The following is a 50,620-nucleotide window of genomic DNA, read 5'->3' as shown; positions in this document are numbered from 1 at the left end:
TCTAGTGACTTCAACTCAAACCCAGGGACTTGGAGAGAACCCTAAGAATGGTGCTGTTACTTTGTAATGTTTACCATCTCTCCAGCTTCCGAGATGTTACTAATCACACATGAAACAAGACTACAATACCATCAAATTTCACATTAAATTCCTTTTAACTCAAAAAACCAGGGAACAGGCTGGGCATGGTGGCTCACACCTGTAATCCCAGCACTCTGGGAGGCTGAGGCAGGCGGATTGCTTGAGGTCAGAAGTTCGAGACCAGCTTGGCCAACATAGTGAAAACCCATCTCTACTAAAAAAAAAAAATTCAAAAATAAGCCGGTTGTGGTGGTGCATGCCTGTAGCACCAGCTACTTGGGAGGCTGAGGCACAAGAATTGCTTGGACCCAGGATGCAGCAAGCCAAGGTTGCACCACTGCACTCCAGCCTAGGTGACAGAGCAAGACTGTCTCAAAAAATGAATAAATAAGTTCCTTTCAGCTCAAGAAACCGGGGAATAGGCGGGGCACAGTGGCTCATACCTGTAATCCCAGCACTCTGGGAGGCCAAGGCAGGTGGATCACTTAAGGTCAGGAGTTTAAGACCAGCCTGGCCAACAGGACAAAACCCCATCTCTACTAAAAATATAAAAATTAGCCAGGCATGGTGGTGTATGCCTATAGTCTCAGCTACTCAGGAGCCTGAGGCAGGAGGATCACTTGAGCCTGGGAAGCAGAGGTACAGGGAGTCGAGATCCCACCACTACACTACAGCCTGGGTGACAGAGTCAGACTCTGTCTCAAAAAAACGAAAACAACACACACACACATACACACAAACCAGGGAACAAAATTCTCCATTTTACGCACCCCCTATCCCCCAGCAAGTACTTATCTCTCTTCTATCCTTACCTAACCTCCAATGATCTTTCCCCATGACATCCATATGACATGCTTCATGCAAAGTTTTGTGACTAAAGGAATCTGTTACCCATTATCCCAAACCTCTTCAATACAATCAAGCCAAAAAACTATTCAGTTTCTTTTTATAACATTATCAGCTTATTTGTAGTAGCATATTGCCATCACTGAAGTCACAGTGACCTTAGTACACATCTTAGGCCAGGTGCCATGGCTCATGCTGTAATTCTAGCACTTTGGGTGGGAGGCCGAGGCAGGAGGACTGCTTGAGGCTAGGAGTTTGAAACCAGCCTGGGCAACATAGCGAGACCCTGTCTCAACAACAACAATAACATATATATATATATATATGTATGTGTGTGTGTGTATATATATGTGTGTGTGTGTACATATGTGTATATATGTGTGTGTATATATATATATGTGTGTGTGTGTATATATATATTAACCAGATGTAGTGGTGTGTGCCTGTAGTCCCAGCTACTTAGGAGGTTGAGGTGGGCTGATCCCTTTACCCCAGGAGGTTGAGGCTACAGTTAGCTATGATTGCAGCTGCACTCCAGCCTGGGTGACAGAGACTCTGTCTTGGAAAAAAAAAAAAATCTTAAATTGTTCTCCATAATGCCCCCAGAATAAAAATCCACATTCCAAGATAAGACTTGTTTACTAAGTAGTAGCAAGAAAAGTATTGAGCCTTGGTGTCTAATTTTAAATAAATTAAGAGGCTTTATAAACATAGGCCTTGACTTTTGTCAATTAACTAAACCCCCAGTTGAACCCTGAATAAGGGACTCTGCAGGAATAGAGCCTATTTTAGGATCTCTGTTTTGTTTTAGAATCTTTGTTTTTAATCAACAGGCTACTCAACTTTTGTCCCCACCTTTCCGTTAAGAGGATGGCAGTCACCACCCAGAGGGCTTCATTTCCATTGTTTCCTAGGAATTTTCCCTATTCCCAACAAAGTGCCTTTCAACTCTGCTAGGAGCTGTGACACCTACATTACTTGTATACTATTAGTTACAAATGTTGGATAGTCTATACAAACATCAGACAGTCTGGTTGAAATTATTTATGTATCTAAATTCAATAAAATGAGCTAAATAAACTGGACCTTCTTTTCGTTTTCTCTGTGCTTTCTTTTTTCTTTTTCTTTCTTTATTTTTTTTTTGAGAAAGGGTCTCACTCGATCTCCCAGGCTGGAGTGCAATGGCACAATCACCGTTCATTGTGACCTTGACTTCCCTGGGCCCAAGTGATCCTCCCAACTCAGCCTCCAGAGTAGCTAAGACTACAAGTACCTGTTACCATGCCCAGCTAATTTTTGTGTTCTTTGTAGAGATGAGACCTTGCTATGTTGCCCAGGCTGGTCTCAAAGTCTTGGTCTCAAGCAAGGATCCGCCTGCCTTGGTCTCCCAAAAGTGCTAGGATCACAGGTGTGAGCCACGATGCCCAGAGACCTTTTTTTTTTTCTTTGAGATAGAGTTTCTCTCTGTCACCCAGGCTGGATTACAGTGGCCCGATCTTGGCTCACTGCAACCTCCACCCCGGGGGTTCAAGTGATTCTCCTGCCTCAGCCTCCCAAGTAGCTGGGATTACAGGTGCGTGCCACCACACCTGGCTAATTTTTGTATTTTTAGTAGAGATGGGGTTTCACCATGTTGGCCAGGCTGGTCTCAAACTCCTGACTTCAGATGATCCACCTGCCTCAGCCTCCCAAAGTGCTAGGATTACAGATGTGAGCCACTGCGCCTGGCCCCAGAGATTTTTTTTAAGCATTGGTCCCTTCAGTGCATTCACTCTTTCTATCTACTTGTTAGTTTTTTTCCTTTTTTTTGAGACAGGGTCTCACTGTGTTGCCCAGGCTAGAGTGCAGTGGCACAATCACAGCTCACTGCAGCCTCGAACTCCGGGGCTCAAGTAGTCCTCCCACCTCAGCTTCTGAGTAGGACTACAGGTATGTGCCACATGCCCAGCTAATTTTTTAATAGAAGCAGGGTCTTGCTATGTTGCCAAGGCTGATCTCGAACTCCTGGCCTTAAGCAGTCCTCCTGCCTCAGCCTCCCAAAGTACTGGGACTGCAGGTATGAGACATTGTTCCCAGTTTCTACTTGTTAGTTTCAACTCAACAAATAACATAAGGGTCCATAGGTAAATATTATTTTTACCCAGGCTGGAGTGCAATGGCACAATCTCAGCTCACTGCAACCTCCACCTCCTGGGTTCAATCAATTCTCCTGCCTCAGCCTCCCGAGTAGCTGGGATTACAGGCATGCACCACCATGCCCGGCTAATTTTGAATTTGTAGTAGAGATTGGGTTTCTCCGTGTTGGTCAGGCTGGTCTCGAACCCCTGACCTCAGCTGATCCGCCCGCCTCAGCTTCCCAAAGTGCTGGGATTACAGGCGTGAGCCACCGTTCCTGGTTCCATAGGTAAATATTCTGATAGGCCCAACTGTAATAGAGTTGTGATGGATTATATTGAAGAGCTAGCACAAAGCTTGTTGTCATTGTTGTACATTGTTAGCGGGAAGGTTAAAGGGATGGTTATAGGAAGGTTTTATATTTGGATTTAAATCTCGAACTTGATAATCCTTACCAAAATCATTACACCCTTTTTTGTGTCACTGATTAAGGATCATTTATTATTAGCAATATTGTTATATTAATATTTTTCCTAAATGAAAAATTTAGACTTCAGCTTCAGAAAAAGCTGAGGCCAGGTGCGGTAGCTGATGCCTGTAATCCCAGCACTTTGGGAGGCTATAGTAGGAGGATACCTTCAGCCAGGAGTTCAGTTGTTGAGTTGAAACTAACAAGTAGAAACTGGGAGCAATGTCTCATACCTGCAGTCCCAGCACTTTGGGAGGCTGAGGCAGGAGGACTGCTTGAGGCCAGGAGCTCGAGATCAGCCTTGGCAACATAGCAAGACCCTGCTTCTATTAAAAAATTAGCTGGGCATAGTGGCACATACCTGTAGTCGTATTCAGAAGCTGAGGTGGGAGGACTGCTTGAGCCCTGGAGTTCGAGGCTGCAGTGAGCCGTGATTGTACCACTGCACTCTAGCCTGGGCAACACAGTGAGACCCTGTCTCAAAAAAAAAGGAAAGGGCAACATAATGAGATCCTGTCCCCACAAAAAAAAAAAAAAAAAAAAGGAAAGAAAAGAAAAGAAAGGGAAGAAAGGGAAAGGGAAAGAAAGGAAAAAGAAAAGAAAAGAAGTCCAGGTGCGGTGGCTCATGCCTGTAATCCCAGCAGTTTGGGAAGCCGAGGTGGGTGGATCACCTGAAGTCAGGAGTTCAAGACCAGCCTGGCCAACATGGTGAAACCCCATGTCTACCAAAAATACAAAAAATTAGCTGAGCATGGTGGCACGCACTTATAATCCCAGCTACTCAGGAGGCTGAGACAGGAGAATCACTTGAAGCTGGGAGGCAGGGGTTGCAGTGAGCGGAGATTGCGCCACTGCACTCCAGTCTGGGCAACAAGAGCAAAACTCCATCTCAAAACAACAACAACAACAAAAAAGGCCGGATGTGATTGCTCATGCCTGTAATCCTAGCACTTTGGGAGGCCAAGGTGGGTGGATCACGAGGTCGAGAGATCGAGACCATCCTGACCAACATGGTGAAACCTCATGTCTGCTAAAAATACAAAAATTAGCTGGGGGTGGTGGCACGTGCCTGTAGTCTCAGCTACTTGGGAGGCTGAGGCAGGAGAATCACTTGAACCTGGGAAGCGGATGTTGTAATAAGCCAAGATTGTGTCACTGTACTCCAGCCTGGGCAACAAGAGCAAAACTTCATCTCAAAAAAAGAGAAAAGACAGAGAAAGAAGGAGGGAGAGAGAGAGAGAGAAAGAAGGAAGAAGAAAGAGAGAGTGTATGTAAAAAAGAAAAGAAAAAAACTGAGACGCTTGTTAAGGAGTCAGATTCCTGCCTCCCACTTCCACCCCCAGATCTACTGAATCACAAGCTCTGGTAGGAGGTTTTTTAAGCGTGTGTGTGTGTGTGTGTGTGTGTGTGTGTGTGTGTGTGTGGTTTAAAGCTCTCCAGGAGATTCTGTGCATACTAGAGAACCTTAATGTAGATAAAATAGTTGTCTTATTTTTCCCATTTCAACTGAGTCGACATTGTGTACTACTTGAGTTTGTCCATAAATTGTTTTCAGTTTTACTGCGCAAATTAGGCCTTGGTACTTGAGCAAAGGTACCTTAGAATCCTTGCACTAAGAAAAAGTTCTACAATCTTTGTAATTTTCAAAGTCCAAGAAATTTCTTTTTTTTTTTTTTTTTTTTTTTTTTTTTTGAGGTGGAGTCTCGCTCTGTTGCCCGGGCTGGAGTGCAGTGGCCGGATCTCAGCTCACTGCAAGCTCCGCTTTCCGGGTTCACGCCATTCTCCTGCCTCAGCCTCCTGAGTAGCTGGGACTACAGGCGCCCGCCATCTCGCCCGGCTAGTTTTTTGTATTTTTTTAGTAGAGACGAGGTTTCACCGTGTTAGCCAGGATGGTCTCGATCTGCTGACCTCGTGATCCGCTCGTCTCGGCCTCCCAAAGTGCTGGGATTACAGGCTTGAGCCACCGCGCCCGGCCTAAGTCCAAGAAATTTCTAACGAACAAAATGAAAATTACGGTTGGATAATAAAAGTGGAACTTGACACTACAGTTCTTCAAGACCAGATTGGTATTTTATTTTTCCCTTCCTGACATTCAAATTCATGGGAGGTGAAAAGATAATAGAACATAATCAAAATAACATATACACACAATTCAAAAACGTTTAACCATCTATTATAGCTCTTTGTTGTAAAACACACAAAGTTAAACAGAAACATCTTCATATAAATTATCCTGTATACACTGTGAAACAGTTGAAAATTCACAACAAGATCCTAGTGCAAGCAGCGGTGTACAAAAGTGCAAACAAGGTTAGTGATTAACAACTTACCATCCATTTACCACTTCAACATACTTTACATTCAGCCAAATACTGAAGGCTTCACCGTGGAAAAACACTTTTGTCACTTTTAAAGTAACTTGACTACATTTACCCTGAGTGCTCTTGCCTCAGTATGGCAACTGATTATGAGTTCAGGTTAGGAGCAACACCAGGGAATATAGAAACCCATGTTAAGTTAGCCATTCTGACATGAATCTATATTTGAAAAGGAAAACAATCCCAAAGAAAACCTGTATGTCAAACACAGAACTGTTCCTGCCTTTCACTCCAAAATATTTAAAGCTAAATCTAAGCCACTATTTAAAATGCATGCTGACCAGGTGCAGTGGTTCACACCTGTAATCCTAGCACTTTGGGAGGCTGAGGCAGGCAGATCACGTGATGTCAGAAGTTCGACAAGCCTGGACAACATGGTGAAACCCCGTCTCTACTAAAAATACAAAAATTAGCCAGCTGTGGTGGTGGATGCTTGTAATCCCAGCTACTTGGGAGGCTGAGGCAGGAGAATCACTTGAAGCTGGGAGGTGGAGGTTGCAGTGAGTGGAGATCACACCACTGCACTCCAGCCTGGGCGACAAAGTGAGACTCTATCTCAGAAAAAGAAAAAAAAAAAAAAAAGTATGCTGAAGAATCCATCTACTCCAGTGCAGCTTTTCCAAAAACAGTTCTGTGTAAACTCAGTTTCCTGTTTCTGCCCTAAAATCTATTTGGGGCAGGGGACACACCTGAAACAAAGTTGGCTTTGGATAACTTCACTTACTTTCCTTTGATTACATTGGATTCTGTTTAAACGTATGATGAAAGCCGTGAACAACAATTAGTGCCATTGAATATATTAGCTATTTAATGCTCTAAATTATAAGGACAAAAATTAATTGGTTCAAAACTGCATTTTTTTTTTTTGAGACGGAGTCTCGCTCCGTCACCCAGGCTGGACAGTGGCCGGATCTCAGCTCACTGCAAGCTCCGCCTCCTGAGTTTACGCCATTCTCCTGCCTCAGCCTCCCGAGTAGCTGGGACTACAGGCGCCCGCCACCTCGCCCGGCTAGTTTTTTTGTATTTTTTAGTAGAGACGGGGTTTCACCGTGTTAGCCAGGATGGCCTCGATCTCCTGACCTCGTGATCCACCCGTCTCGGCCTCCCAAAGTGCTGGGATTACAGGCTTGAGCCACCGCGCCCGGCCCAAAACTGCATCTTTAATAGACTCTGTAGCTTCCCTTGACACTGGAGGATCTTTAAAATCCAGGTGTTGGGTGGGGATTTGTGAGGGGAATGGTTATAGGGTTCAGAAGTGGAAACATGGTTTTAACAAAATTCCAGTCACCTTACACAGAGGCAGAGTCACATATCCCGAGAGCTGGTTCTTTTATTTGGTTAAAAAGCACTAACTTGAATTTCAAAAGAAGGATAATAATAGAAATGACCAGAAGCATCAACATGTAGTTTTAGCCTGGGCACAGTGGATCATGCGTATAATCCCAGCACTTTGGGAGGCCAAGGCGGGTGGATCACTTGAGGTCAGGAGCTCAAGACCAGCCTGGCCGAATGATGAAACCCTGTCTCTACTAAAAATACAAAAATTAACTGGGCATGGTGGGGTGCACCTGTAATCCCAGCTACTCAGGATGGTGAGGCACGAGAATCGCTTGAACCCGGGAGGCAGAGGTTTTAGTAAGCCAAAATCGCGCCACTGTACTCCAACATGGGCAACAGAGTGAGACTTCGTCTCCAAAAACAAACAAACAAACATGCAGTTTTGATAATTTAGTCCTTAATTGAAGCACACTGTTTTCCTAAACTCTTGCATTTATAGCAAAGCCTCTGGCTTTTAATACAGGCTACCTTTTATTCCCTATTAATTTTGCATTAAGAAACTTATGTTTGCTAATTTCTATTTTTTCATTGTTTCTTGAAGATTTTTTGATGCTTCACCAACTTTTTACATATGTTTAAAATGATTTAAACAATATGCTCCAAATTAAATGAACAGAAGGAATTCTGAGAGATTTCCCTTTATGTAGCTATTCTCAGTGTACTTTGGTCAAATTTTACTTGGCAATAAATCCTTGCAAACTTCAGTCATGTAAGTGACTAACAAGACTGAAATACCACATTGAGTCACATACCAAATACAGTTTCAGAAAATGTAAACCTTTCCCCTGAAACTCTCTAATTGTGTTAACTAGAACTATACTGTTTCTAATGATGGAACGTGTGAAATGCTGGGTTTTGAATGTAGTTAATAAAGTAATTTTCTAGAAGGCAAGAAACACTCTTATCACAGTTATCACCCTATTTTAATGATTTATATGTAGTTTATGTGCTGGAAAGCACTATAAAGAAGTATGAGCCAGTTGAAAATTGGCTGGGCGTGGTGGCTCACGCCTGTAATCCCAGCACTTTGGGAGGCTGAGGTGGGCAGATCACGAGGTTAGGAGTTCGAGACCAGCCTGGCCAACATAGTGAAACCCCATCTCTACTAAAAATGCAAAAATTAGCCAGGCATACTGGTGTGCGCCTGTAGTCCCAGCTACTTGGGAGGCTGAGGCAGGAGAGTCACTTGAACCCGGGAGGTGGAGGTTGCAGTAAGCTGAGATCGTGCCACTGCACTCTAGCTTGGGCAACAAAGCAAGACTCAGTCTCAAAAAAAAAAAAAAAAAAAAGAGCTGGTTGAAAACTAAGAAAAGAAACAATGTTCTGCTTTTATGCTATAAACCACAAAAAATTTGTATATGGATCCAGGTACACAAAACTAAAATTTAGGTCTACACAGGCAGTATCTGTGTTCATATATCTTTGGCACTCATACAAAGATACTGGTTTAAACCAACAGTGAATAATTTTCTTGCATATACTTTAGGAAATGTCTGTTCTCCAATTAAAAAATGCTATAATCTCCATTCTAAAAATTCACTGAGATAAACTGAAATCTATCAATTTAACCAGCTTGATCCAAAAGTGTAATTAACAGCAGTCAGTAAAACAGGTGTGGGAAGCCTGTAATCCCAGCACTTTGGGAGGCCGAGACGGGCGGATCACGAGGTCAGGAGATCGAGACCATCCTGGCTAACACGGTGAAACCCCATCTCTACTAAAAATACAAAAACTAGCCGGGCGAGGTGGCGGGCGCCTGTGGTCCCAGCTACTCGGGAGGCTGAGGCAGGAGAATGGCGGAAACCCGGGAGGCGGAGCTTGCAGTGAGCTGAGATCCGGCCACTGCACTCCAGTCCGGGCGACAGAGCGAGACTCCGCCTCAAAAAAAAAAAAAAAAAAAACAGGTGTGGGATAAGAATCTCTTTAAAAGTGTAAAAGTGGGTTGAGACCTTATATTTTTACTTCAGATTTATTATTTCAGACTTCAGATTTTAAAAAATCTTTTGGACAGTGCCTGATTTGGATGTATACCACAGTGTTAACTACACCCTAACATCTTACAGTATGGGACAGACAATTAGCCTATGTCCCCAGTACCAATATTTACCTGGAAAATACTCCATGGATACACATGTTCACACAGGCACATGCAGAGCTGTCTTTCCTCTGTGCTTCTACTGTTTCTTGCCATCCTCTTACTTTGGTTCTCTTGAAAAAGAGCAGTACCCAGTGCATATACTCTGGAGAGGTTCTCAGAGCTGGACAGGAAGTCCTCTGGCTCAGGAACTCTGCCCCCTAAAGCTGGGAGGAAAGCTGGTTGCTGCTAAACATGGCTTCCTTTCTAGAGGCTCGGGCCATAAAAATCTTATATCTTTGGGAAAATATCCACAGTTTAGCTGTGGTCCACAAAGTGACTTTGTTTCTTTGATCCTAGTGTTACAATTAGAATGAGGGTTCTGGAGCGAGATATATTATACCAGAAAGTATTTTTCCTGGCTAGAGAAACCAGTACATTTTTTTCCTTTATACCAATTTACAACACAAATAATTAACTTCTTCAGTATCACAACAGATACTCTAGGAAATACTTGAAGAAAGGCAGGTCCCCGAAGGTACTAAAGACAGATAACACAAACAGGAGACAGTTATTTTTAATAAGACTTAGTTGTAGTTAGTCAGAACTTAAGGAGTACTTTAAACCTATCTGGAAGAAGAAATCAATAGGCTGCAATGTCATGTTCTACTTTTCCCGTAGTGCTACTGATGTTTCTAGGAAGAGAGGGAGCACTTTTATTTTCATTTAGAAAGAAGATGAAAGTGAAACAGAATAGTTAGATTACTGAAACCAAATGTCATCTTAAGAAGTGACCTTGTCCCCTTAGCTAAATAGTAGTTCCTTCCAGTCATATTCCTCAATCCTTATCTGCTTCATAGGTTATATTATCGATGACAAAAAGGACTGTAACTCTGACATGGACAATGGCTACAGAAAACACTAATTTTTGATATTAAAATTATTCTTGATGGAATTGGTTAAATATACTATAAAACTTGGCTTATAATCAAGATAAATCTTAAACTTGAGGGTCTTTAAAAATACATTTTTGGCACTTACCTTTCATCTTATATTACTAATGATGGGAATCTCAAACATATAAAAAAAATTCAATTTCTTAGGAAATTATAAAGCTTTTGAAAAACTAAAATTTTCTTAGTAAGCCTAGCAATGAGGCTTGCAGGCCCTATCACAGGGCAAGCATAATATCTAAAAATAAAAGTTAGGTCAGGCATGGTAGCTCACGCCTGTAATCCCAGCACTTTGGGAGGCCAAGGCAGGCAGATTACTTGAGGTCGGGAGTTTGAGACCAGCCTGGCCAACATGGTGAAACCCCGTCTCTAAAACAAAATGAAACAGAACAACAACAAAAAAAAGCCAAACAAACAAAAAGTCTTTGTTGTATGAAGTGAGAACTACCTGAGAGCAAATAAGAAAAAAGAAAATTGGAAACAAGCACTTGTTTTCTTCTACCAGGATATAAAATATGCCAAAGAGTACAAAAGAGCTATAGGATAGGAACAAAATCTTCACATATCTCAGACTGACACAAAACAAGCTGTTTTATTCCTCAGATATACATGTCTCTACAATGAAACTGCACACAAGGTCCTACTTATTGCTTGCTCCAGGGAGTACCGTTAAATGTAAAGAGACTGGGAATATATCTAAATGTGGAGAGAGTGGCGCCTGTCATTGCTTTTGGGGAAGAGGCACAGATTACCCCATTGGGCACCAATAAGATTGCAGCACTTCAGAATTAGACAGCTGGGATGGAAGTACAGAGCCTTCCAAACTGAGAATCAACCTTGTATACCATAAATGTGCTTTTCTTCAGAAAGCCAATCCCACAGGGACTAGGACACAGACCCCATCAGCAATGGTAGTGGCAGCATTACTAATAAAAAAACACATGATTCAGGGATACATGGTATCAGGTGCAACTGACCACAACCATCTCATGGTAAATACATAAGCCTTGAAGGCTTAAATGCTATTCTAAATATTCTGAAGGAAACTCCTTTCCCAACAACCACCTCATATGCCTAATATTAAATGCTCAAATTTTCAGAGTATACTAGCTAGATAAGACACCTTTAAATGAAACATTTGCCCAACAAGGATGCCAAACATTAGAGTTTGTTTTATTGCATGACGTTTGCATAAGAAAAAATGTTATTGAAAACTGTAAGGCATCATGCAATCATTGAATAAGCTAATTATTAACTGTACACTTAAGATAGGTGGACATATAATCTAAAATTTAAAAACTAGTTCCAAAAAAGTACATAAAAAATTTAACATGATGAGCTTTTAAATATGGTTTATATTTATAGTTTCATGTTGTTAAAAAGTGCTTCAAATGTACTGCTGGAAAGTTGCTCTTTACAAATGGCGCTGGGGTGATGTCAGATTATAAACTGTAAAAACCAATTACTTTTATGGAATTAGAAAGCTAACATCGTGATATTCAAACTTACTTGAATCAGTTTTCAATTCTCACTCAAATTAAGTTGATATAATATTAATAATCTTAAAAACATCTGTTTTATAACCAGCAAAAGTCTATTGAATTCAAGTTATGCATGTTGAGCAATCAAATCTCTGAGTAAGCCTGAACGTTGACATGTGGAACCAATGTGGGTATGTGTTAATCAATGTACTGTGCCATCCAGCGGAAGCCTTCTCCATAACCTTGTCTTTTGAGCACACTACACATGAAAACTTCTAAGGGTCGGGCATTCAGTTCTTTCAGAGATACACTCCCCTAGAATAGAAGAGAGACATTTTGTTGGAATTTTATGAAATTAATAAAGCCCCACATCCCAGCAGAATTATCGGTTCTATTTTAGAACAAAGAATGGCTGTGATAAATCCATGACTGTGATAAAGTCATGGCTGCTTGGCATCCAAGCCCCATGAACACACAAGAAGCCTCCTTCTCTCACTCTACCTTAGGACAGGATGGCCACTCAGTGGGAAAGAGGTTAGCTTGCAAGATACCCAAGAATAAAAATAATCTGACTTAGAAAAAAATCCAAACTGGCTGCACTAATATTAAAGACAAACATTCCCTGAGAAGGTTTACGACCAAACAAGGCATTTCCTAAAATTAATGTCGAGCTAATTTATGAAAAAGACAGAAAACAGACCAAAGTCTACTTTGTCTAACTTAAGAGCCTCCTGCTATATGCTGCAGTATTTCTCCACCCTGAAATAGTATATGTAAACTAAGAAAATTCTGTAAGCCTCAGAGGTTCTTCCATTGTTTATCTGGATTTTTTCAATGCTGATGTTTTCCCCAAAATAAATCCTAGGAAAAGTGAATACCAAAACAATCCGTCTTAAAGCTTATTATAAAGTATATGTTCAGAAAACCCTAAAATATTCCCATAACCAAGTTTATGTCTTATTTATCTCTGGTAAACTCAGGGCCTAAACATACTACTGGTATACTTAAACACTCAAATATATCGTTTGGTGGCTAATTCTGAAAATGTATGATGAATAACTTTGAAAGCTTTAATTTAGTTTCCCATAAGCACAAGCCTTAGGCATAACTGATCCTTGACATTTTTGTTGTCACCAAGAAAAGGTTTCATTCCATGGTAGAAAGAAATGAAGACATCAGAAAGACCCACATGTATAAATAACAGTTTAAGAAAAAAAAGATAATGGGCTTGTATAGTTTGACAATAGTAATTTAAGAAGACATTTGTACTGTAGAATTAAACACACCCATCATAATTTTTTTTTTTTTTTTTACCTTTCCTGTTGTCTGACCATATAAACCAAACATCTCTCGCAACCTCTCTTCACTGATGGCTTCAGGTCTGTCGATCTTATTCCCAAGAATCAGTATAGGCACATTAGCAATGGTTTCATCTGTCATTAGTGACTGAAAACAACAAAACAATACAAAACAAGAGTTGATATGAAACCATCCGAAGAGCTTATTTTGATATGATAAAACAGTAAAGGACTCATTCTCTACCACATCATGTCATACCAACTTTCTTTGTCAAACTCCCCCCACATTTTAAATTGACCTCAATGAAACCATAAGCTCAATTCTTCTGTCTTCCTATGACTCTTCCTGTAAATGTTTACTCTGCTCACCCTGTAAAGCAGTGACACAGAGTGTATAGAGCCAGCACCTTAAAGGTGGACAGATCTGGTTTCACTTCTGGTTCTACTGCTTCTGAGATGTGACTTTGGGCAAGTTAGCCTGACTGAAGCTCTAGAGAGAATTAGGAACAGTAGCATCCACCCTATGAAGTTTAGAATTAAATGAAGTAATATGCACAGTCTCTGGAACAAAGTAGGAACTCAGGCATTCTCTTTCCTTGTTTTGCAACCATAGAACCTACCTGGCCTTTTCCACATGTACAAGTATTTGTTTGCCTGCTCTAGGCAGAGCCATGGTAGATCAACCTTCAACCAAATCATGGACCTGCTTACTCTGTGGCCCCAGATCTGGTGCTGACCTTGCCTGCTGCTGTTGGGCCCCTTTACAAAGTATCTGACCTGGGATACTGGAGGGGAGGTAGCTACATATGCCCCTGCTCACTCCTAGGAGTAGTGTCAAAGATGGCAAGTCCTATCATTTCCAGGTTGTGGCTTAGAAAATAGCATCCTAGCATGACCAGGGACTCAAGATCAACCCACTCCAGGAATATAGCAGACATGAAATATACTAAAAGGGTACATTCTGTACAGAGTGAGCTTCTTAAGTCTTCATAAAGGATGTCTGTGTTAGTACTTCTGCAATAGCTACAATTACTCAGTTACTCCCTCTGCATTCTGTCACTACTTAAAGCAATCACTGAGGTCAACAAATTGCCAAGAGTTTCATCACAGACTGCAGAAAAGCTGCACTCTGATATCTATATCTCCAACCTACTTCTGCAGGCTTACCAGAGTGATTTGACTATATTTAGTTTCAATTATTTAACTTACATCAAGTTCTTCTTTTGACTCTAACAGCCTTTCATGGTCTGCACAATCCACCAGAAATACAATGCCATTGATAGCAGGAAGGTAGTTTTTCCACACTCTTCGAGCTAACAAAAACAACCAGGAGTTAGAGTTTATTTGTTGGTCAAACCCAGCAGATGGTTTAAGCAAAGAGTCCAACAAGATAACAAGTGCAGTAATCCCTTAGCTGCTGGTACTTCACAATATATTCAAGTTAATCTTTTAACTTGAATATAATGGTGCCAAATTCTTCTGAGAATAACAAAGAGGAAATTTCAGGTTTTCCTTGATTGTGGCCAAGTCAAATACTTTAGTCTCTTTCAATTACCATATGTAAGAAGTAGAATATTTAAAATAAAAATAAAAACAGGCCGGGCGCGGTGGCTCAAGCCTGTAATCCCAGCACTTTGGGAGGCTGAGACGGGCGGATCACGAGGTCAGGAGATCGAGACCATCCTGGCTAACACGGTGAAACCCCGTCTCTACTAAAAAATACAAAAATCTAGCCGGGCGAGGTGGCGGGCGCCTGTAGTCCCAGCTACTCCAGAGGCTGAGGCAGGAGAATGGCGTGAACCCGGGAGGCGGAGCTTGCAGCGAGCTGAGATCGGCCACTGCACTCCAGCCCCAGCGACAGAGCGAGACTCCGTCTCAAAATAAATAAATAAATAAATACAAATAAAAACAAAATGATACACGTTAAGTTCATTGGAGGACTGTTACTATATAAATCTAAAATATAAGCAGTAAAAAAACTACATATATATGTAATTATATATACATAAAAATGTATTTATGTTACATATACATGCAGTGTTCATTTTTTGACATTTCTAGTTATCAGATTTTTTTTTTTTTTGCCAGTGATAAATTTGGAATGAGTGACAGAAGGAAAGTAATATCAGGTACAAGCTTGTTAAAATAATAAGGCTGGGTGTGGTGGCTCACACCTGTAATCCCAGCACTTTGGAAGGCCAAGGCAGGTGGATTGCTTGAGCTCAGTTCGAGACCAGCCTGGACAACATAGGGAAACCTCATCTCTACAAAAAAACACAAAAATTTAGCCAAGCTGGACGCAGTGGCTCATGCCTGTAATCCCAGCACTTTGGGAGGCCGAGGCAGGTGGATCACCTGAGGTCAGGAGTTGGAGATCAGCCTGGCCAACATGGCGAAACCCCATCTCTACTAAAAATACAAAAATTTAGCTGGGCTTGGTGGCGGGCACCTGTAGTCCCAGGCTGAGGTAGGAGAATCACTTGCAACCGGGAGGTGGAGGTTGCAGTGAGCTGAGATCCCACCATTGCACTCCAGTCTGGGTGACAGAGACAGACTCCGTCTCAAAAAAAAAAAAAAAAAAATTAGAAAATGTGGTGGTATGTGCCTGCCCAGCTACTTGGGAGGCTAAGGTAGGAGGATGGAGCCCAGGAGGCAGAGGTTGAAGTAAGCCAAGATCATACCACTGCACTCCAGCCTGGGAGTCAGAGCCAAACTCTGTCTCAAAAAAAATAAGTAAATTAAAAAAAAAACATAAAAACTGTTTTACTCATAACAGAAAAGAAGCTCAAATGTTAATAATTAACTAAAGTCTATGAAATCATAAGAGTAATTTTTTCCACAACGTAACTTTCTTCACTGACTTGAGTTGTATGACATATCTTTTTTTTTTTTTTTAAGGTACAGGGTCTTGCTCTGTCATCCAGGCTAGTTCACTGTAGCCTCAGACTCTTGAGCTCAAGCCATATTTCCATCTCAGCCTCCTGAGTAGGTAGGACTATCAGTGTCTATCACTATGCCTCATTAATTTTTTAAATTTTGTGTAGAGACAGGGTCTTGCTATGTCGCACAGCTGGTCTCAAACTCCTGGCTTCAAGTGATCCTCCCAACCTCAGCCTCTCAAAGCGCTGGGATTATAGGCCTGAGACCCCACACCCAGCCATTATGACATGTCTTGAAAACAATATAGAAATGAAGTCTCAGACAAATTCCATTAGATTCCAATTCTAATAATCATATTCCAGAAATTATTTTGTGTATATGCCAGACAATTACATGTCTCAAATGTGCTTTCACTAGTCAGAACCATTTACAATCTTTTCAACTATATGTTGTATCAGGTCTTTAGAATGCCCACCAACTTGGTAATATTCATTAATTATGACTTACTATGAGGTAGATGTCGCCACATATTTTTGGGGATATAAAAAATGAACAGGCCAGGTATGGTGGCTCACACCTGTAATCCCAGCACTTTGGGAAATTGAGGCAGGACTGCTTGAGGCCAGGACTTCAAAATCAGCCTGGGCAAGATTGTGAGACCCCATCTCTACAAAAAAAATTTTTTAATTAAAAAAAAAAAACAAAACAGGATTTTAGTCCCCACAAGTTTAATATAGGAGATAAGGCAGTCTTTCCAAACTTGTTGCAGACATGTACACAAATATACTAAGTGCTATGAAGTACAGCTGAGAGAACTCCAACTGAGAATGGCTTCCCAAGGGAGGTAGCAGGGCATATGCTGGGGCCTGAAGGGGTTACCCATGTGTGGATGGGGATGGTATGAACAAAAGCATGGAGGTAGGAAAACACCAAGAAGGTCTGATTTGGTTGAAGTAAAAAGAATGGGAAGGGGAATAGTGGGAAATAAAGACCAGAAAAGTAGGCCAGGTGTGGTGGCTCACACCTATAATCCCAACTTTTGGGAGGCTGAGGTGGGAGGATTGCTTGAGCCCAGGAGTTGGAGACAAGACTGGGCAACACAGTGAGTGAGACCTTGTCTCTATAAAATAATTTTTAAAAGCCCAGAAAAGTAAACTGGGACCAGATCATAGAGATCCTGAATGCCAGGTTAATGAGTTTGGCCTTTATTTTATAGGTAATGAGTTAGCCACTGAAGGTTTTTTTGTTTTGTTTGTTTGTTTGTTTGTTTTACAGAGCAGTAACATGTTCATAACATGATTATGACAGTGAGAGGTAGATTGAAGTAGAGAGAATGGAAGTTAATTTTACCCATACACTTTACCACCAAAAGCAATTCCGATTTGAATTGGCCAGAAGTATCATGAAAATCACCCTTTGCTTTTAAAGCATTTATTGGGGAGTAATAATCCCTAAATTTTAAATCTACTCTGGCCTTGCGTGACTAGAATGAGATTTCATGCACTAGAACTAATGGCCACATTTTTGTTAAGTTAAAATAAAACAAAGTGACTGTAAGAGTAAGAGAATCTTACCTTGAACATGGCGAAACCCCATCTCTACTAAAAATACAAAAATTAGCCAGGCGCAGTGGCACATGCCTGTAATCCCAGCTGTTGGGGAGGCTGAGGCATGAAGATTACTTGAACCAAGGAGGCAGAGGTTGCAGTGAGCTGAGATTGCACCACTGCACTCCAGCCCAGGAGACAGAGTGAGACCCTGTCTCAAAAAAAAAAAAAAAGGAATCTTACCTTGAACATGTCCACCCAGATCAAAAGTTGTAAATGTCATGCCAGCAATGGTCAGTTCTTCTGAAGCTAAATAAGATTTTAAAATATTTTTACAACATGAAAATCAGAAACCCATTAATAATGCTAAAAGTAGAGGTTACTCTTCACAGACTTTCCTCCCCATCTAATTAGGAATAAATAGTAACTTCTCTTAGAAGCAAAATTTATTCAAAGACCCATGCTAACATTCTTAAATATCTGCCAGCCGTAATAAAGAAATTAATGTACTTTATGTTCTTAGCTCCCAAAATTTAGCCTAAATATTTGTCCAGGCATACTTATACTGGTCCAAGCAAGCATTAGGTCATAGCCTGTTCCTCTTCCTTATTTGAAGGTGTTTTTACCTTTCTCAGCATTCCACAAGTTACTTCCTCCTTCCTTTGTTCTCCTCTGCCTCTGCCTCTTTTAAAAAGTTCTAAGTTGCTAGCCAATCAGGACAAACACAGAATGTGAGGTCCCATTCCGGCCAATGGAAACCGGACACAGCAGCAGGGTGGACGCATCACATTATAAATGACCCTGTCTCCTTTGTTCGGTGTACTGTTGTGGCAAAATTGCTGGCAAGTGTACCCTTTCTGCAGAAAGTAAAAATGGCCTTGCTGAGGAAATTAAATTTACGTTTAAGTGCTGTCTTTACAGCACCAGGGAACAAGCATTTCTAACAATAGCTTATATTACTACTTAATGTTTGATTTACTTTTATTGCAAATAAGGTCAAATCAAACATTTAGGAACTGGTACAATAATACCTTTTTTGTAATTAGATATACACCGATTCATACTGACAATATAACAAATAATTGTAATATTCAGTTCTGGTATTCTACTCATCACAAATCCAACATTTATTTTTCCTTCTCTGTTCTTCCTGCTGAAAATGTTAATCTATTCAGACAGTTATTTGCTATGAATTCAAGTAACTGTTCCAATCTAATAATTGTTCATGTAATTCATCTTAAATGATACAGGTGAAATAATTTTCTCATGACTGACATAAGACAGTCTTTAATAACAAAAACAATTATCATAAAAAATTGTGGCCATTATTTCCATAACTATCTTTCTTCCTCCTCCATTCCACTTCTGGGACTTTAGTTGCAGGTTTGTTAGACTGCCTGATGTCGTCCCACCGGTCATTGAGGCTCTGTTTATTTTGCTGTTACTTTTCTCTCTGTGCTTCATTTTGGATAGTTTCTATTGCATTGAGTTAAGTTTAGTGGTCTTTCCTTTTGCAGTACTGGCACTATCTAATTTACTATTAATCTTATCCAGTGAAATTTTCATTTCAGGCTGGACATGGTAGCTCATGACTATAATCCCAGACTTTGGGAGGGCAAGGTGGAAGAATCACTTGAGCCTAGAAGCTCGAGACCAGCCTGGGCAACACAGGGAGACCCTGTCTCGAAAGAAAAGAAAAGAAAGAAATTTTCATTTCAAATACTGTATTTTTCATTTCTAGAAGTTTCATTTGATTCCGTTTTATATCTTCCATTTCTTTCCTCATGTTTGTATTTTCCTTTAAGTCCTTGAGGACATTCATAACGATTGTCTTAATGTCTTCATCTGCTAATTCCATCATCTTTGTCACACTTGTGTCTGTTTCTACTGACTGAATCACACTTTCCTGTTACTTTGCATGTCTAGTAATTTCATATTGAGTGCTGGATTTTGTTGTAGTCCTTTGAAGAAGGTTGAACTTTGTTCTGACAGTTCACTTGCTTGCAGATCAGTTTTTAAGATTTGTTAGAAGGCTAAATGGGATTAAACAACAATGATTCCTGGCCCCATGAGAGCTCTAGTAATTATCTGGCTAATATATAATTGTTCTTTGACTAGGCTTTTGGAGTTTTACCCACTGCATACACAGATTGATAGTTGGCTATGTAAATTTCTAGAGTCCTTTCTCTCTAGAGGTCGCTCCTCTCTGGTACTCCCTCCTCTCTGTCCTAGCAAAAAAATTCTAGTCCTGTTGGCCTCTCCAAATTCTGGTCTACATCTCCTCAACTCAGCAAGACTATTGGACTATGTTTGGGCATCCTCTCTTTGCACCATGGTCTGAAAATTACCTCTTGGCATAAAACTAAAATAGAGTTGTTTCCTTTCTCTCAGGAATCACAGTCCTGGGCTAGCTGTTGCCCAATGTCTGAAAACAGTTGTAGCATCTTTTTTTGTCCAGTTTTCTAATTGTGTACAGTGGGAGGGTAATTCCAGACCCAGTACTCTCTTATGGCCAAAAGCTCAAGTGCCCCATAATGACAACATAAGTGTTACTGTAGCTACTTTAGCCCAGAGTATTTTATCTTGCTAAGAAATTCTGGGGGCCGGGCGCATTGGCTCATGTTTGTAATCCCAGCACTTTGGGAGGCTGAGGTGGGTGGATCACGAGGTCAGGAGATTGAGGCCATCCTGGCTAACACAGTGAAACCCCATCTCTACTAAAAAAAATATACAAAAAAATAGCTGGGTGTGGTGGCGGACGCCTGTAGTCCCAGCTACTCGGGAGCCTGACGCAGGAGAATGGCGTGAACCTGGGAGGTGGAGCTTGCAGTGAGCTGAGATTGCGCCACTGCACTCCAGCCTGGACAACAGAGTGAGACTCTGTCTCAAAAAAAAAAGATAAAGAAATTCTGGGCTGGGTGCGGTGGCTCACGCCTGTAATCCCAGCACTTTGGGAGCCTGAGGCGAGTGAATCACTTGAGGTCAGGAGTTCAAGACCACCGTTGACAACATGGTGAAACCCTGACTCTACTAAAAATACAAAAATTAGCCAGGCATGGTGGCAGGTGCCTGTAATCCCAGCTACTTAGGAGGCTGAGGCAGGAGAATCACTTGAACCCAGGAGGTGGAGGCTGCAGTAAGCCGAGATTGCACCATTGCACTCCGGCCTGGACAATAGAGAGAGAGACTCTGTCTTAAAATAAAAAGAAATTCTAGGCCGGGCGCAGTGGCTCACGCCTGTAATCCTGGTACTTTGGGAGGTCGAGGTGGGTGGATCACCTGAGGTGAGGAGTTCGAGACCATCCTGGCCAACACGGTGAAATCCCATCTCTACTAAAAATACAAAAATCAGCCGGGAGTGGTGGTAGGCACCTGTAATCCCAGCTACTCAGGAGGCTGAGGCAGGAGAATCGCTTGAACCCGGGAGACGGAGGGTACAGTAAGCCCAGATGGCACCATTGCACTCCAGCCTGGGGGACAAGAGCGAGACTTTGTCTCAAAAAAAAAAAAAAGAAAATAGGCCGGGAGCAGTGGCTCAAGCCTGCAATCCCAGCACTTTGGGAGGCTGAGACGGGCGGATCACGAGGTCAGGAGATCGAGACCATCCTGGCTAACACGGTGAAACCCCGTCTCTACTAAAAAAAAAAAATACAAAAAACTAGCCGGGCAAGGTGGCGGGTGCCTGTAGTCCCAGCTACCTGGGAGGCTGAGGCAGGAGAATGGCGTGAACCCAGGAGGCGGAGCTTGCAGTGAGCTGAGATCTGGTCACTGCACTCCAGCCTGGGTGACAGAGTGAGACTCCATCTCAAAAAAAAAAAAAAAGGAAAATTAGTGTAGATTACCAAATGAATAAAATATTTAATACAATCTGTACTCAAAGTCACTGTTCATAAGGAAAAGATAATGCTTAGATGTGGTTGGCAAACCACCTCTATGGTAATAATCCCCAAGATACTTTCTGTTTTATAAAAGAAGTCTGAATTTGACTATTTAAGATACAGAACACTGTTAACATCCCAGAAAGTCTCCTCTTGCCCCTTCACAGTCAATCCCCATTTTCATCTCCAGAAGCAACTACTGATCTGAATTCCATCACCACAGGTTAGTTTTATCTGTTCTAGAATTTCATATAAATGGTATCATACAGTAGATAACTTTTTATGACCAGCTTTGGCCATGTAGCATAATATGACTGAATCTATCAGTGGTTTATTCATCTTTTTGCTAAGTAGCATTCCATTATTTATCTATTCCTTTTTTGATGGACATTTGAGGTATTTCCAGTTTTGGGCTATTACAAATAAAATTTGTATAGACGGGCATGGTGGCTCACACTTGTAATCCCAGGACTTTGGGAGGCTGGGTGGGTGGATCGCTTGAGCCCAGGAGTTCAAGATCAGCCTAAGCAACATGGTGAAAGCCTATCTCTACAAAAAAATTAAAAAATTAGCCAGATGTGGTAGCATGTGCCTGTAGTTCCAGCTACTTGGGAGGTTGAGGTGGGAAGATCACTTGAACCTGGGAGGTCGAGGCTGCAGTGAGCTGTGATTGTGCCATTGTGCTCCAGTCTGGGCTACCGAGTGAGACTCTGACTCAAAAAAAAAAAAAAAAGCCAACTCACCACCAACAAATAAAGCTAGTATAAACATTTTTGTATAAGGTTTTTGGTAAATATATTTTCTCATTTCTCTTGGGTAAATAGGAGTAGAACTGCCAGATCAAAGGATATATGTAGGTTTTCACATATGCTTTTTTTTCCCTTTTCAAAAATTTTTTCTTTTCCACACCACAACAGATCACATATGCTTTTGATTAATTAAAAAATATGAGTTGAGGCCGGGCACGGTGGCTCAAGCCTGTAATCCCAGCACTTTGGGAGGCCGAGACGGGCGGATCACGAGGTCAGGAGATCGAGACCATCCTGGCTAACACGGTGAAACCCCGTCTCTACTAAAAAATATAAAAAACTAGCCGGGCGAGGTGGCGGGCGCCTGTAGTCAGTCCCAGCTACTCGGGAGGCTGAGGCAGGAGAATGGCGTGAACCCGGGAGGCGGAGCTTGCAGTGAGCTGAGATCTGGCCACTGCACTCCAGCCTGGGCGACAGAGCGAGACTCCATCTCAAAAAAAAAAAAAAAAAAAAAATATGAGTTGAAATGAATGTGAGCTGCAGGAAAGGCTGAGATAGCATCTGTTTTCCCCAGTATCTGGAACAATGTGTGACATAAAGTAGGTGCTCAATAAATATTTGAATAAATGAAAAAGAGCAACATCAAAAAATGTAAAAATGACTCACACCTAATACTTAAGACCACTCTGTAGTCTCTTCCAGTTATGCTGGTTTTGTTTTGTTTTTTTTTTCCTGTGTTTTTTGGTTTTTTTTGAGACAGTCTCACTCTGTCACCCAGGCTGGAGTGCAGTGGCGTGATCTCGGCTCACTGCAACCTCCACCTCCTGGGTTCAAGCAATTATCCTGTCTCCACCTCCCAAGTAGGTGGAATTACAGGCATGTGCCACTGTGTCCGGCTAATTTTTGTATTTTTAGTACAGATGGGGTTTCACAATGTTGGCCAGGCTGGAAATTATGCTGTTTTTGCAGACGATTTGTCAATTTCAGGAAATCTTCCTTTTCCAACCTCACTAATTGTTTTATAGATAAAATACTTTGTTTTGTTTTGTTCTATCCTCGTTCTTTGTTCTTTGAACATTTACTGAACTAAATAATTACAGTATTACCTACTTTTTGATCCAGTTCTCAATTTTATATTTATTATTAAGGCTATACTTATTATTTCATAATTAATCTATAGATTAACTTGTCTATCTGATTCATAAAATTTTCACCTGTAAAAGTAAGGTCACAAGTTAAATTAGGTTTCTGTTTCTAATAATTTTCTCACTTTAACGTTAACTTTATTCTCAAATTCATTACATAACCTTAAATACAAAATGAAATTTATTAAATAATTTACAGAGTCAGTCAAGTGTGGTAGCTCATGCCTGTAATCCCAAAACTTTGGGAGGCCAAGGCAGGTGGATCACTTGAGGCCAGGAGTTCAAGACCAGCCTGGCCAACATGGCGAAACCTGGTCTCTACTAAAAATACAAAAATTAGCTGCACTTGGTAGCACATGCCTGTAATCCCAGCTACTCCAGTGGCTCCAGTGGCTGAGGCAGGAGAATTGCTTGAGCCCGGGAGAGCCCGGGAGAGCCTGGGAGGCAGAGGTTGCAGGGAGCCGAGATGGTGCCACTGCACTTCAGCCTAGGCAATAGAGTAAGACTCTGTCTCAAAAAAGGAAAAAAAAAAAATTTACAGTCATTATTAAAAAACATTATTTTTGGCCAGGCGTAGTGGCTTACGCCTGTAATCTCAGCACTTTGGGAGGCTGAGGCGGGTGGATCACAAGGTCAGGAGATCGAGACCATCCTGGCTAACACGGTGAAACCCAGTCTCTACTAAAAATACAAAAAATTAGCCAGGCGTGGTGGTGGGCGCCTGTAGTCCCAGCTACCCAGGAGGCTGAGGCAGGAGAATGGTGTGAACCTGGGATGCCAAGCTTGCAGTGAGTTGAGATCATGCCACTGCACTCCAGCCTGGGCAACAGAGTGAGACTCTGTCTCAAAAACAAACAAACAAAAATTATTATTATTTTTCTTTTTTGGAGACGGGGTCTCGCTATGTTGCCCAGGCTGGTCGTGAACTCCTGGGCTCAAGCTATCCTCCTGCCTGTGCCTCCCTAAGTGCTGGGATTATAGGCATGAGCAACCACACCTGGCCCAGGGGGTCTTTCTAAAAAAAACCAGAACACACAACTTATTTTTAAAATTGTTTTAAAACTTTCAATTTTTGGCCGGGTGTGGTGGCTCATGCCTGTAATCCCAGCACTTTGGGAGGCTGAGGCGGGCAGATCACCTGAGGTCAGGAGTTCGAGACCAGCCTGACCAACACGGAGAAACCCCATCTCTACTAAAAATACCAAAAAATTAGCTGGGCATGGTGGCACATGCCTGTAATCCCAGCTACTCAGAAGGCTGAGGCAGGAGAATCGTTTGAACCCAGGAGGCGGAGGTTGCGCCATTGCACTCCAGCCTGGACAACAAAGGCAAAACTCTGTCTCAAAAAAAAAAAAAAAAAAAAAAAAAAAAAAGACCTTTCAAGTTTTAGTTGGGCATAGTGGCTCATGTCTGTAATCCCAGCACTTTGGGAGGCTGAGGCAGGCGGATCACCTGAGGTCGGGAGTTCGAGAACAGCCTGGCCAACGTGTTGAAATCCCATTTCTACTAAAAATACAAAAATTAGCTGGGTGTGGTAGCGCATGCCTGTAATCCCAGCTACTTGGGAGGCTGAGGCAGGAGAATTGCTTGAACTCAGAAGGCGGAGGTTGCAGTGAGCCAAGATCATGCCATTGCACTCCAGCGTGGGCAACAGAGCGAGACGCCATCTCAAAAAAAAAACTTTCAATTTTTTTGGTATTTTTTGTTTCTTTAGAGACAGGGTCTCACTCTGTTGCCCATGTTAGGAGTGCAGTGGCACAATCATAGCTCAATGAAGCCTTGAACACCTAGGCTTAAGTGATCCTCCTGCCTCAGCCTCCCAAGTACCTAGGACTACAGGTGTATGCCACCATGCCAGACTAATTTTTTGTTTTTGTTTTTGTAGAGATGGAGTCTCCGTATGTTGCCCAGGCTGGTCTTAAACTCCTGGGCTCAAGTGATTCTCCTGCCTCAGCCTCCCAAAGTGCTGGGATTACAGACATGAGCCACCACACCCACCCCTGTTTTAAAACTTCCTGTGTGTTGATGTATACCTTGTTTTCTTTAGATTAATTCTGTGGTGTACATTAGATATTGTTGAGGTTACTAAGACTAGAAAAATAACTGGTTAATAAATTGAGTTACCAGTCATGTATAAAACTATAATGTATCTACTGAATTAGTGCTTAAAATAGTACAGGGTGCAGTGGCTCCCATCTTTAATCCCAACACTTTGGGAGGCAGAGGCAGGAGGATCACTTGCACCTGGGAGTTCGAAGGGTGAGCTATGATCATACAACTGCACTCCAACCTACATGACAGAGCATGACCCTGTCTCTACACAAATAAAATAAAATAATATGGCTTTAAAATCTGAAAGAAGGCTGGGCACGGTGGCTCACGCCTGTAGTCCCAGCACTTTGGGAGGCCGAGGAGGGTGGATCACAAGGTCAGGAGATCGAGACCATCCTGGCTAATACAGGAAATACAAAAAATTAGCCGGTGTGGTGGTGGGTGCCTGTAGTCCCAGCTACTCGGGAGGCTGAGACAGGAGAATGGTGTGAACCCGGGAGGCGGAGCTTGTAGTGAGCCAAAGTCGTGCCACCGCACTCCAGCCTGGGCGACAGAGCAAGACTCCGCCTCAAAAAAAAAAAACCAAAAAACAAAACAAAGAAAAAAATTCAGGTTATGTAAACAAAGCAATGGTGGACTATTTACTAATCATGTAACAATCCCTCAGCAACAACTTTTTAATTACTCAAGCTAGAGAAGGGAGTACTAGCTGATAAAAAGGTATGAGTACTAATTCAAGATCTAAATATACTCCCTGGGAGCCAGGTCACCCATAATTTATTATTTTAGGAACAGATCAAATCACCTGATCATAATTTATCTACCAGAAAATGCCCCCAAAACAAAAAACTTGGCCAGGTGCGGTGGCTCATGCTTGTAATCCCAATACTTTGGGAGGCTGAGAGAGGCTGATCACTTGAGCTCAGGAGTTCGAGACCACCTGGGGCAATATACTGAAACCTGGTCTCTGAAAAAATAGAAAAATTAACTGGGCATGGTGGCATATGCCTGTGGTCCCAGCTACTTGGGAGGCTGAGGCAGGATGATGGCTTAAGCCCAGGAGGTAGAGTGAACTGTGATCATACCACTGCACTGCAACCTGGGCAACAGAGAAAGACCCTGTCTGAAACAAAACAAAACAGAACACTTTTGGTTAGTGCTTATGACTCAGCATCATTTGATCAAGTATCACATTGTATATAGGAATATACTTACTGGGATGTAATGTTGGGACATGTTGTCCAAGTCTGTCATCTTTTAGCATGTGTAGCAATGTTGTTTTTCCTGCATTATCCAATCCAAGAAATACCAATTTACCAGTTTTCTTATATAATCCTGCAAAGCAAGAGCTATGATTGGTCAAAGTGATATCTGACACTAATTATCCAAATGAAGTTAAATTTGGCCCAATTAAGCTGGGAGTTCTAAACCTATTTTCAGTTTTTTTTTTTTTTTTTCCGAGACAGAGTCTTGCTCTGTCACCTGGGCTGGAGTGCAGTGGCCCAATCTCAGCTCACCACAAGCTCCGCCTCCCGGGTTCACGCCATTCTCCTGCCTCAGCCTCCCGAGTAGCTGGGACTACAGGCGCCCGCCACCTCGCCCGGCTAGTTTTTTGTATTTTTTAGTGGAGACGGGGTTTCACTGTGTTAGCCAGGATGGTCTCGATCTCCTGACCTCGTGATCTGCCCGTCTCAGCCTCCCAAAGTGCTGGGATTACAGGCTTGAGCCACCGCGCCCAGCCCTATTTTCAGTTTTAAAAAAGCTATTTTAAATCTATTCATGGCTGGGCACTGTGGCAAGGCCGAGGCAGGAAGATCACCTGAGGTAAGGAGTTTCACACTAGCCTAGCCAACATGGTGAAACCCCGTCTATACTAAAAATACAAAAATTAGCCAGGTGTGTTGGCACACGCCTATAATCCCAGCTATTCAGGAAGCTGAGGCAGGAGAATCACTGGAACCCAGGAAGCAGAGGTTGCGGTGAGCTGAGATCATGCCATTGCTCTCCAGCCTGGGTGACAAAGTGAGATTCTGTCTAAAAAAATAAAAAAATAAAAATAAAATAAATAAATCTATTCATGATTTGGGACTTCAGATAATTATAAAACCAAACTTCATCCCAGTCAATAGAATATGTGTGTTGCCTTAACATATCTACAATGCCAAAATGCTGATTACTTTAATTTTAGAAGTATCAATCAGGTGTTGATTGATAGATAAATTGATAAATAGAAAAAAGGCAGCATTGACCAATTTATAATAGACTGGAATTGAACTGATAAATTTCATATTGAACTTAATTAATTGATTTATTTAGAGACAGTGTTTTACTTTGTTGCTCAGGCTGGAGTGTAGTGGCATGATTACAGCTTGCTGCAGCCTCAACTTCCTGGGCTCAAGTGATCCTCCCACCTCATCCTCCTGAGTAGCTGAGATTACAGGTGTGCACTACCATGCCCGACTAATTTTTGTATTTTTTGGTAGAGATGGGATTTCACCATGTTAGCCAGGCTGGTCTTGAACTCTTGGCCTCAAGCGATCGGCCCACCTTGCTTTCCCAAAGTGCTGGGATTATAGGCGTGAGCCACATGCCCAGCCAAACTTTATTTTTTCCATGTTTAATTGTCTAACCTCCACAGAATTGCATGTGAGCCAGCCACCGCACCTGACTGAAATAAACAAACTTTTAAAGACATTCGGCAATTATAGTTTCAGGCCATCCGTTTTCTAATAAGTTCATACTAAAATAACACCTAGTCCTTTGTCCATGCTTAAGTCTAAGAAGTAAATTGTTTGATGTCCTAATCTTTTATTTTTGGGGGGAGAACTATATATATATTTTTTATCATTAAGGAATCTACTTCTATGACTATCACTACTATGAGTGTCATGAAAAAGTAATTTGCCCAAGATTACATAATTTAAAAGGGATGCAATGAGTAACTCAACATATTTGTATGATTACAAAGCCCATGTTCTTTTTTTTTTTTGAGATGGAGTCTCACCTGTGGCCCAGGCTGGAGTGCAATGGCCTGATCTCAGCTCATTGCAACCTCCGCCTCCCGGGTTCAAGCAATTCTCCTGCCTCAGTCTCCCGAGTAGCTGGGACTACAGGTGCGTGCCACCACGCCCAGCTAATTTTTTGTATTTTTAGTAGACACGGGGTTTCGCCGTATTAGCCAGGATAGTCTTGATGTCCTGACCTCGTGATCCACCTGCCTCAGCCTCCCAAAGTGCTGGGATTACAGACGTGAGCCACTGCGCCTGGCCTTAACTATTCTTAACTATTGCTTCATATATAAAGAGGCTCAACACAATAAGCACTATTATATAAATAAAACTAAAGGAGATAACTATAGAGAACAAAGGACCAATATTACCTAAAAACTGTAGCAAGCAGGCCAGGCACGGTGGCTCACGCCTGTAATCCTAGCACTTTGAGAGTCCAAGGCGGGTGGATCATTTGAGGTCAGGAGTTCAAGACCAGCCTGGCCAACATGGTGAAACCCCATCTCTATTTAAAAACATAAACAATTAGCCAGGAATGGTGGTACATGTCTGTAATCCCAGATGCTCGTGAGACTGAGGCAGGAGAATTGCTTGAACCAGGAGGCGAATGTTGCAGTGAGCTGAGATTGCACCACTGTGCTCCAACCTGAGCGACCGAGTGAGACTCTGTCTCAAAAAAAAAAAACAAAACAAAAAAACCCACAAAAAAAACTGTAGCAAGGCTGGTCACAGTGGCTCACGCCTGTAATCCTAGCACTTTGGGAGGCTGAGGTGGGCGGATCATGTGAGCTCAGGAGTTCAAGACCAGCCAGGCCAACATGGCGAAGCCCCATCTCTACAAAAAATACAAAAATTAGCCAGCCTGGTGGCACACACCTGTAGTACCAGCTACTCGGGAGGTTGAGGCAGGAGAATCGCTTGAACCTGGGAGGTGGAGGTTGCAGTGAGCTGAGATCGCGTCACTGCACTCCAGCCTGGGCTACAGAGTGAGACTCCATCTCAAAAACAAACAAACAAACAAACAAACAAAAGACCAGCTTGGGCAACATAGCAAGACTCCGTCTCTATAAAATTAAAAAAAAAAAACAAAAACTGCTGGGTAAAGTAGTCTCATTTAGCATATTATCAACTGCTATTTATGGTGTATAAGCTATTTTATGGAACATGCATTTTTTTTTTTTTTTTTTTTTTTTTTGAGACGGAGCCTCGCTCTGTCGCCCAGGCTGGAGTGCAGTGGCCGGATCTCAGCTCACTGCAAGCTCCGCCTCCCGGGTTTACGCCATTCTCTCGCCTCAGCCTCCCGAGTAGCTGGGACTACAGGCGCCCGCCATCTCGCCCGGCTAATTTTTTGTATTTTTTTTTAGTAGAGACGGGGTTTCACCGTGTTAGCCAGGATGGTCTCGATCTCCTGACCTCGTGATCCGCCCGTCTCGGCCTCCCAAAGTGCTGGGATTACAGGCTTGAGCCACCGCGCCCGGCCGGAACATGCATTTTAATAATAATCCTATAAGGATTAAATGACATAAAGCATTAAAGCACTTAGGTAAACTAGCTAATGAATGGTAGATATTTCTGTTAGTAATATTCCTAACACTTTAAGAGGTAGGAATTATTACTGCCATTTTACAGATAAGAAAACTCAGGCTAAGGTGAAAAAAGTAATTTGCCAAAGATTACTTAATTTAAAAGCGATACAATGAGTAATTGAACATCTATGTAAGATTTGAAAGCCCATATTCTTAACTATTCTTAAGAGACTTGACACAGATAAGCACTATTAAATAAATAAGACCAAAGGGGATAACTATAGAGAACAAAGGACCACCATTACCTAAAAACTGTAGCACACTGCTGAAACCACTGTAAATCCAATCAAATATGAAGGACATATCCAAATCTGATAGGGTCTGAAAAAAAAGTTTTTAATTTAGTAGTCAACATTAAACACCAATATACATTAAATGCCAATACTGTTAAACACCAACTCTGAGTAGATAATCCTACAGCAACCTTACTACAAAGAGTTACACACTCTTATCCAAGCTGGTTTAATATGATCTATACTGTGCATAAAAAACAAAATGCGGGCCGAGTGTGGTGGCTCATGCTTGAAATTCCAGCACTTTGGGAGGCCTAGGCAGGAGGATTGCTTGAGATTGGGAGTTCAAGACCAGACTGGGCAGCATGGCAAAACCCTGTTTCTACAAAAAAATAAAAAATTAGCTAGGCGTGGTGGTATGCACTTGTAGTCCTAGCTATTTAGGAGGCTGAGGTGGGAGGATCACTTGAGCCCAGGAGGTTGAGGGTGCAGTAAGCCCTGATCAAATCACTGCACCCTAGCCTGGGTGCCAGAGTGAGACCCTGTCTTCAAAACAAAACAAAACAAACACACAATATGACATTAAAGTATCAAGTAGAAACCATTCTTTGTCCATTAAAGTAGCAAAATGAAAAAGAATTATAACAGCCAGGATGAGAAAGGATGTGGTAAAAGAGGCACATTTGGTGGCAGCATAAATTGGTACAAAATCAATTAGGCAATAGTATATCTGTTAATATTATTTGACCCAAGAATTCTACCTTTAGAAATTATCTTAAATATAGGCCAGGTGCAGTGGCTCATGCCTATAATCCCAGCACTTTGGGAGACTGAAGTGGGTGGATCACTTAAGGTCAGGAGTTTGAGACTATCCTGGCCAACATGGTGAAACCCCGTTTCTACTAAAAATACAAAAATTAGCTGGGTGTGGTGGTGCGCTACTGTAGTCCCAGCTACTCCAGAGGTTGAGGCACGAGAATTGCTTCAGCCTGGGAGGCGGAGGTTGCAGTGACCCGAGATTGTGCCACTGCATTCCAGCCTGGGTAACAGAGCGAGACTCATCTCAAAAAACAAAAACAAAAAAGGAAATTATCCTAAATATAGAAGCTGGGCGCGGTGGCTCACACCTGTAATCCCAGCACTTTTGGAGGCCGAGGCAGGCAGATCACTTGAGGTCAGGAGTTCAAGACCAGCCAGGCTGACAATATGGTGAAATCTGGTCTCTACTAAAAACATAAAAATTTGCTGGGCGTGGTGGTGCGTGCCTGTAATCCCAGCTACTCAGTAGGCTGAGGCAGAATTGCTTGAACCCAGGAGGCGGAGGCTGCAGTGAGCCGAGATCACGCCACTGCACTCCAGCCTGGGCGACAGAGCGAGATTTCATCTCAACAACACCACCACAAATTAGCTGTTCATGGTGGCTAGCGCCTGTAATCTCAGCTACTTGGGAGGCTGAGGCACAAGAATCACTTGTACCGGGGAGGATAAGGGTGAGCCGAGATTTCACCACTGTACTTCAGCCTGGGTGACACAGTGAAAGTGTCTCAAAAAAAAAAAAAAAAAAGGAAATTATCCTAAATATAGAAAAGTTTCAAGATATGTATCACAAATGTTACTTAAGAAAATTTTTAGGCTGGGTATGGTGGCTAGCATTTGTAATCCCAGCACTTTGGGAGGTACAGGCAGGAGGATGGCTTGAGCCCAGGAGTTCAAGACCATCCTAGGCCACATAGTGAGACCCTGTCTCTACAAAAAATGAAAAAAAAATTAGCTGGGCATGGTGGCTCATGCTTGTAGTCCCAGCTACTTGGGATGCTGAGTTAGGAGGATCCCTTGAGCCCGAGAAGTCAAGACTGCAGTGAGTCAGGATTGTACCACTGTACGTCAGCCTGGGCAACAGAGAAAGATCCTGTCTCAAAAAATAAAAAAAACACTTTATAGTATATATGGCCTATGAGGTATTTATCGAACCTCGTTGTGGGTGGTTGGGGACAGTAAGGAAGAAAAATAGGGAGAAGAGAAAGAGGAGAAGAAGAAAGGTAATATTAATAAAGTAAGTTTCCAAGTCTAATTATACCTGTGTGGAATAAAAAGACTTTTTCTCTTTATGTTCGTCTTATTAGCAATTGGTTCCAGGTGGTAAATTTCTGGGTGTTATCTTTCTGTATTTTTCAAATGTAATCACATTATCAAGTTTTTTTTAAAGAGACAGGGGTCTCACTATGTTGCCCAGGTTGGTCTCAAAGTCCTGGGCTTAAGCCATCCTCCCACCTGTGCCTCCCAAAGTGCTGGGGATTACAGGCGTGAGCCACCATGCCTGGCCATTACTGAATGGTATAAAAAATCTTTTAAGGGCCGGGCGCGGTGGCTCAAGCCTGTAATCCCAACACTTTGGGAGGCTGAGACGGGCGGATCACGAGGTCAGGAGATCAAGACCATCCTGGCTAACACGGTGAAACCCCCTCTCTATTAACAATACAAAAAACTAGCCGGGCGAGGTGGCGGGCGCCTGTAGTCCCAGCTAGTCAGGAGGCTGAGGCAGGAGAATGGCGGGAACCCGGGAGGCAGAGCTTGCAGTGAGCTGAGATCCGGCCACTGCACTCCAGCCTGGGCGACAGAGCGAGACTCCATCTCAAAAAAAAAAAGAAAAAAAAAAAATCTTTTAAATCATAGTAGAAAATTCAGTATTTACTTGACATATCCCTTGATAAACCAATAGGGTAATACGGAAAATAAGAGGGAAGAAAGTCTCTTAAGAAAGATCACATCCCAGCCTGGCCAACGTGGCAAAAACCCATCTCTACTAAAAGTAAAAAATTAGCCAGGCGTGGTAGCACACGTGTGTAATTCCAGCTACTAGGGAGGCTGAGGCAGGAGAATTGTTTGAACCCAGGGGGCAGAGGTTGCAGTGAGCCGAGATCGTGCCACTGCACTCCGCCTGGGTGACAGAGCGAAACTCCGTATCAAAAAAAAAAAAAAAACAAAACAAATCACATATATAAAAATATACTTTTGACCAAGCGTGGTGGCTCACACCAGTAATCCCAGGACTTCGAGTGGCCAAGGCAGGCAGATCACTTGAGGCCAAGAGTTCAAGACCAGCCATGGCCAACATGGCAAAACCCCAACTCTACTAAAAATACAAAAACTAGCTGGGTGTGGTGGTGCATGCCTATAATCCTAGCTTGTCTGGTGGCTGATGCACAAGAATTGCTTAAGCCCAGGAGGCAGAGGCTGCAGTGAGCCGAAATCTAGCCACTATACTTCAGAGTGAGACGCCGTCTCAAAAAAAAAAAAAATACACACACATTCTCTCTCTCTCTCTCTCTCTTTCAGGGTTGGGTGTAGGAGCTTATGCCAGTAATCCGAGTTACTCAGGAGGCCAAGGTGGGAGGATCACTTGAGGCCAGGAGTTCAAGACTAGCCTGGGTAATAAAGCAAGACCCCTGTCTCTACAAAAAATAAAAAAATTGCTAGGCATACTGGCATGCACCTGTCCCAGCTACTCAGGAGGCAAGAGGATCGCCTGGGAGGCGGAGGTTGTAGTAAGCCGAGATTGTACCACTGCACTCCAGTCTGGGTGACAGAGTGAGACCCAGTCTCAAAAATAAAAAATAAAAACAAAATAAAATCACTCCAGCTCATGACTCTGACAAGTAATTCCTTCGCCTCCCTCATATCCCATATCCACTCATCCCTAGTCCTATCAATTTTTTTCAGTGAAGACTCATGCTTTCTTTGGTTCTCACAGGAACCACCTGGTCAAGAAACTTATGTCACACTCCTAAACAACCATCTTAACCTCAAAATTTGTCTCTATCCTTCTTGTTTTGTTTTTTTTGAGACAGAGTCTCCCTCTGTTGCCAGGCTTGAGTGCAGTGGTATAATCTCGGCTCACTGCAACATCCGCCTCCCGTCTTCAAGTGATTCTCCTGCCTCAGCCTCCCGAGTAGCTGAGATTACAGGTGCCTGCCACTATACCCGGCTAATTTTTGTATTTTTAGTAGAAACAGAGTATCACCATCTTGGCCAGGCTGGTCTTGAACTCCTGACCTCGTGATCCACCTGCCTTGGCCTCCCAAAGTACTGGGATTACAGGTGTGAGCCACCGCACCTGGCAACACATATTACTTTCTTACTTGCAGCTTTCCCTAGGTCAAAGTAAACTGCTTACCATTCACTGTGGATAACTCATACTTTGCCATCTTAACACCCTTTGCCCTTATGCCTGTAATCTCAGCACTTTGGTGCTTAAAGCAGAGCAGAGCCTATCTCCAGGATTCATAAACTGTGTGACCTTGGACAAGTTATAAATTTCTTCTGAAAAATCTCTCAGGGTGTATAAAGATCAAATGAGGTAAAATGCATAAAATAAGCCTGGTTGTTGTTATTAAGAAGTGAGGCAGCCAGTTACAGTGGCTCAGGCCTGTAATCCCAGAGCTTTCAGAGGCTGAGGCAGGCAGATCACGAGGTCAAGAGCTCGAGACCATCCTGGCCAACATGGTGAAACCCCATCTCTACTAAAAATACAAAAATTAGCTGGGCATGGTGGCGCGTGCCTGTAGTCCCAGCTACTTGGAAGGCTGAGACAGGAGAATCACTTGAATCCAGGAGGCGGAGGTTGCAGTGAGCCGAGATCGCACCACTGCACTCCAGCCTGGGCAACAGAGCGAGACTCCATCTCAAAAAAAAAAAGAAGTGAGGTCAGGTGCAGTGGTGGCTCATGCCTGTAATCCCAGCACTTTGGGAGGCTGAGGTGGGTGGATCATCTGAGATCAGGAGTTTGAGACCAGCCTGGCCAACATGGTAAAATCCTGACTCTACTAAAAATACACAAATTAGGCCAGGCACAGTTGTTCACTCCTGTAATCCCAGCATTTTGGGAAGCTGAGGCAGGTGGATCATCTGAGGTCAGGAGTTCAAGACCAGCCTGGCCAACATGGTGAAACCCCGACTGTACTAAAAATACAAAAATTAGCCGGGTATGGTCATGGGCCCCTGTAATCCCAGCTACTCAGGAGGCTGAGGCAGGAGAATTACTTGAACCCAAGAGGCATAGGTTGCAGTGAGTGGAGATTGCGCCACTGCACTCCAGCCTGGGTGACAGAGTGAGATCTCAAAAAAAAAAAAAAAAAATTAGCCAGGCGTGGTGGTGCACACCTGTAGTCCCAGCTACTCAGGAGGCTCAGGTGGGACGATTGCTTGAGCCTCGGAGGTAGAGACTGTAGTGAGCCAAGACTGCACCACTGCACTCCAGCCAGGGTGACAGTAAATGAGTTAAGAGGTTAATAGGTGAGGCAGTGAGGAGAGATTCCTGTTTCAAAAAATTTCAAATGGTAAAAAACTAAAATCATTTTTTTAAAATGTGGGAAATGGGATAAGGGAAGGAGATTTTCTCTCTCTTTTTTTTGAGACAGAGTCTTGCTCTGGCGCCCAGGCTGGAGTACAATGGCTCGATCTCGGCTCACTGCAACCTTCTCCTCCCAGGTTCAAGCAATCCTTCTGCCTCAGCCTCTCGAGTAGCTGGGATTATAGGCAGGCACCGCTACGCCTGACTAATTTTTATATTTTTTGTAGAGACTGGGTTTCACCATATTGGCCAGACTGGTCTCGAACCCCTGACCTCAAGTGATCCACCTGCCTCGGCCTCCAAAAGTGCTGGGATTACAGGCATGAGCCACTGCGCCAGGCCTGGAAGTGAAATTTTCTTCTCAAAGAGAGTGAGGCTTGAGTATGATGATAAACTGAAGAGAAGGAGCTAGTGGAATAGAAGAAGTTATAGGGAAGGAAGGAATTAACCAAAAGGGACAAAGTCCCAAGAGGAGCTTGGACTGACAGCATATCTCTCTGTCTAAGATTAGAAGGAAAGATGGCCAGAATATCTGTGGAGGTGGTGAGAATCTGACTCCAAAAGTGAAGGGGTATAGAGAATTTTTGAGGAGCAGAGCAAGCATTACAATAGTTACTGTGGGGAATGAATCAAGTTAAGAGTGGCAAAAAAAGCCAAGGACTCAGTTGGAATTGAAACTCAAGCATTCACAGCAGTGCCAATCTGTGCTGATTTACAACCTTCCACCCTCCACTAGCAGTGCTCAACATGGAGTGACTAGAGATTAGAATATCCAGGATAGAAATGAAAAAGGACAAGGGGAACAGGATTTTGAGAGTACTAGCGAGAGGGGCTTTAGGGATCTGATCAGAAGTTCAAGTTGAGTGGACAAAGGTAAAGAAAGGTAGTATACAGACATGGGGCGGTGATCAAAGGCAGGCTTCTCACAGAACAGAATTGAGAAAATAGGGTAGAAAAACTCCCTAAGCCAAAAACAGAAAAGGGTGAGAGAGGTGAAAGGTGGGCCAGAATTGTGCCAGCAAAGTGTAAGAGAACAGGGGGTTCAAGAATTCAAGAGAAGTTCAGGGTTGGGTGGTGGCAAACTCCAAGGCCTCGTTCTGGCATGGACAGATAAAAAAAAAAGAAGGTGAAAGATACTGGAAGCCAGGCTAGAGGGTACACTGTCCACATTGACAGGCAGTGTAATCACCTGGAAGACTGGAGGGCACTGATACAGACTGTGAATCAAGTGGCAAAGTCCTCATTGAAGATGATTGTTGGTAGGTGAGAGCTAAGGAATGGTGAAAAGCCTTGAAAGAAAAAGGATTTTTTTGCATAAGAATGGTACCAATTTGCTGTTGTAAAATTTGTCCCAAGAGAGACAATCTAATAAGACACAGACAAACTCTGCTTTAGAAGATAATAATATATACATTTCTTTAAAATTGTGGTTTCGGCCAGGCACAGTGGCTCACACCTGTAATCCCAGCACTTTGGGAGGCCGAGGTGGGTGGATCACCTGAGGTCAGGAGTTCCAGACCAGCCTGGCCAATGTGGCAAAAACCCCATCTCTACTAAAAATACAAAAATTAGCTGGGTGTTGTGGCACACGCCTGTAATCCCAGCTAACCAGGAGGCTGAGGCAGGGGAATCACTTGAATCTAGGAGGTGGAGGTTGCAGTGAGCTGAGATCGAGCCACTGCACCCCAGCCTGGACGACAGAGCAAGACTCTGCCTCAAAAAAAAAAAAAAATTGTGCTTTCTAGGAACCTTAAAACAAACTAGGAGTAACTAGAAACAGAATTAACTATTTTTTGTTGTTGTTGTTGTTTTAAGTAGAAGTAAAAATGCCCAACTAAGAATAAAAGTTACTTAGCTGCAAACAGATACCTGAGCCCAGAAAACAGGTTACACAACACCATGAACACACTATTAAGACATGTGAAGAGCAAAGGTCAAGAACAAGGAAACATACACACGTCAGCAGATTTATTTATTGCACCAATACCAAACAGGAAAAGTCTCTATGCAGAACAGAAAAGTGATCTACTCAAGTAACATGAAAATCAGTGCAAAGGATGTCATGGAACAGAATCTCAGATTACAAGTAACTTCTTAAAGACTTGTTCCATTAAACTTATATGGATGGCTCATTTAAATGAAATATCCTGGATACATAAATCCATAGAGTAAGTATATTAGTGGTTTTCAGACTGAAGGAAGGAAAAATGGGGAATGATTGCTAATGGGTACTGGGTTTCTTTTTGGATGATCATATGTTCTGGAATTAGATAGTGGCTATGTTTACACAACATTGCGACTATACTAAAAACACTTAATTGTACAATTTTAAAAGGTCGATTTTACGGTTTATCAACTATATCTCAAAAAGCTATTATAGAAAAATTTTTAAAGCAAATTTTAAAAAGCTTATATGGCATTTATTATTTAAAACTGATTTACATGAGTAATTACACAAAACCATTTACTTTTTTTTTGTTTGAGACGGAGTTTCGCTCTGTCACCCAGGATGGAGTGCACTGGCGTGATCTCTGCTCACTGCAAGCTCCACCTCCTGGGTTCACACCATTCTCCTGCCTCAGCATCCTGAGTAGCTGGGACTATAGGCACCCGCCACCACACCCAGCTAATTTTTTGTATTTTTAGTAGAGACAGGGTTTCACCATGTTAGCCAGGATGGTCTTGATCTCCTGACCTAGTGATCCGCCCTCCTCGGCCTCCCAAAGTGCTGGGATTACAGGTGTGAGCCACTGCCCCCAGCCACTTTTTATTTTTTTGACAGAGTCTCCCTCTCACCCAGGCTAGAGTTCAGGAGCATAGTCTCTGCTCACTGCAACCTCAATCTCAGGGACTCAAGCAATCCTCGCACCTCAGCCTCCTGAGTACCTGGGACTACAGGCATAGGCCACACTATGCCTGGCTCATTTACTTTTTAAAACCATATATTAATGGCCAGGCACAGTGGCTCACGCCTATAATCCCAGCACTTTGGGAGGCCAAGGCGGGCAGATCACCTGAGTTCAGGAGTTTGAGACCAGCCTGATCAACATGGAGAAACCCCGTCTCTACTAAAAAAACAGAAATTAGCATGCTGTGGTGGCGTACGCCTGTAATCCCAGCTACTCAGGAGGCTGAGGCAGGAGAATCGCTTGAACCTGGGAGGCAGAGGTTGCAGTGAGCCAAGATCACACCACTGCACTCCAGCTGGGGTGACAGATCAAGACTCTGTCTCAAAAAATAAATAAATAAATAAATATTTAGTTCGTGACCAGCTTTGGCAACACGGAAAAACCACATTTCTATAAAAAAATATAAAAATTAACCAGACGTAATAGCATGTACTTGGTGACAGTGAGACCCTATCTCAAAAAAAATAAAAAATAAAAAATACACATTAGTTCTAAGGGTCCTGTAAAAAAATATATATATGCATAAGATGACAAAATACAAATACCCAAAAAGTACTGCTGGGAGAAAATAAGGGACAAAACAGTCTAAAGAGGCAAATATGACATTGGAGTATGACTGTAGAATCAATGCACTAATAACTTTGGGATGCAAAGCATGGTAATGCTGTGGTGAAATGGATGTAGTAACTGTCCTAGAATATAAATATCCAGGTTGAGCACAGTGGCTCATGTCTGTAATCCCAGCACTTTGGGAGGCCAAGGCAGGAGGATCACCTGAGACCAGGAGTTAAAGACCAGCCTGAGCAACATAACAAGAGCCCATCTCTAAATAAAAAAAACCTTTTTTTTTTGAGACAAAGTCTCACTCTGTCACCCAAGGCTGGAGTGCAGTGGCGCAATCTCGGCTCACTGCAACCTCCACCTTCTGGGTTCAAGCAATTCTCTGCCTCAGCCTCCCAAGTAGCAGGGATTACAGGCGCCCACCACCATGCCTGGCTAATTTTTTTGTATTTTTAGTAGGAACGAGGTTTCACCATCTTGGCCAGGCTGGTCTTGAACTCCTGACCTCGAGATCTACCCGCCTCAGCATCCCAAAGTGCTGGGATTACAGATGTGAGCCACCACGCCTGGTACAAAAAAATTTTAAAATTACCTGGGTATGGTAGCAAGAAACTGCAGTCCCAGCTACTCAGGAGGCTGAGGCTGGAAGATTGCTTGAGCCCCAAAATTCAAGCAGTGAGCTATGATCACACCACTGCATTCCAAACTGGGCAACAAAGTGAGACCCTGTCTTTTTTTTAAAAAAAAAAAAAAAAAAAAAAGGATGAACTGGGCATGATGGCTCACTCCTGTAATCCCAGCACTTTGGGAGGCTGAGGTGGGGGGGGTCACTTGAACACAGAAGTTTGAGACCAGCCCGGGCAACATGGGAAGACCCTGTCTCTACAAAAAAAAAAACATTCCAAAAATAGGCCAGGCGTGGTGGCTCACGCCTGTAATCCCAGCACTTTGGGAGGCCGAGGCGGGCAGATCACAAGGTCAGGAGTTTAAGACCAGCCTGACCAACATGGTGAAACACCATCTCTACTAAAAATACAAAAATTAACTGGGTGTGGTGGCGTGCACCTGTAATCCCAGTTACTCAGGAGGCTGAGGCAGAACCGCTTGAACCCAGGAGGCAGAGGTTGCAGTGAGCCAAGATAGTGCCACTGCACTCCAGCCTGCACAACAAGAGTGCAACTCCATCTCAAAAAAAAAAAAGTGTAGAAATATACCTATAGGAGGACACGATGGCTCACGCCTGTAATCCAAGCACTTTGGGAGGCCAAGCCGGACGGATCACTTTAGGTCAGGAGTTCAAGACCAGCCTGGCCAACATGGTGAAACCCCATCTCTACTAAAAATACAAAAATTAGCAGGGTGTGGTGGGGCATGCCTGTAATCCTAGCTACTTGAGAGGCTGAGGCAGGAGAATCACTTGAAGCCTGGAGGTGGAGGTTGCAGTGAGCCTGGAGCCACTGCACTCCAGCCTGGGCGATAGAGCGAGACTCCGTCTCAAAAAAAAAAAAGAGAAAAGAAATACTAATACAGCATTCTAACTTGTAAGCTTCAAATGATGTGGCAATGATTTTCATTTCTTTTGCTATTTCTTTCTTTTTCTTTTCTTTTTTTTTTTTTTTAGTACCAGTGTCTTTTTCTGTCAGCCAGGCTGGAGTGCAGTGGCATGATCACAGGTCACAGGTCTTGACCTGGCTTCAAGCAATCCTCCCATCACAGCAGCGAGTAGCTGGGACTACTGGCTTACTAGCTAAGGCTCTGCACCCAGCAATTTTTTTTTTTTTTTTTTTTGAGATGAAGTCTCGCTCTATCGCCCAGGCTGGAGTGCAGTGGCCGGATCTCAGCTCACTGTAAGCTGCGCCTTCCAGGTTCACGCCATTCTCCTGCCTCAGCCTCCTGAGGAGCTAGGACTACAAGCGCCCGCCACCTCGCCCAGCTAGCTTTTTGTATTTTCTTTTTTTAGTAGAGATGTGGTTTCACCGTGTTAGCCAGGATGGTCTTGATCTCCTGACCTCGTGATCCACCCGTCTCGGCCTCCCAAAGTGCTGGAATTACAGGCTTGAGCCACCGCACCTGGCTTTTTTTTTTTTTTTTTATGTAGAGACTGGGTCTTGCTATGTTGCCCAGGCTGATTTTCATTTCTGTTAGACTCATCTTTTTTCTTAATTCTTGCTTGAATTTCTATTCCAGTATAATAATGCAAGTCAAAGGAAGGTTAAAATGTACCTTATTTAAACTGCTAATCTTTATAATTACTGACAATACATCTCTGATATTTCTAAAATGAAGACACCATCCTTTTCTACAAACTCAGAAAATGCCAATGAACTATCTTAACATTTTTTAAGTTCAAAACATTTTGGTGACAGACACAAGTCTGCGGAAAGGTACAATAGTAGATATTCATGTTGCTTTGCTATACTGGCACTACCATTTATTTGTCATCTGTAAAATGAAAGCTAGTGCCTTACTCATAGTAGTCAATAAATGTTCCTTTTCTTTCCTTCTTTCACCGTTTCAATGCGACTTACTCTTCACTGATATTTTAACACGGAATATAGGACGTCTTCAAAGACACTTGGTAATATAGAGGCTGATGTAAGAACACACAAATAAATAATACTAGGTTTAATTTTTCAAGTTAAAAGGACTTCTTCACCTCATTTTGTCAAATGTACCAAACACCTTAAATTGCTGACGAATTTGGTTCTTTCAGCTAACAATGTCAAAGTTTTAGCTGTCTTAAAACAAATTTTTATCTTCTTGGAAAAGTTTCAACACCTTAAAAATCAGTACAGTGGCCCAGTGAGGCGGATCACGCCTTTAATCCCAGGACTTTGGGACGCGGAGGCGAACAGATCACCTGAGGTCAGGAGTTGAAGACCAGACTGGCCAACATGGTGAAATCCCATCTCTACTAAAAATAGAAAAATTAGGCCGGATGCGGTGGCTCACCCTTATAATACCAGCACTTTGGGAGGCCGAGGCGGGCGGATCCCGAGGTCAGGAGATCGAGACCATCCTGACTAACATGGTGAAACCCCATCTCTACTAAAAAATACAAAAAAATTAGCCGGGCATGAGGGCGGGCGCCTGTAGTCCCAGCTACTCGAGAGGCTGAGGCAGGAGAATGGTGTGAACCCAGGAGGCGGAGCTTGCAGTGAGCCGAGATCGTGCTCTGCACTCCAGCTTGGGTGACAGAGCGAAGAATCCGTCTCAAAAAAAATATAAAAATTAGCCTGACGTGGTGGCACGCGCCTGTAATCCCAGCTACTCAGGAGGCTGAGACAGGAGAATCGCTTGAACCCAGGAGGCAGAGATTTCAGTAAGCAAAGATAGTGCCACTGCACTCCAGCCTGGGCGACAAGAGGGAAACTCTGTCTCAAAACAACAACAACAAAAATTTAAAAAATAAAAATAAAAATCAGTACAGTTCTCTCAAAAGTGTATCTTTTTTCCACTCAACTGGGACTTTGGGCTACGGAAAACGTTAACCAGTACTAGTAAGGAAGCTCAATTTGCATCTACACTAATTGGGAGCGCTGAAAACACAAGGCCGCACGTCACAGCCTCTTCAGCTGTCAGTGAGATCCGTCACCTTCACCTTACCAGCTAAGGAAACTGAGGCCCAGGGGAAAGAAGGGGCTTGCCTGCAGCCATCTCATTCTTTCCTGAAAAGACCAGCGTCTGACAGCAGCAGTGTTCTGCCCCGAGGGCTATCAGACGGCCCCGCGGAGTATGGAAGAGACTTGTCCTCCCTCGTGCCGCCTAACCCCGGGGTGAAAAACAGGCGCCCCTTCACGCAGTGCCACAGGCAGGGACCCAGAGTAGGTCTTGGCCCTAAAAGTGCGCCTTCTAGGGGATCCATAGCTGCTGCCCGTCGGCCCTCCCAGAAGGAGGGGCTGTCACTCACCTGCGACTGGAGAGAACGCAATCCCCTGCTTTGCGTTGGCCGTACACCAGGAGACCTAACTGCAAAGCGCGATGGCTGCCGTGGCCCCAGTTCGCATCAGCCCCTTCCGGGCCGGCGGGTGCCTCACTAGCGACAGTCCGCAGGACCGCGTCGCCGAGCGCCCTAGGTTCCGCCTCCTGGCAGTATTGCCGCCAATTCCCCAGTTGGGCGAGTCTGCTCGCATCCCCTAACGCCGCCCGGGTCTCCTAGTCAACTGGTCTCCCCACACCCGCCCGCCCGAAGGGATTTTAGGGGCCTGCGTGCCTAGAAGGGAACACCCCGTGCCTCCCTAGGGGAAATTACTTTTGGCTTTTTTTTTTTTTTTTTTTGAGACGTTGTCTCGCTCTGTCTCCCAGGCTGGGGTGCAATGGCGCGATCTCGGCTCATTGCAGCCTCCACCCCTTGGATTCAAGCGATTCTCCTACCTCAGCCTCCAGGGTAGCGGGGACTACAGGCACCCACCACCACTGTCTGGCAAAGTTTTTTTTTTTTTGAAACGGAGTCTCAATTTTGTCGCCCAGGCTGGAGTGCAATGGCGCGATCTCAGCCCACTGCAACTTCTGCCTCCCGGATTCAAGCAACTCTCCTACCTCAGCCTCCTGAGTAGCTGGGAGCACAGGCGCGCACCACCATGCCCGGCTAATTTTTGTATTTTTAGTAGAGACGGGGTTTCACCATGTTGGGCAGGCTGGTCTCCAACGCCTGACCTCAGGTGATCTGCCCGCCTCGGCCTCCCAAAGTGCTAGGATTACAGGCGTGAGCCATTGCGCCTGGCTACTTTCTGTATTTTTAGTAGAGACCGGATTTCAACATGTTGGCCAGGCTGGTCTCAAACTCCTTAGCATAAGTGATCCACCTGCCTCAGCCTCCCAAAGTGCTGGCATCACCACCGCCCCCTGCCTAAAATACATTTTCAAAGTACACGTGTTTATTTAATTCATTTTTTTCTTTTTGTTATTTGTGCTTATTGAATTCATCAGTGATTTACACACTGTAGCTATGTACCAGATAAATGGTGGTTATTCAGCTTTTATTCAGCTGGTTATTCAGTTGTTTTATAGACGGTCTTGGCTGGGCGCGGTGGCTCACACCTGTAATCTCAGCACTCTGGGAGGTCGAGGTAGGCGAATCACCTGAGGTTAGGAGTTCAAGACCAGCCTGGCCAACATGGTGAAACCCCATCTCTACAAAAAATACAAAAATTAGCCGGGCATGATGGCAGGTGCCTGTAATGCCAGCTACTCAGGAGGCTGAGGCAGGAGAATAGCTTGAACCTAGGAGGTGGAGGTTGCAGTGAGCCGAGATCGCACCATTGAACTCCAGCCTGGGTGACAAAGCGAGACTCTGTCTCCATCTCAAAAAATAAATAAATAAAATTTAAAATAAATTAAATAGGTCGGGCGCGGTGGCTCAAGCCTGTAATCCAGCACTTTGGGAGGCCGAGACGGGCGGATCACGAGGTCAGGAGATCGAGACCATCCTGGCTACGCGGTGAAACCCCGTCTCTACTAAAAAATACAAAAAACTAGCCGGGCGAGGTGGCGGGCGCCTATAGTCCCAGCTACTCGGGAGGCTGAGGCAGGAGAATGGCGTGAACCCGGGAGGCGGAGCTTGCAGTGAGCTGAGATCTAGCCACTGCACTCCAGCCTGGGCGACAGAGCAAGACTCCGTCTCAAAAAATAAAATAAAATAAAATAAAATAAAATAAAATAAAATAAAATAAAATAAACAACATATATATATAGACGGTCTTGCTCTTTCTCCCATGCTGGAGTCCGATGGTGCTATCATGGCTCACTGCAGCCTCAATCTCTTCAGCTCAAGGAATCCTCCCCACATAGCTGGGACCACAGGCGTGTGCCACCAGGCCCAGCTAATATTTTAAATGTTTTGTAGAGATAGGGGTCTCATTATGTTGCCCAGGCTGATCTTGAACTCCTGGGCTCGAGGGATCCTCTAGCCTCTGCCTCCCAAAGTGCTGAGATTACAGGAGCGTAGTCAGATAGTCAGCATTTTTTTTTTTTTTTTTGGAGGCGGAGTCTCACTCTGTTGCCCAGGCTGGAGTGCAGTGGTGTGAGCTTGAGCTAGGCTCACCGCACCTCCGCCTCTCGGTTTCAGGCAATTCTCCTGCCTTAACCTCCCGAGTAACTAGGACTACAGTCGCACTCCACCATGCCTGGCTAATTTTTTGTATTTTAGTAGAGACAGGGTTTCATGGTTTTGCCCAGGCTGGTCACACCCGACTAGTTTTTTGCATTTTATTAGAGATGGGGTTTCACCGTGTTGCCCAGCCTGGTCTCCAATGCCTGAGCTCAGGCAGTCCGCCTGCCTCGGCCTCCCAAAGTGCTAGGATTACAGGCGTGAGCCACCACGCCTGGCCATAGTCAGCCTTTTTGTATGTTTATTTTACTATGGAACAGTTCATGAATTTGCCTGTCATCCTCGTGCAGGGGACATGCTACTCTTCTCTGTATCGTTTCAATTTTAGTATATGTGCTGCCAAAGAGAGCATACAGGTATTCAGCTTTAAATAAGACTGTTTTGACACCAATGTTCTTTTCTAATGGATTGGTGTTGCCTTCTTTAAATGCATCAAGAGCTGTTTAGGGATTCTCAGCAAAGCCTACCATTGGCTCTGCTGGATCTCCTCTTTCTGCTCCAGCCTCAGGAAGTGCTTCACTCCATGCGCTCTCCCTTGACACTAGGGTTTCCCTCCGCCAGAAAAGCTTCTACCCACCTCTGCATTTCACCCAGCTAACTCCTACACACTCTTCAGGTCTTCCTCTCATCAAGGCCTTCCCCCCAGATTTGGTTAAGTCCTCTGTCACAGATATTGAGATGGAGCAGGGACCCCTCTTAGGGGCCTGCCTGGCCCTCCCAACCGAGTATGGAAATAAGGGAAAATCTCGAGTTCCTTTAAGGGAAATTCCCCATACCTAGCTAGCCCTGAGCAACTTGATAAGCAAGAAAGTAATAGTAGCTCAAAACAACAGCCTAAGAAGTTTGAGTCATAAGATGTTTAGTTCTTTATAAAAACTAAAGATAACATCTTAACATATGTCCCTGAGTTGTTTTTCAGAAACCCAGACCCACATCAAATGGATCCACGGGAGCCGGGTGTGGTGGCTCATGCCTGTAATCCCAACACTTTCGGAGGCTGAGGCAGGAGGACTGCCTAAGCCCAGGAGTTTAAGACCAGCCTAGGCAATATAGTGAGACCTCATCTCCATAAAAAATAAAATAATTAGCTGGGCATGCTTGTGTGCCTGCAGTCCCAGCTACTTGGGCGGCTGAGGTGGCAGGATTGCTTGATTTGAGCCTGGGAGATCCAGGCTGTAGTGTTCCCACCACTGCACTCCAGCCTGAGCAACAGAGTGAGACCTTGTCTCCTCTACCAAAAAAAAAAAAAAGATAGTCTATCTTTTTAGGCCAAACCAATGTATAACCTCATGTACTGATATACAATTTTGCCTGTAACTTCTGCTTTTCTGAAATTTACCCCTCCCTTTAAAAACTCTTGCTTGGGCCGGGCACAGTGGCTCACACCTGTAATCCCAGCACTTTGGAAGACCAAGGTGGGCAGATCACCTGAGGTTAGGAGTTCAAGACCAGCCTGGCCAACATGGTGAAACTCCATCTGTCTTTAAAATACAAAAATTAGCTGAGTGCAGTGGTGCATGCCTGTAATCCCAGCAACTTGGGAGGCTGAGGCAGAGAATCACTTGAACCTGGGAGGTGGAGGTTGCAGTGAGCCCAGATTGCGCCATTGCACTCCAGTCGGGGCTAGAGAGTAAGACTCTGACAAAAAAAAAAAAAAAACCACTCTGGCTTGTAAGCCATTGGGGAAATCAGGTCTTAAGTGTGAGCTGCCAGATTCTCCTTGTTTGGCACCCTGCAAATAAACACCCTCATGTAAAGCCTCAATATAGATGTCAGGCCTTACTGCATTGGGAAGCAGACTCCAGTTTGGTTGGGTAACAAGCTTCCTCAGCAACTTTATAATTTACTTTTTTTTTTTTTGAGACCGAGTTTCGCTCTTGTTGCCCAGGCTGGAGTGCAATGGTGCGATCTTGGATCACTACAACCTCTGCCTCCTGGGTTCAAGAGATTCTCCTGCCTCAGCCTCCTGAATAGCTGGGATTACAGTTGTGCCTCATCATGCCTGGTTAATTTTGTAGTTTTAGTAGAGATGGGGTTTTACAGTGTTGGCCAGGCTGGTCTCAAACTCCTGACCTCAGGTGATCCATCTGCCTTGGCCTCCCAAAGTGCTGGGATTACAGGCATAAGCCATGGCGCCCGGTTTACAATTTAATCACTGAAGTTATACAATTGTATACCAGCAGACATTTCATAAGCTTCCTGATGTTATGGCCCCTATATACTTTTTTCCCTCTGGAAACTATTTTCAGGGCCTGGTACAAAATAGGTACTTAATAAATACGATTTGTAACATGAAGGACTCCTAGGAACGTTTTTGTCCTCTAGGGGCTGAAGAGTTTCCTTTTTTTTTTTTTTTTTTTTTAGACAGTCTCGATCTGTCGCCCAGGCTAGAGTGCAGTGGTGCGATCTTGACTCACTGCAACCTCCACCTCCTGGGTTCACTCCATTCTCCTGCCTCAGCCTCCTGAGTAGCTGGGACTACAGGCACCCGCCACTACGTCCAGCTAATTTTTTGTATTTTTAGTATAGACAGGGTTTCACCATGTTAGCCAGGATGGTCTTGATCTCCTGACCTCGTGATCCACCCACCTCAGCCTCCCAAAGTGCTGGGATTACAGGCGTGAGCCACCGCACCTGGCCTTTTTACTTTTATTTTTCAAAGACACAGTCTCACTCTGTTGCCCAGGCTGGAGTGCAGTGGCACGATCTCACCTCACTGCAACCTCCGCCTGCCTGGTTCAAGCGATTCTCATGCTTCAGCCTCCTAAGTCGCTGGGACTACAAGTGCCTGCCACCACGCCTGGCTAATTTTTTTGTATTTTTAGTTGAGACAGGGTTTCACCTTGTTGGCCAGGCTGGTCTCAGACGCCTGACCTCTAGTGATCCACCCATCTTGGCTTCCCAAAGTGCTGGGATTAGAGGCGTGAGATACTGCACTGGGCCAGAAGGGTTTCTTTAGAGTTCATTAATCTGCAGTGGGAGAGCCTGTTGTTCCAGTCTGGGTTTCCCTCTACACTCTCTCCACTCACCTAGTCTTGAATTCAGTTTGGTTTAATAAACAGTAATGTGGCCTGAGGCAATTCATAAGGCTCCTCGGCTCCTTAAGATTACAGCTATTGTCCTAGATAGGCTTTCTTTCCTGATATCCTTGGCATTTTGGTGAGCCTTTAAAAAATTTGAGGCAGAGCTAGCTCCCTGACTCACATTTGCAATCCCAGCATTTTGGAAGGCTTATGTGGGAGGACTGCTTGAGACTAGGAGTTGGAGACCAGCCTGGACAACAAAGGGAGACCCTATCTCTGAAAAAAACTTTTTTTAATTAGTTAGGTGTGGTAGTGTGCATGTGAAGTCCCAGCTACTTGGGAAGCTGAGGCAGGAGGATTGCATGAGCCCAGGAGTTCAAAGATACAGTAAGATATGATTGTGTCACTGCACTCCAGCCTGGGTGACAGAGTGAGACCCTTCCTGTATCTTTAAAAAAAAAAAATTTATAACATTCTATACACTTTTATAAAACACTTAAAATGAAAAACTTAATCTAGCTACAGACTATAGGTTAAAGACTTGTTCCGACATTAGCCACTCAAAAGTTTCAGTTCCTGCATCTGTAAAATGGGGACTAATATCCAGAAGGAATTATATCATGAGAAAATAACATACAAAAAGGAATAGTTATAGGAAAAGCACCAGGCTATTATAGTTTAACTGAATCGCTTTGGCCTAGACCACTGGGGGGCCTTAACTCCCAAACTGTAGAACCTTTTGGGAATTTTGAGAACAGAAACATGGTCAGAATTGTGTTTTTAAATGTTTCCTCTGGCAGCAGTGTGCAGATTTTATTGGAACAAGTCAAGTCTGAAAGCTGAGATAAGTAATGAGGCTGCTGCAGTTACGCACGTGAGAGGTAACAGGGCCTGGGTTGAGTCAGTGGGAACAGAGAAATAGGGAATCCTATGAGAAACTGTAAAGGTTGGAATCTCTAAGATTTCATGGCTGGGCGCGGTGGCTCATGCCTGTAATCCTAGCACTTTGGGAGGCCCAGGTAGGCGGATCACGAGGTCAGGAGTTTGAGACCAGCCTGGCCAATATGGTAAAACAGCGTCTCTACTAAAAATACAAAAATTAGCCGGGCATGGTGGCACGCACCTGTAATCTCAGCTACTTGGGAGGCTGAGGCAGAAGAATCACTTGAACCTGGGAGGCAGAGGTTGAAGTGAGCCAAGATTGCACCACTGCACTCCAGCCTGGGTGTCAGAGCCAGACTCTATCTCAAGAAAAAAAAAATGATTTCACAATTGACCTGGCACAGTGGCTCACACCTGTAATCCCAGCACTTTGGGAGGCTGAGGTGGGCGGAGTTTAAGACCAGCCTGGCAGAATATGGAGAAACCCCATCTCTACAACAACACAAAAATCAGCTGGACATAGTGGTGCACGCCTGTAGTGACAGTTACTCGGGAAGCTGAGGCAGAAGAACCTGGGAGGCAGAGGTTACAGTGAGCCAAGATCATGCCACTGCACTCCAGCCAGGGTGACAGAGCAAGACTCTATCTCAAAACAAACAAACAAAAAGCAACAATTCATGATTGATTCCATGTGGCTAGCAAAAGCAAAAGAGGTAACAAAGTCCAAAGTTTTACTTGAATTAGTAAGTCTACTTCTCTCTCTAGTGCAAACACCTTACTGCAGGCCACCATCAGCTCTGGCCCAAGTTACAACAACTTCATTATTTCCCCTCCAACAACTTATCCTCACAGTGGCTGGATAGATTTTTTTTTTTTTTTTGAGATGGGGTCTTGCTCTATTGCCCAGGCGGGAGTATAGTGGTATGATCATGGTTCACTGCAGCCTCAACTTCCCAAGTGATCCTCCCACTTTAGCCTCCGAAGCAGCTGGGATCACAGGTATGCACCTCCATGCCCAGCTAATTTGTTAAAATTTTTATAGAGATGGAGTCTCCCTATGTTGCCCAGGCTGGTCTCGGGGTCCTGGGCTCAAGTCATCCTCCTGCCTTGGCCTCCCAAAGTGCTGGGATTACAGGCATGAGCCAACTTGCATGGCCTGAGTTTTTGTTAATGGATTCATCTTAAAGCATATTTGGACCACGTTATTCTTCTATTTATAAATCTTCAATTGCTGCTCCAAACCTCTAAACTCCTGAAAATGGCTTATAAGTTTCTCATGGCTCTGTCCCCCTCTACTATTCCAATCTCATCTCACGCCATTCTGCCTTGCCAACCACAGCAAGCTGATTCCTGGTGCTGGGCCTTTCTAGATGCTCTTCCTGCCTGGAGCCCTTTCCCCAACCCAGCTCCTCTTTTCGCATAATTTTCTCATCCTTTGGATCACAGCTCAAATGTCATCTCCTGTCCTAACCATCCTATCCAAACCAGGTCCTTCTTTGCTATTTTCTGCCTCAGCACTGATTCCTCAATAGCACTTACCAATTTAAAAGTTTAAAATATATATTTATCCACATTTTTGTTTCTTTCAACTATAAACTCCACAGATCCACAGAAGGAAGACATCTTCTCTGTCCTGTTCCTTTATACTTGGTGCCTGGTACATGAAAGGTATTTA

The 50,620-nt window shown here is 43.6% G+C and overlaps 1 protein-coding gene, 1 long non-coding RNA gene and 1 other non-coding gene across 4 annotated transcripts; 1 reads left to right on the top strand and 2 right to left on the bottom strand.

Annotated features, from left to right (window-relative positions):
- Positions 1-6,921: 6,921 nt before the first annotated feature.
- Positions 6,922-9,637, top strand: LOC117065855. The gene is made up of 2 exons (XR_004430060.1): positions 6,922-8,839; positions 9,132-9,637. It is a non-coding gene; the product is annotated as an uncharacterized LOC117065855 (long non-coding RNA).
- A 1,184-nt stretch (positions 9,638-10,821) lies between these two features.
- Positions 10,822-43,097, bottom strand: SAR1B (secretion associated Ras related GTPase 1B). 2 transcript variants are annotated; one of them, XM_033181184.1, is made up of 7 exons: positions 42,842-43,097; positions 30,124-30,199; positions 26,500-26,619; positions 17,704-17,769; positions 14,243-14,346; positions 13,050-13,181; positions 10,822-12,050 (listed from the first exon to the last, which is right to left on the bottom strand). In XM_033181184.1, the coding sequence occupies exons 2-7, from the start codon at positions 30,179-30,181 to the stop codon at positions 11,934-11,936; spliced, it is 597 nt and encodes a 198-aa protein (XP_033037075.1). In that variant the 5' UTR covers positions 30,182-30,199; positions 42,842-43,097; the 3' UTR covers positions 10,822-11,933. The 2 variants fall into 2 exon arrangements, with proteins under 2 accessions (XP_033037075.1, XP_033037076.1); XM_033181185.1 differs by lacking the exon at positions 30,124-30,199 and having other exon boundaries at positions 42,842-42,968.
- Positions 43,098-45,285: 2,188 nt separating this feature from the next.
- LOC117066170 lies at positions 45,286-45,392 on the bottom strand. Its single transcript, XR_004430170.1, has one exon. It is a non-coding gene; the product is annotated as a U6 spliceosomal RNA (small nuclear RNA).
- Between the last annotated feature and the right edge of the window lie 5,228 nt (positions 45,393-50,620).

Source organism: Trachypithecus francoisi, unplaced genomic scaffold, assembly GCF_009764315.1.
Source record: "Trachypithecus francoisi isolate TF-2019V2 unplaced genomic scaffold, Tfra_2.0 Lachesis_group2, whole genome shotgun sequence".
NCBI classification, from domain to species: Eukaryota; Metazoa; Chordata; class Mammalia; order Primates; family Cercopithecidae; genus Trachypithecus; species Trachypithecus francoisi.
This window is presented reverse-complemented; position numbering and strand designations above follow the sequence as displayed.

Excerpts from the sequence above, each read along its gene's own strand:
- SAR1B (XM_033181184.1), bottom strand. The coding sequence starts at position 30,181 with ATGTCCTTCATATTTGATTGGATTTACAGTGGTTTCAGCAGTGTGCTA. Across the intron at positions 26,620-30,123 it reads CAGTGTGCTACAGTTTTTAG|GATTATATAAGAAAACTGGT; the intron begins GTAATGGTGGTC and ends CTTGCTTTGCAG. Across the intron at positions 13,182-14,242 it reads AGTCAAAAGAAGAACTTGAT|TCACTAATGACAGATGAAAC; the intron begins GTAAGTTAAATA and ends TGTTGTTTTCAG.